We start from the raw sequence: 72089 nt of genomic DNA, 5'->3' as shown, positions 1-72089 counted from the left end.
TTCAGTAATAATGGTGGTGGTGATGGTTATGATGATAATAATGAAGATGACTGTGCATACTCTAAAGTTTCTGGAACTCAAAAATAATGTGGGTAATTCATAATGAATATATCACTATAAAGTTAGCAGATGTTACACATTTGTTCAGTAAAGTTACTGGGATGATGTTAGATTCATATAACTGGCCACTAAATTCTATAACTTTTGTAAACACAGGACTAACTGAAAACAGAGGGACAAAAACTGAAACAGTAAAATCAGATTGGCTAAATTTCATGTACATCTGCAATTCACGTTTAAATACCTGACCACTTTCACACGATTTCTCTACTGTTCCATTCTCTAAGACTGCATGGAAAAAACGAATACATAAATCCTTCTGTTCAAGCTGCTATATCTTTTATTTTATTATTATGATCATTTCTTCCTATGTACGTGGGTGTCAACAAAATATTTTTTCATTCGAAGGAGAAATTTGGAGACAAATTTAGTGGAAAGATCTCACCACAATGAAAAATGCCTGTGTTTTAATGAGTATATATAATCTGCAATTAGTATAATCTGGCAAGGATCCCATAACACATAGCAATATTCTAGCAGAAGACAGATAAGCGTACTATTAGCAGTCTCTTGTCTCTTTTGTAGATTTGTCTCATGTTCTTGTTCTGTGAATAAAACACAGTCTTCGGTTCATCTTCCCCACAACATCATATATGTGATCATTCCAAATGAATCGTTCATAATAGTTATACGTAGGTATTTATTTAAACTGACAGCCTGCAGATTTGTGTGATTTATCATGTAACTGAAATTTAACAGATTCTTTTTGCTACTCATGTGGGTGACCTCAAACTTTTCTTTATTTAGGGTCATTGGGCGCTTTTGGCACCATATAGATATATATCTAAATAATCTGCAATTGGTTTTTATTCTGATGACTTTACTAGATGGCAAATGACAGCATCATCTGCAAACAATCTAATCGTTTATGTCTAATCGTTTATATCTAATCCTTTATATTGGCTTGGAACAGTAGAGGGCCCATGAAACATCCTTGGAGAACATCAGATATCATTTATGTTTTACTTGATGACTTTCCATCATTCACTTAGACAGGCATCGTATATTTCGCTAGTAGATACCAAAGGTGCCAGCTCAACTGTTAAGGGGCCCATAAGAACCATTAGGTTACTGAAAGCAATTAACTCGTCTGGCTACAAAGATATTTCAACAAAAGCAATAAAATCTTGTGCTGCCTGGATAACACCTGCCCTTGAGTTACTTCTGTAGTCATTTGATGGAGTGGCGTGTATTGCCTAAAATATTTCCATCTGCAGCAGTAATATCCATGTATAAGCAGCTGACTTCTGATTACAGATCCACCTCCCTCTACATCTACATTCATACTCTAAAAACATTCTGTGAACTGCATGGCAGAGGATACTTCCCATTATATCTGTTGTTATGGCTTATTCCCACTGCATTTACGTATGGAGCATGGCAAGAACTATTGTTTAAATGCCTATGTACTGCAATTAGTATAATCTTGAAACTTCCTGGCAGATTAAAACTGTGCGCTGGACCGAGACTCGAACTCGGGACCTTTGCCTTTTGCACTTGCCCGCGAAAGGCAAAGGTCCCGAGTTCGAGTCTCGGTCCGGCGCACAGTTTTAATCTGCCAGGAAGTTTCATATCAGTGCACACTCCGCTGCAGAGTGAAAATCTCATTCTAGTATAATCTTGTCTTCATTATTATTACAGGAATGATATGTAGGGACTATTGCACCTGTGGTCTAGGGGTAGCGTCTTTGATTCATAATCAAAATGTCTTCGGTCCCAGGTTCGATCCCCGCAACTGCCTAAATTTTGATAAATAATCAGCATTGGCGGCCGAAGACTTCCGGCATAAGTAGTCAGCCTCATTCTGCCAACGGCCTTGTCAAAAAGGGTGGAGGAGCGGATAGACGTTCAGGGCACTCTCTTGTCCTAGGGGAGGGAAAATGCCCCTAAAGGCGGAAGAATCAGCAATGATCAACGACATGAGGATGCAGAAGGCAATGGAAACCACCGCATTAAAGACACGTAACGTGTATCCACAGAACATGTGGCCTGTAATTGAAGAAGTGTCATGATGATCTCTCCATTGGCAAAATATTCCTGTATAGTCCCCCATTCGGATCTCCGGGAGGGGACTGCCAAGGGGGAGGTTACCATGAGAAAAAGATTGAATAATATACGAAAGGATAACGTTCTACGAGTCGGGGCGTGGAATGTCAGAAGCTTGAACGTGGTAGGGAAACTAGAAAATCTGAAAAGGGAAATGCAAAGGCTCAATCTAGATATAATAGGGGTCAGTGAAGTGAAGTGGAAGGAAGACAAGGATTTCTGGTCAGATGAGTATCGGGCAATATCAACAGCAGCAGAAAATGGTATAACAGGTGTAGGATTTGTTATGAATAGGAAGGTAGAGCAGAGGGTGTGTTACTGTGAACAGTTCAGTGACCGGGTTGTTCTAATCAGAATCGACAGCAGACCAACACCGACAACGATAGTTCAGGTATACATGCCGACGTCGCAAGCTGAAGATGAACAGATAGAGAAAGTGTATGAGGATATTGAAAGCGTAATGCAGTATGTAAAGGGGGATGGAAATGTAATAGTCATGGGCGATTGGAATGCAATTGTAAGGGAAGGAGTAGAAGGAAAGGTTACAGGAGAATATGGGCTTGGGACAAGGAATGAAAAAGGAGAAAGACTAATTGAGTTCTGAAACAAGTTTCAGCAAGTAATAGTGAATACCCTGTTAAAGAATTACAAGAGGAGGAGGTATACTTGGAAAAGGCTGGGAGATACGGGAAGATTTCAATTAGATTACATCACAGTCAGACAGAGATTCCGAAATCAGATACTGGATTGTAAGGCATACCCAGGAGCAGATATAGACTCAGATCACAATATAGTAGTGATGAAGAGTAGGCTGAAGTTCAAGACATTAGTCAGGAAGAATCAATATGCAAAGAAGTGGGATACGGAAGTACTAAGGAATGACGAGATACGTTTGAAGTTCTCTAACGCTATAGATACAGCAATAAGGAATAGCGCAGTAGGCAGTACAGTTGAAGAGGAATGGACATCTCTAAAAAGGGCCATCACAGAAGTTGGGAAGGAAAACATAGGTACAAAGAAGGTAGCTGCGAAGAAACCATGGGTAACAGAAGAAATACTTCAGTTGATTGATGAAAGGAGGAAGTACAAACATGTTCCGGGAAAATCAGGAATACAGAAATACAAGTTGCTGAGGAATGAAATAAATAGGAAGTGCAGGGAAGCTAAGACGAAATGGCTGCAGGAAAAATATGAAGACATCAAAAAAGATATGATTGTCGGAAGGACAGACTCAGCATACAGGAAAGTCAAAACAACCTTTGGTGACATTAAAAGCAACAGTGGTAAAATTAAGAGTGCAACAGGAATTCCACTGTTAAATGCAGAGGAGAGAGTGGATAGGTAGAAAGAATACATTGAAAGCCTCTATGAGGGTGAAGATTTGTCTGATGTGATAGAAGAAGAAACAGCAGTCGATTTAGAAGAGATAGGGGATCTAGTATTAGAATCAGAATTTAAAAGAGCTTTGGAGGACTTTCAGTCAAATAAGGCAGAAGGGATAGATAACATTCCATCAGAATTTCTAAAATCATTGGGGGAAGTGGCAACAAAACGACTATTCACGTTTGTGTGTAGAATATATGAGTCTGGTGATATACCATCTGACTTTCGGAAAAGCATCATCCACACAATTCCGAAGACGGCAAGAGCTGACAAGTGCGGGAATTATCGCACAATCAGCTTAACAGCTCATGCATCGAAGCTGCTTACAAGAATAATATACAGAAGAATGGAAAAGAAAATTGAGAATGCACTAGGTGACGATCAGTTTGGCTTTAGGAAAAGTAAAGGGAGGAGAGAGGCAATTCTGACGTTACAGCTAATAACGGAAGCAAGGCTAAAGAAAAATCGAGACACTTTCATAGGATTTGTCGACATGGAAAAAGCGTTAGACAACATAAAATGGTGCAAGCTGTTCGAGATTCTGAAAAAAGTAGGGGTAAGCTATAGGGAGAGACGGGTCATATACAATATGTACAACAGCCAAAAGGGAATAATAAGAGTGGACGATCAAGAACGAAGTGCTCATATTAAGAAGGGTGTAAGACAAGGCTGTAGCCTTTCGCCCCTACTCTTCACTCTGTACATCGAGGAAGCAATGATGGAAACAAAAGAAAGGTTCAAGAGTGAAATTAAAATACAAGGTGAAAGGATATCAATGATATGATTCGCTGATGACATTGCTATCCTGAATGAAAGTGAAGAAGAGTTAAATGATCTGCTGAACGGAATGAACAGTCTAATTAGTACATAGTATGGTTTGAGAGTAAATCGGAGAAAGACGAAGGTAATGAGAAGTAGTAGAAATGAGAACAGCGAGAAACTTAACGTCAGAATTGATGGTCACGAAGTCAATGAAGTTAAGGAATTCTGCTACCTAGGCAGCAAAATAACCAATGACGGACGGAGCAAGGACGACATCAAAAGCAGACTCGCTATGGCAAAAAAGGCATTTCTGGCCGAGAGAAGTCTACTAATATCAAATACCGGCCTTAATTTGAGGAAGAAATTTCTGAGGATGTACGTCTGGAGTACAGCATTGTATGGTAGTGAAACATGGACTGTGGGAAAACCGGAACAGAAGAGAATCGAAGCATTTGAGATGTGGTGCTATAGACGAATGTTGAAAATTAGGTGGACTGATAAGGTAAGGAATGAGGAGGTTCTACGCAGAATCGGAGAGGAAAGGAATATGTGGAAAACACTGATAAGGAGAAGAGACAGGATGATAGGACATCTGCTAAGACATGAGGGAATGACTTCCATGGTACTAGAGGGAGCTTTAGTGGGCAAAAACTGTAGAGGAAGACGGAGATTGGAATACGTCAAGCAAATAATTGAGGATGTAGGTTGCAAGTGCTACTCTGAGATGATGAGGTTAGCATAGGAAAGGAATTCGTGGCGGGCCACATCAAACCACTCAGTAGACTGATGACAAAAAAAATAAAAAAAAAATATATATATATATATATATATATATACCATCTGACTTTCGGAAAAGCATCATCCACACAATTCCGAAGACGGCAAGAGCTGACAAGTGCGGGAATTATCGCACAATCAGCTTAACAGCTCATGCATCGAAGGAGAAGAGACAGGATGATAGGACATCTGCTAAGACATGAGGGAATGACTTCCATGGTACTAGAGGGATATATATATATATATATATATATATATATATATATATATATATACATACATACTTTTAGTATATTCCCAGATTTGTCACACAAGCTGGTTCAAATGGTTCAGATGGCTCTGAGCACTATGGGACTTAACATCTGAGGTCACCAGTCCCCTAGAACTTAGAACTACTTAAACCTAACTAACCTAAGGACATCACACACATTCAGGCCCGAGGCAGGATTCGAACCTGAGACCGCAGCAGTCGTGCGGCTCCGGACTGAAGCGCCTAGAACCGCTTGGCCACCGCGGCCGGCTCACACAAGCTGGTTCTTGAAACTTGGTAAGTATTCTTTCATAGGATAATTGCATCTTCCTTCAAGCATCAGCCAGTTTAGGTTTTTCCGCATTCCTGGGACACTCTTCCACTACTAAACAAACCTGTGTCCGTTCATAATGCTCATTTTCATAAACATTGAATATTCCCTGAGGGCCCCACTTGTTGCATGTCCCAATTTCTGTTAGCAATTATTAGATGGTTAATTGCAGGGATTAAAACCAAACCAACGGATGGTCTGTTTGGGCAATTTAATTGTATTTGCAAATGAATAGCGTGTAAAAGTGCCATTTCATTTTAGAAATAGTCCAATATTTGGTCATGTGATTAGCCAAAATGGAGTCCGCACCAATCTGCGACATGCTGGTGTCATTAAAAATGTTTCGATACCCACGACAGAAAAGGGACTGCAGTCATATTTAGGCCTCACAAATTTTTGTCGAAAATACGTTCCAAAATTCGCCGAAATTGCAAACACCTCTCACAAAGTTGGAAGGGATGGGACAAGACATTGCACATAATAAGAATGCAATGTTACCGGCGTCCACTTAGGTCAATGGATTGTGATGACCAGCCCTTATGTAACACAAGGAAAAACTAAGTAGTTTGTAACACGGAATTAGGGCAACTTTCAGGTGACAGAAATGATGTCACCTACGTTAATTGCAACTCCCAACTCTCCTCATGATAATTCACATCAGTCAAATTCGCCCTTTTAAGGGAACTATAGAGATGCTGCCTTCACTGTCGGCAGCATCTTCCAGAGAGGGGAGGAAAGAATATGGGGGAAAAGGAAAAATGAGAAAGGTTAGACATGAAAATGAGCTCGGGATACATAGGAAAACGAAAACATTCACCATAAAAAGTTTAAACTGCGGTTACAGGATGACAGAAGCCCTCAAAATACGTCTTCTAACAGCCGACACAGAGGAACTAGAAATCATTACAAGAAGAACAGGCGGATGTAAAAGGCAACCAGGAAACAGCATGCTTGCACAATATCCAGCTTGCCCGTCTGGAAAAATATGTTAATGAATACCAGGCAGCAGCCCATATAACTAATCACGTCCTTGGCATGCTTAGGGACAGTCTGGATAGCGTTGATATTCAGTTAACTATTGCAAAATTACTCCACAGTCTTGGTGATAACATCTCCAATGCACACATTGACACCACGAAATTAAAGGAAGCCCTTTGACGTACTATTCATGGGCGTTTAACACAAATACTACTACCACCAGAACAATTCCTGGAAGCATAACAAACAGAATTACCCGTACCATTAGAAGGAACAAATATTAGGGTTTAATGTCGCTTCAACATTGAGATCATTAGAGGTAGAGCAGAAGCTTGGGTTGGTTCAAAGGTGGGAAAGGAAATCAGCCATGTCCTTTGGAAGGAACCATCTCAGCATTTGCCTCGAGTGATTTATAAAAATCACAGAACATCTAAATGTGGACGGCCAAATGCAGATCTGAACCATTGTCTTTCTGAATTAACAGTAGACAAGTAAGAATTTTGTCACTATACTACCATATGACCATCGTTTTGAGTACAGAAGTGGACACCCAAATGCCAACAACATGTAAGAATTGTAGATTTGAGGATTACGCTTTTCATCATGCCCTGTGACATGAACAGCACTACAAAAATTTGTACAGTTGAATGTGCACGAAGTACTACAGACAATAGCATGCCTGCTCTCCTCACAGGAACTGCTACACTGCTGAGCTGTATCTGCAAAACAGGTATATACCATTCCAAGGTCATGTTAGTTTTCCTTGTTACACTCCCAAAATTCTGCTGCAGAATGTAATGAAGAAAGTAATGTCAGACACAACAGACTTTTTCCAAAAAGTGAGTTACCTTGCTTAAACTCCATAGCAAAGCAAGTGGTCACTATCCTTACTTGCTACAAGCAAGATCAACAAAGTGGTACACAGAACTACAGGGTCATGGGCTGTTAATCAATAGTACCCAGAGCGATATATCTGAACTGATCTTCCGATTACCCACCAATATAACCCTCAGACTGATTTGCGTACTCACCTGCCAGGGTAGCCAAGAGTGCTAATGTGCTGCTTCCTGGGCTCAGGTATGCGCACCGGCCCCGGATTGAATCTGCCCAGCCGATTAACGACGAGGCCAGCCCGGATGTGGTTTTTAGGCAGTTTTCCACATCCTGCTAGGTGAATACCAGGCGGTCCCCACGTTCCACCTCAGTTACACGAGTTGCAGACATTTGTATATGTTCGCACTCTTTCATGCCTTTCACTAGGCGCAGACAGCTAGGGTACACTACTTATGTTCGGGGGGGGGGGGGCTCCTTGGTGGTGTCAGGAAGGGCATAAAGAAAAAGAAAAGAAGCGAAAAGGAAAAAGGACTGATTTGCGTTCTCAATCTATCCCTTAAAATTATATCCAAAGAAAACCCAACTTCCCTCAACAACATTTTAGACCTAACCCTGCTCACCTCCCTGCATTGAATGGTGCCCACAAACATGACCACATGTTAATGGAACACCTATAGAGCATACAGAAAACGTACCATGATGAATATCAGCAGTGACTAGTCATTGTAGGATCCTTAATCTCAGCTGCCTACATAATATTCACAGTAATATCAATAGTGTAGAACCAACGAGAAAGTATCCCAAACCCATCCTTGCCAACCTTCAACTTATGGGTGAAAACTAGTGACAATGGAACCAACCAGAATCAATTTCATGAAGGACAAAGTAACCATTAACGAAGATCTCTGTATAGACCTAAGTGGTAGTGAAGCTGTACCGATAATGTAAATAGTGCAAAGGATAAAGTGATTGCCGTGAATGGGGGTAGAGAGCAGTGTAAATAAACTAGTGTCTGTATTTCACCAAAATTCGACGGCAAGTTTTATGTGGAAGGGAGGAAATGTAAAAGTGTCAAGTTATAAATGAGACTTAGAACCAGCAGCGCAGCACTGAGGTGATATCAGATTGGGAATTAGCCATTGGACTGTGTGGTCAGCAGCTTTGCTGTCGACAGACTACATGTGCTGTTGCCAGGTGAGCCTTCAGTGAGGAATTGCAGCCTGATTGTGACAGTTGGGTCGTTGTCCCTGGCCCAGGACAATTGATGTGACCCACTAATGCCGACATATGGCCTGAAGTCAGCGTGGAGAAGCAGTGTTTCAGGATGCACGAACGAGCTCACCGTTGTCGAACAGCTGGACAGTTACGTGACATCGAGCCTGTGCTGCTGTGCACTGTGCCGATGACGTAAATGCTTCTCCCTGCATTGCAATAAGAATTGTTCCCTTCCACCTAAGCATCTAGGTCTGAGGGGCAGCTCACAATTGACTGTCATCCCGAGAGGATGACATGAGGATCCAGCCATCGCTGCCCACACCAGGTATCAACAGGTCACCGAGCCACGGACCCTGGAGCTGACACAGCATGACGATCTCACAGCCACTGCCAGCGGCCCCACATACTGCGGTCCAGAAAGACAAGAATGTGGCGATGAGGCAGTAACAATGGGAGCAGCAGCAGAAGGCACCATGTCACAGACACAGATTGTATGTGATGAACAGGGCAAGAGTTGCAGGAATTAGCATATTTTGAATGCAGAATTGTAGTTGGAGATACACACATGTGACGTTGCAATTAGGAAATCGTTATGGGATTCAGTATTCCGAGATCCACAGTGTCAAGATTTTGCCAAGAATAACAAATCTGAGGCATTAGCCCTCACCAAAGAAACGCACTGGCTTTCAGCTTTCACTCATCGACGAAGAGCAGCAACACTTGCATCGAGTTGTCAGTGCGAACAAGAAAAGCAACACTCCATGAAATAACCACAGAAATCAATGTCAGATGCACGACACATGTACCCGTTTGGACAATGTGGCGAAATATGGTGCTAATGGGCTGTGGCTGCAAGTACATATTCGATGCCTGTGCATTTGCTAACAACAGGACATTGCCTGTAGCGCCTCTCTCGGGCTTGTGACTATGTCTGTTGGACCACAGATGACTGGGAAACAGCAGTCTGGTCAGACGACTCCCTACTTCAGTTGGTAAGTGCCAATGGTACAGTTCGTGTGTGGCTCAGAAACCACAAAGCCGTGGACGCAGGTTGTCAACAGGTCTCTGTGCAAGCTGGTGGTGGCTCCATAATGGTGTGGGCTGTATTTACATGGAATGGTTTGGGTCCTCTGATCATTGACTGGATATGTTTCTGTTTGGCTACTTGCAGACCATCTGCAGGCATTCATGGACTTCATGTTCCCAAACAATGATGGAATTTTTATGGATGACAGTGCACCATGTCACTGAGCCGCAATTGTTCGCAATTGGTTTGAAGAACATTCTGGACAGTTCAAGTGAATGATTTGGCCATCCATCAAACATTTATGGGACATAATATTCAGAGGTAAATTCATGCACAAAATCCTGCACTGGCAACACTTTTGCAATTATGGGCAGCTATAAAAGCAGCATGGCTCAATATTTCTGCAGGGGGCTTCCAACCACTTCTCGCATCCATGCCACGTCTAGTTTCTGCACTACGTCGGGCAAAAGAAGGTTTGATACGATATTGGGAGGTACCCGCTGACTTTTATCACCTCTGTGGTTTAACTAACGATATGAACTTCAAGTTATTCAAAAAAATTAATGATTTGAGACATTTTTTATGTGGTTTAAGTGATTGAAATGCACGTGTGTGCACTTGGACTTCACGCTATGCCGCACTACATTGTCCCATCACAGCTGTGACGTCTTATTCCACACCATGCTGGAAGCTCTGTACAGGCTGCTGTTATAAATAGTTTTTCGTGTGGCAAAAATGAGTAACTTTTAAGTTTAAAAAAAAAACTTGCATTGCATCTTAGCAGCTAAAAGTCGAACATTTCATTACTTTCGGTGTATTCTTCCTGCACGAAAATTTCAGGTCAGGTTTCGATATGTCGGATTGGGCCATAACCTTCTTAGTGGACTGCAAATGACAGATTTTCAGGGATGTATACCATCTTGGTTGCAGGCAGCAGTGCTGCCTGCCAAGTTTCAGCTACCATTTACATTTCAGCTGCAGTTGTGAAGGTTTCTGCATAGGCTTACTACAAGAGATGTGTGTTGTGAGCAAATAGTATTTAATGTGCTCAACTTTGTATTGTTGTTCTAATGTTATATTGAAAGTGCTAGTAACATTTGATCAAATTAACGAAATGTACGTAATTGTTTGTTTTTATGGGAGCGTTTGCACTCCTGGTAACCTAGTCATAATAAATGAATGTTAATGTAGCTGTTGAGAACCTAGGGATTATTGCACTTACATGTCAGTAAATGTACTGTCTAATGGCTATGCACGCTACGCATCTCTTTCTAGGCTCATACTGGCATTTTATATTCTGGAGCCAGTCGGCATCAGGTAGGAAGCTGAAACTCCCCAAATATTGTTGTAGGAAACATCTGGCAGAATGCACACACACACACACACACACACACACACACACACACTTGTAGGAAACATCTGGCAGAATGCACACACACACACACACACACACACACACACACACACACACACACACGGCTTTGTACATCACTAGGCAGCCGTCTCCCCTTGTTGTATACGGAGATTACAACATGTTTTCACATCTCTTCTCTTCCCATTTAGCTTAAAGTTTTGCGCTGACAGGGTTCACAATATTTAATTTTGTATACAAAGTTCCCAAACGAAATGGGTTAAATAATTAGAAGCAATGATGATATATCACTACGCAAAACTTGTACACGTTTGCACTCATGCTCAGTTTTAGGCATCTAACTACTGTAAATGTTTGACAGCTGCATGTTTGACACATACTTTTGTGAATAAAATGGTAATTTCCAAACTCACATCACAAAAATGATGCAGAAGCTACATCGAAGATGCAGAAGGTGACACTGTCCAGAGTGTATCCTTTCTTGCCAAATTCTGTTTCATCGCATCAGTTTTCGACTTTTCTTTAAATGCCTAATGTGAATAAAAGTTTTTGTTCTGACATATAATTGATCTATTTTGCTATTAAGCTCAGGAAGTTTTACATGTATGTAATCTGATAATATACCCATCACGTTACTACAACGAGAAATAAACTGAAGAGCCAAAGAAACTTCGGTGGCAAGCAGAAGTGCTTAAACTCTGTAGCAATTCTGAACGTGTGGGGTGTAGCATTGTCCTGCTGGAATTGCCAAAGTCCATCGGAATGAACAATGAACATGAATGGATGCAGGTGATCATAGGGGATGCTTACATATGTCACCTGTCAGAGTCATATCTAGACGTCTCAGGGGACCCATATCACTCCAACTGCACATGCCCCATACCATTACAGATCCTCCAGAAGCTTGATCAGTCCCCTGCTGACATGCAGGGTCCATGGATTCACGAGGTTGTATCCATACCCATACACGTTCATCTGCTTGATACAATTTGAAATGACAATCGTCTGACCAGGAAACACTTTTCCAGTCATCAACAGTCCAATGTCCATGTTGACAGGCCCAGTAGCATAAAGCTGTGGGTCTTGCAGTCATCAAGGGCACGAGTGGGCCTTCGACTCGAAGCCCATACCAACATTTCATTGAATGGTTCACACACTGATGCTTGTTGCTGGCCCAGCACTGAAATCTGCAGCAATTTGCTTAAGCATTGTACTTCTCTCACGTTGAACAATTCTCTTCAGTCGTGATTGCTTCCGTTCTTGCAGGATCTTCATCAGGCCCCAGCGATGTTGGAGATTTGATGTTTTACTGGATTACCAATATTCACGGTAGACTTGTGAAAGGGACATACTGGAATATCCCCACTTCATCACTACTTCGGAGATGCTGTGTCCCATTGCTCGTATGTCAACTATACCCCCACCTTCAGACTCATTTAAATCTTGATAGCCTGCCATTGTAGCAGCAGTAACAGATCTAATAACTGCACCAGACACTTTGTCTTATATAGGTGTTGCCAACCGCAGCGTCGTATTCTGCCTGTTTACATCTATCTGTATTTGAATATACATGCCTATACCACTTTCTTTGGCGCTTCAGTGTATTTGATCCATGAAAAGTGGTAAATACAATTTCTAGTTCATGTATTTTAGCCAGTCAGTCAGGAGAGGCCACAATGAAGCCGGTTTGAAATAATAGTAATCCTAAGCTCTCAAAGTAAGAGCATTTGCGATGTCCTCCGAGCTCTCTTTTACTTGCTTTCTTTTCAACAAACACCGAATTTGTCCTGGTGTGAACCACTGAGAAAGTACAGTTCTCACAACTGTGCACACACATTTATGCCTCTTAGTGTCAGAAACAATGTTTTATAAATGCAGCCTGCTTTTTAACTTTTCTTACATAAACTCAATTTTTTTTGTTACAGTAGAGCATTTATAATCTTCATACTCCCCAACTCTTTCTTCTTAAATTCCTGGTCTTTAAGTGGAATAATCAGATCAATACAAATGACTTTTTACATTTGTCCCACTTCGTTCTCTTCAGGGACAGCATTTTCAACCTTGAAAGAGATTATTATTATTATCATTTACTGTTCTAGCTTCACAACAACGTTCCCTCTCTGTTACAATGCTATCAGTAATAATAACCTGCATCTTCAAATTTATTTCTGTGCCAATTTGATATTTTTCGAGTCGTTACAGCATTATCCTGCAACAACATCCATGTAGGTATCATTCCGCAAGTCTTGTTTATAATCACTTTCACAAAAATATTCAGAACAATTTCTTGCATTTTTAACACTAATTTTGCCCTCTCGTTGAGAACCAGCAATCCATTTACTCTGTTGTTCAACATTTATTGTAAAGCGATGATTAATTATGCCTTCAGTAGTACATCTGCCACTGCTACATTCAGTAACTTTGTGATGTATTGGTAAGACATTCTAAAAAAAAAAAAATCAGAAAACAAGCTACTTAACAACTGAACACTCAGCAGGCCAAGAAATACACTCACATGCACGCCTCTATAGAAACACTGAGCGACACTGTTGTAACCAGCCAGTAGTAGCTGCCAGGTGACGTCACAGCTCACAATTCTATATAGCGGACGAATGCGCGGGAGGTCGATTTTATACCCTCCCTGGCCTGAACTACCAGTGCCAGTGCTGCATTTTGGCTGGTCGACTTGGTTGTGGTGGGGGATAACCGTTTTGGTGGATAGGAGTGTGAGGAAGGACAGTGCCAACTGTATGGGCTACACATGTGATGGACTGTTACTGGATCTGGTGGGAAGCAGCACACACTGAAAGCGATGTGGAGACACAAGTTTGGAAGGAGTGAAAGAACAGAGGAAGGGGAAACTGTTGGGTGGGCAGTGTGGAGACAGCACGTTACCGGAGATTCGAACCAGGATGTGTCTTGCTCAATTCACCTACCCAATATTTACTTCTCCTGTCCTCTCACAGCCTTATCCCACCCCATCAGAAGCCGAACCACCTGCAAAAGCAGCCATATCATATTCCAGCTCTCCTGCAAACACCACATAGCATTTTATGTCAGTATAACTATCAACATGCTGCCCATGAGGATGAAGGGCCAGCACCATCTGCTGCCAAGAAAGTCAACACCTTGGTGGGGCACCACATGCTCAGTTTAAATGGCTGATCAACAACCTGGGCCATGTGGATCCTTCTGTTCCCACCACCTTCTCTAAACTACTCAGTTGCCATTGTAACACATTTTCTGCTCCTATAGTCGTCACAGCCTCAATAGCCTGTCACCCTCTCCCAATTCATGTCCCCATGTCACCATCAGCATGCACCATGAACATGAGTACTGCAAGAGGAAGAGAGCAAGAGCTGAAAAGCTAGTAGAATTCTTTTTCTATTTCATGTTTCCATACACCTGTCATCTATAGGCAAGTAGTTGCCTTTTCTTCAAGTACAGCTAATTTTTGTTATATTTATAAAAGAATTAAAGTTCATTTTCATTAAAAATCTTTGTTTCACTTTACGTATCTGTGTTCTTGCAATTTAACTTCCCAAAAAAGTAAAACATTTTCTATCTTCATTTTTTTAGCATTAGACATTTTTTATACACCAGACATGGCTTGACCATGGCTTTGTTTTTGTTTACTTTGAGAATAATTAACTCTCATTTCAGTAACAGCAACAGCACCATCAGATCAATGTGTCTCTCACCTTATAATTTAAATATCTTTTTTTATAATTTATTACGTTTTATCATCGATGGCTACATTATACAACATTTCATAAGCATAATCAATTTCTTTTGTCAAAATTTTATAAAATCATATTCAGAGATCATTGTTGGTTGGCTTATTTTCAATATTATATTCCATTGCAACTGCTAGATAACCTTTCCCATGGTAAATTGCACAACTAATATTGAAACAAATAGCTGTTTTTCACTATATGCTGTCACGAGCAACCACCTTAACTTTCTTCCTTAATATGTATTTATTATTCCTATGTCTTTGTATTTTCTTCCTATTTATTTATAATTTCCTTAGACATCACAAAGCTGAGACATACTAATATATTTAAAATCTTATATTACTATAACGTGTTTTATATACACACCTTCAAGTGCAATAATTTGTTTTAGTATTTGATAACAGGCTAAAACAGCAAATAAAAAATAATCATCTTACCCATTTGGCTATCATGCATCAAGGCCAGAGTCACTGTCAGCATATGTAATTACACATTCTGTGATTAAGTCACTTGGTGAGGTGCAATGGAGCATCAAGAAACAAATACAAATGGAGATAGTAACTGTTCTCGAAAGAACAGATACCATTGATGACTGTGCAGCTTCTCTAGAATAAATGATAATTAATTGAAACCCTCAGCTGCCAACTGGTGTTGTCGATATACCTCAATGGGACCAGCTGAAAATGTGTGCCCCGACCAGGACTCTAACCTGAATTCTCCTGCATACACGGCAGATGCTCTGTCCATCTGAGCCACCGAGGAAACAGATGAATAGCGCGACTGCAGGGACTTATCCCTTGTACACCTCCTGTGAGACGCACATTCCCAACTGCCCACAATCTACATATGTAATGTACCTAACAGATATTGCCCATCCACTCATTACTCGAGCACACTAAGGTGTCCCCATCGATGTATGTCAACACCTGTCGGCAGCCGAGGGTTTCAATTAATTATCATTTATTCTAGAGCACTGTCATCAATGGTATCTGTTCTTTCGAGAACAGTAGTTACTATCTTCATATATATACACGAAAGCGCTGGCACGTCGATAGACACACAAACAAACAAACACAAACATACACACAAAATTCTAGCTTTCGCAACCAACGGTTGCTTCGTCAGAAAAGAGGGAAGGAGAGGGAAAGATGAAAGGATCTGGGTTTTAAGGGAGAGGGTAAGGAGTCATTCCAATCCCGGGAGCGGAAAGACTTACCTTAGGGGGGAAAAAGGACAGGTATACACTCGCACACACCCACATATACAGACACAAGCAGACATATCACACATATGTCTCCTTGTGTCTGTATATGTGGGTGTGTGCGAGTGTATATTCGTCCTTTTTTCCCCCCCTAAGGTAAGTCTTTCTGCTCCCGGGATTGGAATGACTCCTTACCCTCTCCCTTAAAACCCACTTCCTTTCGTCTTTCCCTCTCCTTCCCTCTTTCCTGATGAGGCAACAGTTTGTTGCGAAAGCTTGAATTTTCTCTTACGGAAATCGTCGCCTTAGTGTGTGCGAGTAATGAGTGGATGGGCAAATATCTGTTAGATACATTACGTCTGTAGATTGTGGACAGTTGGGAATGTGTGTCTCACAGGAGGCGTGCAAGGGATAAGTCCCTGCAGTTGTGCTATTCATCTGTGTCCTCGGTGGCTCAGATGGATAGAGCCAGCCAGCAAAGTTCCATCCAGTAATTTTCAAACAGCAGATAACTCTGTCCTTAAAGCAGCTTGTCTAACACAATAAATCTGAATTGATGGTGTACCTTAGTGAGATGAAATTACTCCATCAATGTCACATCTAGGTCGGGCTGAAGTCAAATGTATTAGTGAAAAAACTCGGTTTCACTTTACGTTGTTCTCTGTGCTTCCTAGAAGAAGCATGCTGCTATATAGCACGTAAGCCCGTTGACTTCAAAAAAGTATATGATGCAATTTACAAACTTTCAGCTCTTTGGAATAAAGACAGGGCTCAGGTAAGGTGCCATTATCGCAAATTCTCTTCAATATTGTCCTAGAGAAAATAATGAAAACCTGGGAAGAAGCTCTGAAATTCGATGGAATATACCTTGGGAAGTAAGTAAACAACTTGGAGATCAGGTGTTTAGCTACTGTTGATGACTTTGCCCTTTTAGCCATGAACCAGAAGAGTGTGCACGGACTGAGGGAGATCTTGCATGAAATTGCAGAAAAAAATGGGTCTCGAAATCTCACTAAAAGACGAAATACCTAGATCACAGAGACTAACAGGAGAAATACTTGGAAGTAAGATATGAGAGGATTAAAATGACAAATTGCAATAGCTACAGAACAGATCAAACCCAATGGACTGGAAAAATATGGAGTCAAAGGAAGAGCTAGAAATTAGGACTTGCTTATAAATAAATACAGAAGAGGTACAACAACCAAGCGAAATCCTACAAGGTCAAAATGAGGCTCTAGAATTCAGTTATAAAATCGTAAAACCTATGCTTCATAGTGTCTTATTGTAAATAAAAAGGGGCAGTTGGAAGAACCTGAAGGGAAGATTCTTGGGAAAATTCTGGAACCTCAGAAGACTAGAAAGAAAAATGAGAAGCTCTACAAGTACTCACAATAGATCACATACAATGTGTGGAAACCATGGTTGATATTTAATGGGCAACTGGTAAGAATGGATGAAAACCAACTGAGCAGAAAGATTTTCAATTACATCACATCACTAAAGTCTACCTCTCAGTGGGCTCAAGAGGTCAAAAGAAACATACAACAGACTGGTATTACACTAGAGATTATCTGAAACAAAAGTTCAGAGGCAGAGACAACAGCATAAAATCATTTGAAGAGAAACCAGTAGAAAGAAAGCTCATACATTACTTTTTCAGAGGAGTAGAGAAAGAACAAAGAGGTTCTGGGAAGGAAGGAAGAGAAAGGCCATGAGCACCAGTTCCACGTGGTCCATTGTCGGCCAAATTTGGTAGGAGGAAGAGGAAAGCTGACTTTACGACCAAAATTGAGAAGTACAGACTAAAACTGACCAACGTGAAAAACTGATTTTACTGACCATTCTCCATCCCTGAAATTTGTAAGGTACCTCATTAGCCATTCCTACAATGAATCTGAATACTTAGATTCAGGAATGTAAATTCTGCCCAAGTAATATTTGTATGACAAGATAGATCCTTATTTTAACAGTATGCAGACACACAATACTGGTCTGTGTAAAGTTAAAAATGCTCCGTTTGACATATCAACGATTAACAGCAGCTGAAATGAATTTTGTTTGGAGAATTACATGATCTATGGCAAATGTCATGTAATATAGGACATGTCAAAAACAGGAAACACCCATTATCACATACTTCCTATCCATTTTTCTTACAATATAATATCACCAATTGTAAATAACAATATACACAAATTTAATGTGATAAGTACTCTTCAAAGTTGTAAAACTGATTTTCCACCAGATACTTTTCTAGACTCACTGTAAAGTTGCTGCCACATACACTGTCATGCAGGTTTTTCGGCACACTTCTTATTAACTTGACACCTGTGTACTGATGTCCTTTTTCAAGCATTGTCAGTCAGTGAGGTATTGTCTGTGTCATTCTTCCTCTGTATTTTGTGGGTTTGTATAAGAGTATTGTGTAAAAGCTAAGGTACCAAAATTTTGTGAACACACTTTTTGTTTCTTGACTTTCACCACACTGTCATTCCATACTGCAGGTATGGTTCGAAGAGTCCATGGTGTACCGTTCACAGAAGCTGTGAGACTTACTGCAATAGCTGTCACATTCCAAATATGATTGAGCTGAGGTGGTCTCAAGAATGTAGGATCTGATTAGTATTTAACGAATTACTGGGGTGAGGGGGGGGGGGGGGGGGGGGGGGGTTTACAAAGAAGCGTGTTACTTTGTTATTAACTAAAATTACCTTGGCATAAACTGTATGAAATAAGCTTATTTAAAGAATGCGTGAAATATTTTTTTAAAATATACTGCAGTTCAGTTTATATATAACCATGAAAAAATGGCTTTGGGGTTGAAGAGTCTTAGTAACAGTGGAGGGGGTGGTTGTTGTTGTTGTTGTTGAGTGAGGGGCCTTATTACGTACAGTATGTAAATGACATGTGGTATTTTGTGCCACTAATAGCACTCGGCACCTAACTGTAAATTTTTTTCAGGAACATCAGTTTTTATTTAATTGTTTTTTTTTTTTTTTTTTTTTTTTTTTGGTTTAAGGTCGCTCAACTACTGAGGTCATTAGCGCCCAGTCACTGTTGTTAGAGCACATGGAATCTAGTAAAACTCAAGGGGAGGGGGGGACACCAGAAAGACCTGACAAAGATGCAGATAAAATAAGTAAAAAGGTTAGATGTCTTTGAACAAGCCAGTCAAAGTTATAAAACGCAGAACACGAGCAGCTGCTCGAGCGTCATCAGGTAAAATATCCGGTAAAGTAGATGGCAGGGACAGGACAACACGAGATTGACTAAAGTGAGGACACGACAATAAAACATGGCGCACTGTTAATGCCTGACCACAAGGGCACTGCGGGGCTGGGTCACCGGAGAGCAGGTAGCGGTGGCTAAACCGGCAATGCCCAATCCGCAACCTGGTCAGAAGGACCCCCTCTCGCCGAGATGGTCAGGAGGAGGTTGTCCAAGCAGTTGGGAGCGGTTTTACTGCCCGGAGCTTGTTTCCTTGGAGGGATGACCAAGCATCCCACCACAACGACACAAGCCTCTTACAAACATCCCCACGAACGTCGGATGATGGGACACAATGGGAGGCTGGCCGAGGCAGGAGGACTGCAGCCTTGGCTGCAGCATCCGCAGCCTCATTCCCAGGCACTCCTACATGTCCAGGAACACACAGAAAGCTGATAGGAGAACCATTATCAGTGAAAGAATGGAGGGACTGCTGTATCCGTTGAAACAAGGGATGGACCGGATAGGGAGCTCCAAGGCTCAGTAGAGCACTGAGTGAGTCAGAGCAGAGTACATACGATGAATGGCGGTGGCGGCGGGCATACTGAACGGCCTGATGGAGAGCAAAAAGCTCAGCCGTAAAGCTCAAACATTGGTCAAGGAGCCGGTATTTAAAGGTGGCAGCCCCGACGACAAAGGCACAGCCGACACCATCGTCAGTTTTGGAGCCATCGGTGTAAATAAAGGTGTGACTGGCAAGTCGAGCACGAAGTTCGACAAACCGTGAGCAATACACTGCAGCCGGAGTACCCTCCTTCGGGAGTGAGCTGAGGTCGAGATAAATATGAACCGGAGCCTGGAGCCAAGGTGGTGTCGGGCTCTCACCCTCTCTGAAGGTGGTAGGGAGGGCAAAATCCAATTGTCGAAGCAGGCGACAGAAGCGCAGCAGGGCAGACACATACCATCCGTACTGACGGTCGAGAGAATCGGCGAAGAAGGACTGATAAGAGGGGTGGTCGGGCATAGACAACAGCCGGCAGGCATACCGACACAGCAGTACGTCGCGCCGGTAGGTCAATGGTAATTCGGCAGCTTCAGCATAAAGACTCTCGACAGGACTAGTGTAGAAGGCTCCGGTCGCAAGACGTAACCCCCGATGGTGGGTGGAGTTGAGACGGCATAAGAGGGATGGCTGAGCAGACGATTAGACGAAGCTCCCATAATCCAGCTTCGATCGGACTATGGACCAATACAAGCGAAGCAGGACAGTGCGATCCGCTCCCCAAGATGAACCACTAAGAACTCTGAGGACATTAAGGGAACGTGTACAACGGGCCGCCAAATAAGAGACATGCGGAGACCAACACAGTTTCCTGTCCAACGTGAGCCCTAGAAACTTAGTTGTTTCCACGAATGGGAGAACAATGGGACCGAGATGTAAGGATGGCGGAAGGAACGCTTTATATTGCCAAAAGTTGATACAAACCGTCTTCTCTTCAGGGAACCGGAAGCCATTTGCCACGCTCCATGAGTATAGGCTGTCTAGACAATGCTGAAGGCAGCGCTCCAGGAGGCATGTTCTCTGGGCACTGCAGTAGATCGCGAAGTCATCGACAAAGAGAGAGCCTGAGACATTAGGTGGAATGCAATCCATAATTGGATTGATCGCGATGGCAAAAACGGCTACGCTCAAGATGGAGCCCTGAGGCACTCCGTTCTCCTGGAGGAAGACGTCGGACAATACGGAACCCACACGTACCCTAAACTTTCGATCCGTTAAAAAGGAATCAATAAAAAGGGGCAGGCGACCGCGTAGGCCCCACCTGTGCATAGTGCGGAGGATACCTCCTCTCCAACAGGTATCATAAGCCTTCTCCAAATCGAAGAACACGGCTACCGTTTGGCGCCTTCGCAAAAAGTTGTTCATGATGAATGTCGACAAGGTCACAAGGTGGTCAACAGCGGAGCAGCGGCGACAAAAGCCGCATTGGACATTGGTAAGTAGCCGTTGAGATTCAAGAATCCAAACTAACCGAGCATGAACCATGCGCTCCATCACCTTACAGACACAGCTTGTAAGAGAAATGGGGCGGTAACTAGAAGGAAGGTGTCTATCCTTCCCGGGTTTGGGTATAGGAACGACGACGGCGTCACGCCAACGCATGGGGACCTGACCTTCGGTCCAGACACGATTGTAGGTACGAAGAAGGAAGCTTTTGCCCGCCGAAGAAAGGTGTGCCAGCATCTGAACGTGAATGGCATCTGGCCCCGGAGCAAGGGCCGGGACGGTGCAAGCGCACGTTCGAGTTCCCACATAGTAAAGGGGGCATTATAAGTTCCCAGATTCAGTGAGTGGAAGGAAGGTCGCCGAGCCGCTTCTGCCTCTTTCCTGGGAAGGAAGGCAGGGTGGTAATGGGCGGAGCTTGAAACCTCCACGAAAAACCGGCCGAAGGCGTTGGAGGGAGCCACAGGATCAACGAGGACCTCATTACCTGAGGTCAGGCCAGGTACCGAGGAGTGGGCCTTAATGCCCGACAGCCGGCGCAGGCCACCCCATACAACAGCAGAAGAGGGAGTAAAACTGTTGAAGGAGCTGGTGAAAGAGGCCCAACAAGCTTTTTTGCTGTCTTTGATGACTCTACGGCATTGCGCTCGGAGTCGTCTGTATCCAATACAATTCGCCAACATAGGATGGCGGCGAAAGGTGCGTAAAGCATGTCGTCGAGCACGGATAGCGTCTCTACAAGCCTCGTTCCACCAGGGGACGGAAACGCGACGTGAAGAAGAGGTAGTACGAGGAATGGAACGTTCGGCAGCATTGATGATAACAGCCGTGAGGTATTCGACCTGACTGTCACAACTGAGAAAATCGTCGTCCGGAAAGGTCGCCAGGGAGGAGTAAAGTCACCAGTCAGCTTTCGGTATGTTCCAGCTCGAAGGACGTGGGGATGAGGTGTGGTGCAGGAGACGAACGACACAGGGGAAGTGGTCGCTCGAATAGGTGTCAGAAAGGACATACCACTCGAACCGACGGGCAAGAGTGGTAGAACAGATCGAGAGGTCCAAGTGGGAGTAGGTATGAGTAGAGTCCGAGAGGAAAGTCGGGGCGCCAGTATTGAGGCAGACAAGATTGAGATGGTTGAAGACATCCGCCAAGAGTGAGCCTCTTTGACAGGATGCAGGAGAGCCCCAAAGGGGATGATGGGCATTGAAGTCACCAAACAATAAAAACGGTGGGGGAAGCTGAACGATCAGGTGCATCATGTCAGCCCGACTAACAGTAGATGACGATGGAGTGTAGATGGTACAAACTGAAAAAGTAAAAGCCGAAAGAGTAATACGGACAGCTATTGCTTGGAGTGGGGTGGTCAATGGGATGGGATGGTAATAGACATCGTCCCGAACGAGCAACATGACCCCACCATGAGCTGGGATACTATCCACAGGGGTGAGGTCATACCGCTCCGAGGTATAGTGGGTAAAGGCAATATGGTCCAGTTGGGTGCAACTTGGTTTCCTGGAGACCAAGGACGAGTGGACAGTGCAGGCGGAGGAGCAGTTGTAATTCCTCCCGATTAGATCGAATACCTCTTATGTTCCAATATAACAAGGCCATCGCTAGTCAAAAAGGAGGGGTAATGAGATGGGGGAAGAGCTGGTCACCTCGACGGCCGCGGAGGGCCAGGTTTCGAGGGAACAACGCTACAACCGGCGGGAGGCGGATCCTGTTCCATCGAGTCATCGCCAGCTGCGGCCGCTGTCCCTGGTTGTGTAGGAGGGGCAGCATCATTTGCCGATGAGAGGCCAGCTGAGCGCCTGGCAGCAGAGCGTCCCGGCGAAACTGAGGACGGCCGGGAGCAGCGACTCACGGATGGCGTGTCAGACGAAACGCGCCGGGGTGGAGAGGGGATAGACTTCTTCTTGAAGGCCTTCTTGGAAGTCCGAGGAGGCACAAGGATGGTGGGTTGGACACGAAGAAGGTCCTCACGTGCGGGGTCCGTTTTGGAACGCCGGACCTCGGAAGCTGGGGTCCGGAACGTTTCCCCGATGGACGCCTGAGAAGAGGATCGCTTCTCAGGCAGCGGGTGGGGGGGGGGGGGGGGGGGAGGAGGAGGGGTGGCCCCTGGGGCAGAGGGGGCAGGGGCCATGGGAGAGGAGGATTTGGAAGGGAGGGATGTGGGAGGCGGAGGCAGAGACCCCGGATGGGGGGAGGAGGTGGAGGGGGGACAGGATAGGGGAGAGGATACCGCGGAAGGAGTGGTCACAACTGAGGCAAACGAAGTGGTCAACGGCACAGGGTGGAGGCGGTCATACTTCTTCCTGGCCTCAGAATAAGAGAGCCGATCCAAAGTTTTGAGTTCTTGTATCTTCTTCTCCTTCTGATATGTGGGGCAGTCTGAGGATCTAGGCGAGTGGATGCCAGGGCAATTAACGCACCAAGGTGGTGGGGTGCATGTATGTTCCTCACGAAGAGGACGTCCACAATCGCCACAAAGGGGCTCAGCCTCACACCGTGACAACATGTGCCCAAAGCGCAAACACCGAAAACAGCGCAAAGGAGGCGGGACGTAAGGTCGCACGTCGCACCAGTAGCACATCATCTTTACCTTCTCCGGGAGAACGTCCCCCTCGAAGGCGAGGATAAAGGCCCCGGTGTCGATGCGACGGTCTTTGGGGCCGCGCTGGACTTGCCGGACGAAATGCACGCCTCGGCGCTCCAGGTTGGCCCTGAGCTCATCAGATTGCAGCAGGAGGTCCCGATGAAAAATAACCCCCTGCGTCCTATTTAGTGCCAGATGCGGGACAATGGACACTGGGATGTCCCCTAGGCGGTCGCACGCCTGGAGCGCCGCCGACTGTGTGGCGGAGGTGGTCTTTATAAGAACGGACCCTGAACGCATCTTACTGAGAGCCTCGATTTCCCCGAAGATGTCCTCAATGTGTTGAACAAAGAACATGGGCTTGGAGGTGGAAAACGTCCCCCCCATCGGTTCGAGAACAGACCAAATAGCGGGGGAAGTACTTCGCCCCAAGCCGGCGGGCCTGTCCCTCCTCCCAGGGAGTGGCCAAGGGGGAAAGGGCAGGAGAACCAGAACTAGAAACGGTACCTTTCCTTTTGAAAGACTCGGCCGCACAGCGACCTGATACGTGTTGACGTTTCAGCTGCGAAACGTCCACCCCAATACCACCCACTCCGACCAGGGGCTCTCCCCACGGGCGCCCCCCAGCCTCAGCAAGGGCCACCTGGCAGGATGACCGTTGCCGGGAGTCCTGATGCCCCAAGGAGACGGGCATCTACTCCTTGGCCGACGTGGGGAGGGTGCAGCTCAGGTATCGGCAGTACGATCCCTGTGTTGTCAGGGGGCTACAACCTAGAGGGTACATGACGACCCCACCACAACGGGCTGGCTACCGTGCTGGATTTCTGGTGCCATGGAAAGTCCATCATGATCGTAGGTGCAAATGGGGACGCACTATGGGCATAACTTGTACAACCCATCAAGCGTTTAGGCCCAATATGAGGAATAATGGGTATGGTTACAACGCCGGTACAACGCTGAGTGCCAAGGTCTTAGTGCACAGAGGGCCAGTGGTACACCACGTAAGGCGTCCTTCCCCAAAAGGCTCGTACTTCTGTAGAATTTTGGAAAATGGAGGTCAAACCCCAAGGGGGACCATCACATGGAAGGCCGAAACGGTTGAAACTCCTTTTAGTCGCCTCTTACGACAGGCAGGAATACCTCGGGCCTATTCTTACCCTGGACCCGCAGGGGGGTTTATTTAATTGTCTTGGTGATAAAGTTTACGAATATAATTGCCTGTTTCAGCTATATAACAGCCATTTTCCAAATCATTTTGCTGCACTGCAACAAGTCATAACCATATCAAATATGAGATGATGATGAGTTTTGACTCATGATTTGTTGCAGTGGAACAGAATGAGAGAGTCTGAAAACGGCTATTGTGTAGCCGAAACCAATAAGTCTGTTCAAAAAAACTTCCCAATCAAGACAAACTACGTACATCATATGATCATTCACCAAATTGTCATTTTATATCAAATTCTATTCATTATGCTAAGGCTTGGAGAACAATTTGAGATGTTTTCAGCAAAATTATTGCATGATTACCATATGGCAGCAATTTTTTTTTTCCTTCCATCCTCTGAAAGATTAAACTGTTGTCTGCTCCAAACTCACAAACAAAATCATTCCCATCTTTTTTAAGGTCTCCCAACACCTCTTTTTCCCATTCGGCTTCTAGTTTTATTTTAGGCTGGAAGCTCTACAAAATTTCACTGGAAACCAAAATAGGATTTTCCAAAGTTTTCAAGAAACACCACTGACCTCACATTGTAAAGAGTACAGGGTGAACTGTATGATGCTCCAGTGTTCTACATACATCAACACGTCCTTTAGCTAGTACCAGAGTAAAAGCAGACTCAGCTGACAACACGATATGAGGTGTGATCAAAAAGTAATGGGAATTTTTGTTTTTCTTAAAGAATCTCTATTTATCAACACCCCTTGAAAGTAATCCCCCAATGATAGAATACACTTGTGCTAGTGATTTTCCAGCCTTGGAAGTACTTCTGACACTGACATTTTGATTGTGTTCCGCTCCTTCAGCAATTGTGTTTGTGTCTCATCAATGGTGGCAAAACAACATTCTTTCATGGTTCTCTTGAACCACGGGAATAGAAGTCGCAGGGAGCCATGCCCAGCAAATAATGTGGCTAAAGCAGCAACGGTTCTGTTTTTGTCAAAAAATCACAAGCAAGCAACGACATGTAAGCAGGAGTATTATGATGCAATTTCCACAAGTAGTTTTGCCACAATTCTGGTTGTCTTCTTTGGATTTCTTAGACACCAACAGCGCATAACTTCCAGGTACTATTCCTTACTGATTGCACAACCATAGGGCAGGGACTCATGTACTATCCCACTGCCTTTGAAGAAAATGGTAATAAGATCCTTCACGTGTGATCGAACTTGTCAAATTTTTTTCAGTCTTAGGTCTTCAGGCAGTTTCCATTGGGATTATTGAGCTCAATTTTGACATCATACCAGTACACCCATGTTTCATCACCTGTCACCGCTTCCTTTAAAAGTTCTGGATCACTGTCTACTTATTTCAGCAATTCCTGAGTGATGTCCACATGATGTTTTTGGTCAAAATTCAATAATTTCGAAACAAACTTTGCTGCTACGCATTTCATGCCCAAAACACCTGAAAAGATTGCTTGGCATGAGCAACCTTTCCAATCCAGAATCATTTTCTTTACTTCTTCCACTTAATTGCCAGTAATTTGTGTGTAGGGTATCCAACATTTTGGCAATCACCAGGTTTAAAAGTTGTGGTTTATTACTTTCTTATGCACTCTCCATCACACTATTCATTTAGACCATTCTCCAGATGTCTTAAGCACAGCAGCCATTTTTATAACAGTAGCCATCTTATTGGAGGCAATAAATAATTTTTAATGCTCCTCTGTCTGGATCAGTAACTTAAATTTTCATTAAACAGTTACATTTAACACACAAAAGCTTTTCCTTTTCCTTACATAGTGTCATGGAAACAATTAGGTGGTGTGTTCTATAGTAAGTACCATTTTTAAGTATTAGAACTGGTGTGTGTGTGTGTGTGTGTGTGTGTGTGTGTGTGTGTGTGTGTGTGTGTGTGCGCGCGAGCATCTGCATCTATTGGCTACAAGTGATTCATTTCCTGCGTACAAAAGACATGAAAGCAGTCAAAATCATCAGGATAGATTAGTGAAATTTAATTTATGGTGAACGTACTGGGCATGATTCAAGTGTAATAAAATGGGTTGTAGTATTAGCAGTTGTGGAGAGTAAAGCCACATAATATGTCATAAATGAAGTTTTGGAGTGGAAGGTTGATGCAATACTTTGAAAGACCACAGCTCTTTACAATTTTATCTTTATTTGACGAGCTTCCTCAAACTCCAGTAAAACTATTTCGGTGATCAACAGTATAACGACAAATGATTGTTCAGCAATGAATAGTAAATGAGGTCGTAGATTTTTATGAGAATACTACACGGAAGTCTGTTGTTGTTGTTTATGATATGTGCTTTAATATTGTTCATAATTTTGTTGGAAAGTAGTTTACCTAAAGGATTTCACTTAATAATAAAGTTGTTTTAAAAATGCACTTTGATTTGTTTGATATAAAAATGATAGTAAAGAAACATCCTTTGTGCATTAGCTTTTGATGTTGCCATAAAATTTGTAGCTGTTACTGCAACACTGATTTATCATTGTTGGAAACGTGTAATATCAACACAACCACTGCAGTAATCACAGTTGCACAAGAGGAAATAAAAAGAAGAGCTCTGTGATGGAAATGTTTATATTTTGCTGCCACATACCAATTTTGTACAGTTCTGTTGCTCAGTTTCATTGCAGGCTCAAGTAGGAGCCCTCTAATGCACCCTCTGCCAATCACTGCACTTTCAGTGTCTAGTTGTTGCATATTTTTAGTTGTATGTAAAAATTTTCCTTAGTAATGTATCAACATTATCACGCTGGATGACATGCATGTGGGAAAACCATTAAATAATAAATATTGTTCCAGACCACCAGTGTTTCTGTAACAATGTACCACAAAAATGAGGTGGCCCAGTACTATTTGTAAATTCAGTAATGTATACAACATGGCTACAAAACTACGAACATGCACTGTACATGAGAAACAAAAGTTTCGTTTTATGGTCAGACAAATTACATTGTCCAAAATCTGCAGCAGAATGAACTTCTGATATGGAAACAATTTTTTTAGGCAAAGAAAGATAATTCTAATGTGTGAAAAGGCCAGAAACATTAGATACGAGGTCTGTTCCTAAAATAACCAAACATTTTGAATTATGTACCAAGAGAGATATATAGTGAGATGCAATTGGCAGCAATTCTTTGTAATCGCATGTTTTTTGAGTGTTGATATTTTATTTAGCTTTTGTGGTAATTGAGTGCAATTTGTTTTAAGTTGAGTGGTAATTTTTTGAAATATGTGATTTTCTGAAGCAACGATACAGCTTAAAACTGTTGTGAATGGTGGCAAATTTTTTTCAATCTCGGAAACCAGCTTACAGGGATGATGCTCTGGGTTGCACAAAACGTTATAAATAGTTTTCACAACTTATAAGTGGTCAGTTGAAGATGGTCCTCAACCAAGAAGGCCATCCACTCCAACTGATGACACACACACAGTCAGAAAATGTAAAACAGTGAACGGTATTTATTATCAATGCATTCTGCAATGGTTATGCGAAAAAATCTGTGACAAGAAACAAAGAGTTGTGGTGAGCCAGCTGACGGTTCTAGCAACTCAACAATCTGCAACAAACTTACCTTTGTGCCAAAAGTCAGATGACACTACTCCTGCAGCCTCTTTACTTGTACCTGGCTGCCTGTGATTTCTTCTTACTTCCAAAATTAAAATCAGTGCTGAAAGGATGCCATTTTCAGCATGTTGATGACATCAAAGCAAAATCTTCACAGACGAAAGTTACTTAAATGAAGCTATCCAAGACTGCTTTGCAAAATGGAAACATCACTGGGAAAAGTGTGTGAATAGGGGAGGGAGTATTTTGAAGAGGTGAAGGACCAATAATATTCATTTTAGATAACATTATTGGGAACAGTGATTCATTAGTAAAGTAAAATTGGTAAGAAACAGTTTTGATTGCACTGTCCGCCTCTAGTAGTATGTCATCCTCAAATGATGCAAAATCCAGCTGCAGATGATGTCAATTGGAACAGCTGTGCCGACCTCACTTGCAAAATTGTTTTTAGACTGGGGTCAGCACAGATGTTCCAAGTGTCATCATTGTCAGCCAGAATGGTGCATTATTTAAAGATGGCCTACTAGTAGAAGTCAAAAATGGTCATATTCTTAATAAATGACAGTGTGACCAAGTCTGACCAATAATCTATTAAATTAATAATAAAGTTTGGTTATTTTCTGAATGGACCCCATATTCTACAGAATTTAACACTAATCGCATACCTGTGTACATTGACATCCATGACGACTTTGGCCACTGGAAAGTGTGTAATCAATGAGCACCAAGGCAGCTGATAGTAATTGGGTAAGTTCAGGAGTACTTTAATCATGTATGCAAAGCTAAGGTTTCTCTCGTTCCAGTATTTAGTTGCAGTAGGATTCCTGTTGGACATCATAATTTTCCTTACAAATACATCAACACTACTTCACTCACACAGACTGCATGGTCTGCAAATGTTCCCTCTCTTGCAAACACCTTCTAAACTTTTGACACTAATTAAAACCAGAGAAGCACTGCCTTTCCCAAATGTACATCTGACCAGAAAGTGATTCTCACAGCTGGAGCCTAAGACTGCATTCTTGTGATGACACTTCCACAGAAATGTTCATCTCCTAACAAATATTTCTTTACCAAGAAGTGGAATACCAATTTTCATAGATATTGCTTTAATTTTTTAAAATATTTTCTTTAAAAATTTCATATCCTATTTCACCCCTTTAGGAGCTGAATTTCTAGAACTGAAAAAGACATTATTATTATTATTATTACTATTATTTCTAAATGAGAAACCAAACAAATTTGCATAAATTTACCTTTGAAAATGTTTTCATAATGAAATATGATTTATTTTTCTTATTTCTGACTGAGAAACCAAATACCAGTTTTTTTCTAATTCTAGCTTCAAAACTGCCTTAACAGTAAAATATTTCTAAAAAACCTTTCCTACAGAATAACATCAGAGTCAGTCAGTCAGAAAATTGCCTTTTAAACGGTGAAAGAGCAAGAGATGATTGATTTAGTGGAAGTATCCCATCATCTGTGGTCAAGAAAAATAATTCAAGATACAAGTGTCCACTCAGAAAATTAGACTGGCAACCTTTGGGGATGTCATGGGTTCTGCACTAGTGCACTTCTTGAATGGGCAAACTGTCACTAGTTTGGGCTAGAATGACAGTTTAAGCCTTCTCTTCAGAGACTGCTCTCATGGGAACTGCTGTCCCATTGAAATGCAGAGTATCATATGACATTACATACTGAGAATGCCCTTTGAGATTTGAAATTAAAGGTACTGATATTTACCAAACAGTCGCAATTTAGTGTAATCAGCATTTCATGTGCGGCAACAGAAATTTGCAGACAGCGAGGTCTTGGGGCTTGTACAAAAGTTATGAGCAATGACGAACACTATTTTTGAGGATATCTGTCTTTTGTAGTAGTTGGACAAGTGTTGAAAAGTACCTTTTCAAAAAAATTTGAAATTAAATGCTTTTATTTAATCACTTACCGTATTTTTACATGATTTTCTTTGAATTCCACTGCCTTCTATCTTTCAGATGTCCTATTAGCACATATTTCAGGTGTCTTCTGATAACCTGTATTGAAAAGTGTCTGCAAAGGAGGTAGTTTAGGTTGCAAAGTGCAGCATTCCCCTTCGCACACAATAAATTATCCTTATTTACAGAATGAGATTTTCACTCTCCAGCGGAGTGTGTGCTGATATGAAACTTCCTGGCAGATTAAAACTGTGTGCTGAACCGAGAGCTGCTGTAAAGTTTGGAAGGTAGGAGATGAGGTACTGGCAGAAGTAAAGCTATGAGGATGGGGCATGAGTCGTGCTTGGGTAGCTCAGTTGGTAGAGCACTTGCCCGCAAAAGGCAAAGGTCCTGAGATCGGGTCTCGGTCTGGCACACAGTTTTAATCTGCCAGAAAGTTTCATATCCTTATTTAATTTACATACGGTAACTCTCATGCTTATTGATTTTCAGAAAAAAAACAGCCATAGGTTTCACACAGTGACTTTGCAACTTGTTTTGGCTGTCAGATCTGCAAAAATAACAGTATCCAGCAACAAAAACATCTGTTGAATTTACCATTAAAAGTTTTTACAGCAAAATAACTGACTTTCACTGTGCCGGTGGCAGCACAATTGGGGGGGGAGGGGGGGGAGGGGGGGGAGGGGGGGGGGAGGGGGGGGGAGGGGGAGATAAAAGCTACTTGGTAACTCAGTTACACACGAAGTGGTTTGGATTAGAGGATTAGATCTATTATATTCACTGTTGGCTCAGTTGGTTGGTGCATGATCAAAGCACAAGTGTTGAAGTTATCACATGTGATTGGGAACACGAGAGTGATATGTACAAACCAAGTACTAGCATAAAATTTTTGGTCATTTAACAAATTTTGCATTTTTTCTTTTCTGCAAATCCCTGTAGAATATTACCAAAGGGGCAGACTGCTGCTAACTGCAAAGATGGCCTGTTGAGTTGCAGACAGGCACAACAAAACAACTTTTACACATTACAGCTTTTGGCCAAAGCCTTTTTCTACAAGTAAAACACACACACACACACACACACACACACACACACACACACACAAAAGCAAGCAGGCTTCACATACACGACCACGACCACTACAACCAGCAACACCGACTGGAATGCAACTGTCAGGTGAACAGCAATCTCTCTCTCTCTCTCTCTCTCTCTCTCTCTCTCTCTCTCTTTTTTTTGGCTGAAGCCGGCTTTGTCCAAAAGCTTTAAAGTGTAACAGTCTTTCATTGTGCCAGTTTGCAACTCAATGGCTCATCTTTACAGTGAATAGCTATCATATGTTTCATATGTTTGTTTATTAGCCATTCAGCATGTTTACCACCTAATTGGCTCTTTCAAAATACATTTTACGTATTTCATATAAGTATAGTAGTTATTAATTTTTATATTATACATTATGCATACATATACATACATCTTTTCAGTAGTTAGTAATTTGTACATTTTACTCACATCATCATTTTACATATACATATAAATACATAAACTTCTTACTAATCACACAATTTCAGCAATATCATTATACAGTTCACGTTCAAGTATTAGTTATACGGTTTTACACATTCAGTTAATGATAGTTACATTATTTCATTGTTCATACATTCCTTTCAAATTACTTCCAAAATATTCCTCAATTGAGAAATATGCTTTATTTTTGAGCCATGTGTCTAATACCTCCTTAAAGTGGGTGAGGGTTTTGACTGATTGTGGCAGTTTATAATATAACTTTAGACTTAGATGTTTGTGACTGTTGTGCGTCAGTGACAGCTTAGAATGCAGTAGATCAAGCTTGCAGTTATTTCGAGTACTGTGCAAATGTAAATTCTTTCTCTGTGTAAATTGTTTTACATTTTCTTTTACGTATATAAAGCAGTTATACATATAGAGACTTGGGAGTGTCATTATGTTTAATATACTGAAGTGCTCCTTACAGCTTTCTCTTGGACCCAATCGTTGTAAACATCTAATTGCTTTTACTGCCATTTGAATACACAGTTCGTGCCTGGTGAATTACCCCATAACAGAATCCCATATTGTAGCTGTGACTGAAAGAATGCATAGTAGCAAAGCATCAATAAACTTTTAATAACGGAATTTCTTAGTTTATTCAGCAGGACTATTACGCGTGCAAGTTTGCCTGTCAGATAGCTTATATGGTCATGCCATGAGAGCCTTCGGTCTATTTTTAGTCCAAGTAGTTTGACACTGTAATTCTCTGCTTTCCTACCTTCAGACTAAAATAAATTTCCTCTGTTATTGCGTTGTTTATACATAACTCGTTAGCAATACACCACACCCTACATTTTTCAAGAAGTTCATTATTTTTGTTTACCACCTCTTGCATACTCTCACCTGTGGAGATAATGGTCATATCATCAGCATATAAAACATTTTTGCAGGCTATATAGTTTGAGAAGTCATTAACAGATAAGAAATAGGAAGTGTCAAAAACCGCAGCCCTGTGGAACTCTTCTCTTAATTTTCATTAAATCTGACCTTTCATTGTTCACATACACTGACTGTTGCCTGTTATTTAGGTATGACTTAATCAAATTAAGTGATTTGTCTGCAATACCATAATATTCCAATTTTTTAACAATTATCTCATGTGATACTGAATCAAATGCTTTGCTTAAGTCTATGAGTGTTGCACAGGTTGTCAGTTTCCTTTGAAAAGCGTTGTGGATTTCGGAGGCTTTCAAATAGCTTTTATGGTTGACTGATTAGTTCTAACCCAAACTGGCTGTCATTAAGTAATTTATTGCTCTCAAAATACTTGTAAATCTGCATGTGTGACCAGCTCTCTATGATTTTGGTGAGTATAGGGACAACTGATATTGGTCTACAGTTATTTCCCCTTTATTTATATGGGGAGTGTTACTGTAATGTTAAGGCAATCAGGGAAAATGACAACATCAATAATTTTATTTGCAAGGTAGAGTAGAGGAGTCCTAATTTCCTTAATTATAGCCTTTATTGCAAAGTTACTGAACCCATAGTAGTCTTCTGTTCTAGAGTTGATCAACTTGTTTACAGAATTATTTATATCTGTAGCAGTTATTCTATTCCAGCTAAATCTTTTATCTGTTTTATTCTGTGATTGTGAAAGAAAAGCTTCCGTATCAGTTAAATCATCACTTTTTGGTACCTGGGCATTTACTGAATTTATGAAGTGTTTGTTGAGAGTGTTGCAATTAATTGGGTAACCGATTTCTTCCTTCCCTATGTTTATCTCACTTTTAACTATGTTCCAGGCATCTGTCCTTTTCCTAATATTGATTATATTCCAACCTGGAGTTTCCACTGTCTAATTCATCTGGCATGTTTAATAATGAGCTAGTATCCACCGTGTGGATTATGCTCGTGCTATCCTGAATTTCCGTTTGGTTGCATTCAGATGTTCACCTAATGCCATTCGATTAGAACTTAAGCTACCCTGTTCATTACGGCATAAATGAAATGGTCTTGTTCAATGAGCTGTTACAGAAAACTATGCTACTAGATTGTTTGTACATATCGATAGTACCCTTGCGTTTCCAGTCAGGTGTGATAACTTCCATAGTTTTACTTCAGTGGTACACCCAGCCAACACTCACCACTTTGTGTCTGACAGACGTACCGAACTATACTTTTACTCTCCAACATGTCGCCATCGAAATACGCATATGGCTCTTATTTTATACTAAGTGTGAAAGTTCTTTGTGTTATACTCTACACTGACACTTTATCGGAGAAAAAACAGGCCACCCATAACAGCTTCCTCCAATCTATTTCACATTTTGAAAAATGATTCAAATGGCTCTGAGCACTATGGGACTTAACTGCTGAGGTCATCAGTCCCCTAGAACTTAGAACTACTTAAACCTAACTAACCTAAGGACATCACACACATCCATGCCCGAGGCAGGATTCGAACCTGCGACCGTAGTTGATCGCGCGGTTCCAGACTGTAGTTCCTAGAACCGCTCGGCCACTCCAGCCGGCTCACATTTTGAAACATCAAACTGTGTTGACTTGCTAATAAAAATGCTCTTTCAATCCCTGATGTCTTTTATGATAATGACAAAAAGATTAACATGGGGTGCATCCACAAAGTGAGCTCCATTTGTATTTCTTTTCACTGCGGCACTACAACTGCAGTTTGGCACATGTGTAGTAGTTGCTTTGAGTAGAGGAGAAAGAGATGACACCATTCTGAGTTCTCTGTTTTGCTTGTGCTGTATAATACTTGTTTATAATGGTAGAACTGACTGGAAATCCTGTCACTTGCGAGACATGTCAAGTGATTTGTGCGATTTATGGCTCAAATGCAACAAGTGATTCAACAGTAAGGAGATGAAGCCAACAGTTCAATGAAGGACATTATGAAACATACTATGAACGAAGTGGGTGTCCATGTTTGGTTAACTAAGAATTGGATCATTCAGTCAAAAACATCAAAGGAAACCCTTAAGTTTACAGTGTATGATCTGTTTACAAGCTTTCTGCAAAAATTAAGATCACTTTATGAAACCCGGTCTCAAAAACCAAATTTTCCCAAACCATGCTTGTTGGGTGCCAGATATGGTGCTCTCTCCCTCTTTTCCTAGCAAGGCAGACAATCTATGTAAACATTTACAAAACTGTACTGCTGAGTGTGGAATAAGAGCCTTAGAAGGCTCACAAATTTTATACTTTTGATTCTGGAAAATGTCCGACCTCACTGAAGAAGACACAAAATCTTACAGGACTGTCAAGTCTGTTTGATCCAACGATTATTACGAGCTCAAAATACAGGTTACCACACGGCTGGCAACACATGTGGCAAATTTGTTTGAGGAATACTTGCAGAAAGTTGTGCAACACTATGACTAGTGTCTACAAAATAGCACAAACTATGTAGACTGGTAGTTTAAGATTTGTGGTTTTCTGTATCCATATTCTTTTTGTTTCACTATCAATCTGAACTTAATTTCTGGATGCACCATTTAATTTCCCCACTGAAGGCGTGACAGGCAGTCCTTTAACTGGACGCCCAGTTCCACTTCCACTGCCCAACATTCTCACTTCAGAAGGGACGCAATTAGCAAGCCTCATGCTAGTGTAGAAAGCAAGAGTTTCCTCAACAATGCACTAAAGAGGACTTCCTCTGAAATCTGATCACTGTGACAAATGAACAAGGAAAAACTCAGTGGCAACATAGTAATAGTGCGACACTGTTACTTGGATGGTAACCTGAGAATATTCCATCAGTAAAATAAATCAAAGCCTATATTGCCATAGTCAATATTTATTTTGTAATTAAAATAGGACAAAACTAAATTCAATAATATTTTCAACTGTTTTCAAGAAACCTTTGAATTCTTAAGCATGCACTTTGTCATTTCTAACTATTTATAAATAGTTAATTGTAGATTGTGATGCGACCACACCAAAAGAAACCAAAATAACTTTCACTTTACATTGTCTAATATCAAAGCTGTAGTTAAGTACTCTGGTCCCATAGTTTTTATCACCTTCTCAGAGGTCAAGAAACGAAGTTAAAAGTCACAACATGCATGGAGTACATTTAATGACATTTATTATTAATGACATTGAGATGAACATCAGCGGCAGATGCCAGTCACTTATTACGACACAGTTCAGAAAAAAAATTCAGCTCTTTAACATCTTCTCATCTCTGTCCACAATACCTGAATGCCATTGTTCACACGTATCCGTGAGCTGTGTGCATGTACCTCACTGTTCTTCTCCTACATCCAATTTAAGATGTAGGAGAAGGTTGCTCACATCCTCCATAACGCACGTATGAGCCCTTTCCTGGAAGCCCCTGTCTCTCATTTTCGCACCAGCCTTCAGAAGCACACTCACCACACGCTCATGGTTCCATGCCGCAGCCAACTGCAGGGGTGTGTCCCCCATCTCGTCAGCTACTTCCAGGTCCGCTTTGGCAGCAATCAGCAGCTCTACTTCCTTTACTCTGCCATACAATGCGGCAAAGTGTAGGGGTGTCTCCTGCTTGTCACTCCTCGCATTGACATTTGCACCACACTCCAGCAGACATTTCACCGCTGCAGGGCGCCCGACGATCGCCGCGACATGCAGTGCAGTCCACCCAGTCTTGGCTCGTGCGTTTACAGGCATTCCACCAGCAACTAGCAAACGGATGTTATCCTTACTATCACATATTGCAGCACAGCTCAAAGCAAGGGCAGCTATTGTTTGACCGTCTGGGCTGCAAAAAAGAAAAAGTGTTTCATTTATCTCCATCCTTTTAATAAGACACATTTATGTACCCCACTGCGCGCGCACACACACACACACACACACACACACACACACACACACACACACACACACACACACACACACACACACTTTCCTCTGTGCTACCATGATGAGGACTTGAAACCGAACTGCAAAAGTTTTGGCAAAACTTTCACAAAGTGTTGCTCATGAATAACTGCATGCAAAAATTTTGGGTTTCACGACACAGTATCAAACTGCAATTGCACTAAACTATCAAGCTCAAAAGCCCTCTTATAGTTCCTCAAGCAACACGATGACGAATGTGTCTTCCTGAATTTGAGAGCTGTCAGCAGTCACAGTCTCCATCACTACCAAATAGAAATCCTTTAGTAACCCTGAGGTAATATGTCTCTATCAAACAGCATAAATGGCCCAAATCTCTCTCAATGAACTTTCTCTCCTTACGTTTAATACTAAAACCTGAGAGACAGGAAACAATCTGGATGGAGTGAGAGTAATTTGCAACAGTGAAAGTATGAAAATAATTTTTTGATTTGGTCAATAATTTGTAAGTACAAAAAATTTTTCTTAATTTTGTTCTTTTGAAAAAGAAAATTCAACCTTTCACTGCACCAAAATTGCAGTCAGTATTAAGGTACTTTACTTTTTTATTGAAAAGTAAAGATTGCTAACCATCATATAGAGGAGATGATCGAGTTGCACACAGGTACAACAAAATGACTGCTGTACATTACATGTATGCTTTCTGCCAAAAAGTCTTCTTATTGAGAACTATGTCTGACCACCGAGGCGGAGGTGATGTGTTGTTTTTTTAAGCCCTTTCGGCCAAAAGCTCACGTCTAGCATTCTTTCGATGTCTGTATTCTTTTCATAATACTGTCATTATTTCATTCTTGATTTTTCCATTTTATCACAATAATTAATTACTTATTTGTAACAGCCAAATCATAACAATAATTCCTAATTATCTTATCACTGGTTTATTTCAATTCCGAAGAACTAACCACTTTAGATGGAGTCACTGGATTGGAGTTTAGAATTGGAAGTTTGATTACTCCTTGTTTGAAACGCGTAGCCTCACCAGATCGCTGTTACGGAGTTGTGTTTGTCACTGTGCGCATTCGACTTAACGTCAAAATGGAGGGAACAGCAGCAGCAAAAGAGATATTACACAATATGCTTGAAAGAAGGAAAGCTACCTTCAATGAAATGGACATAAAAATGATTAAACATTGTGGCACTGGGATGCTAATAAGTCAATCAGTTCATGGAGTGGAATGGAAGGCTTCTCAATGATTACCTATTTGTTTGTGATGATATGCAGTTTGGGCAGAGGGGGCAACACAGTTTTCTGCCAACCACTTGATGGGCCAATAAGGTTAAGTGGCCCTCCCTTAATGAGAGTGGTAACAGCCCACTTCACGAATAAAACTCTAAACTCAATCAGCTGCTGGGGCAGCGAGTTTGGGAGATTAGAAGTCCACCTAGGGAGGCTATGTTGGGACAGTCCAGCATAATGTGCACCACTGTCAAATGGGAGCCACAATGACAGTGGGGCAGATCCTCACTATGGAGATGACCACGAGTCAGCTGAGTATGGTCAATGCAGAGCTGGCAAAGGATAATAAAGAGTGTTTGAGAGAGGCCAGCATGAATGACTTCCACAGATTTGTAGTCTCCTTTGTCACCCTTAGTTTGTTTGGTGAAATCCAAGTGAGCCATCCCGTATTCCAGGCACCTCAAACTTGACAGCATAATACTGATCAGTGGTCTGTTTCTGGAATACCAATCTGGTTTACTGGTAGCCAATTCAGCCACGCTATCAACGAGTTCACGCTCAGGGAACCCAAGCAGATGAGAAAGACCCATCACTGCAGGAATGGATATTCAAGTGATCAAGAGATCGTTACCAACTCCACAGTGAAAACACTACAGCCATCTGGCAAGCACAGCAGTTCAGGACGTCCTGCGCAAGTATAACCAAAGCCTATATCACCAGCAAGCCATCAGTGTAGACAACTTCTGAACCCCGGGGTGCGCCAAGATTGGAGAAAAATTGGCAATAAAAGGCCTTGGGATGAACCGAGTCTTTCTGACCATATGATAGGTGAAAAGAAACCTGTCACTGAGGGATGCACTAAGGAGGTGTATCAGACTGGGTCCAGAGGCAAGGTGGAAGAGGAAACAATGAAGTTCAGAGAGGACAGACCAGATGCAGACTGAATGTAATCATTGATTGGGGGCAGCCATTGCAAGAGATGGATTACCATGTTTAGAAAGAGGAGACGTAGTTCAGATGTTTAGGGGAACAGTGAATGTGGGTAGCACAATTAACAAGCTGTTGTTGGCACCTGATCTGCAATGGAGGGATCCCAGTCTCCGCAAGTAAGCCGTTCACAAGGCTAGTTTAAAGGCTCATTTCAAGTCAAACCCTGCAATGGGACATCAGCTCCAGTGTCCACAACGCTGAGGGCAATGCAGAACTGTATGCCAGACTCCCATAATTGAGGCAAGATTTTATCAGGACTTTGTAAAGCTGTAGAATGATAGTGCAATCTGCAACCCTGCTGGTTTTACTCAGGCAGTGAAGTGGATTAGGTGCAACTAGCACCTTCGCTTAAGCTGGCGAAGATGGGGAATCCATGTCAACTGGGAATCTTAAGACCAGCACTAAAAGGTGACATCTCCACCACACTGAGTAGCTGGTCATCGAGGTGTAAACTTCTGGTTGTGGGTGAACAGCACAATGTCAACAGAAGGGCACAGGGTGAGTCTTGTCGGCAGAAAATCAAAAGCCTGCTCCTTTCAAATAGCACATTGCAGTCTACTTTCAGCAACACTCTTCCTACAGAAGCAATAGTAGAGGCAAAACTGTGATACTGGGGATCCCACAGCTTTTGCTAGACCATTAATGGCTATTAGAAAGATAGGGACTCTCAGTACAGTGCACTGCCAGACCCCATTTTCTTGGATGTGGGGGGTACTGTGGGAAACACCATCTCAAACCTGGAACGTATAGTGCAACAGGAAGTTCTGGGTGAAAATCGGGAGTGCAACCCCACAGACCCACTCGGGTAAGGTAGCAAGGATGTGGTGTCACCATGTGGTGTTATCAGTCTTTTGCAGATCAAAGAAGACAGCTATAACGATTTGACATCAGGCACAAGCTGTTCGGATGGCAGACTCCACATTAACCAGATTACTACTAGTGGAACCGCCTTGGCAAAAACCACTTTGGGACGGAGCCAGAAGGCCCTGAAACTTAAGGCGCCAACACAGCCATGCCACACTATGCGTTCAAATAACTTGCACAGACCATTGATGAGATTAATTGGCTGATAACTGTCCATCTGTAGAGTGTGCTTACCTGGTGTCAATACTGGGACAACGATGCTTTCTTGTCTGTGCAATTGAAACTCACCATCGCTCGAGATGTGGTTAAAAATGGCAAGGATTTGATGCTTACAAGTCACAGGTAGGTACTTTATCATTTGGTTGTGGATGTGGTCTGGCCCTGGAGCTGTATCAGGGCAGTGGACTAAGATACTGAACCTATTCCCACTCACTGAATGGAGCGTTATATGGCTCCAAGTGGCTTGTTGTAGAAGATAATTGCTTTCACTCCAACCGCTCTTTTAGGGCATGAAAGGCAGGTTGATAATTCTGACACTGAGGCTTGGGTGTAATGCAGAGCCCAATGTTCGACAATGGTGTCTAGGTCAGTGTAGACAGTGCCATTCAATTAATACCAGGTACACCTGCAAGTGTCTGGTATCCAAAGAGATGTCTGATCTTAGCCCAAACCTGCTAAGGAGAGGTACACGGTCCGATGGTTGAAACACACTGTTCCCAGCATTCTTGCTTCTGTCTTTATTAAGTGGCAACCCAGGCATGGTGCCTCTTATAGGCAATGAGGTGCCCCATCAATGGATACCTCTTATGGCATTGGAGAGTCCACCTATGATCTCTAATGGCCTCAGTGACTTCTGAGGGCCACTACGGTACTGTCTTCTGTCAAGGTGGGCCTGAGGAACAGGAGATTGCTGAAACAGCTGCAGAAAGAATGGCTCCCTCATTGATCACTCCATGCTGTTGGGAGCCAAGGTCGGCAGCAGAGGCAAAAGCATCCCCGTCAGCATTGTTGAGAGTCCATCTGGACAGGCATCCAGAGGGTTGACACTGACGGAGGGACATGAATATCAGGAAGGGATCACTACCAGACAGGTCATCAAGGACCCTCCAGTGGATGGATGGGAGAAGAAAAGGGCTGCAGATGGAATGGTCAATGGCCGAGAAGGTTCCGCGCACCACACTGAAGTGAGTGGGGGTACCAGTATTCAGGAGGCAAAGATGACATTGTGCCAGTAAGTTTTCGAGGTCTTTACCGTGACCAATGACCATGGTTCCACCCAACAAAGTGGTAAAGGCATTGAAATCACTCGAGATTAGGAAAGTTGAGAGGCGTTGAGAAACCAATGCAAACGGTATCTTCCGAGACACTTCATATGTAGGGAAGTAAACACTGCAGGTGGTAATATCCTAAAATGGCATTACCCAAACAGTCACAGCCTCCAAAGGTGCATTAAGAAGTGTCTAGAACACGTGTGCCAACTTCGCCCAACACCCTGTCATAGGCAGCACGACTCTTTTAACATCCTCGGTATCCATGAAGGGCTGGGGTCTGCATTGCTGGGAACCAAGTCTCCCGAAGGGCAATGCAGAAGGCAGGCAAAGGGCTTCAAAACTATTGTAGCTCAGCCAGGTGGTGGAAAACACTGCTACAACTCCACTGGAGAATAATGTTGTCAATGAACAGTGAGGCCATGAAGGAACCAAGGGGCAAGTTATGCCTCAGGATCACATTCTGCCACTGGTTGAGCAGTTATGTCATCTACATACGTAAGTTTTAGATTCTGTTGTGTGGTGTGTATCAGGACCTCAGGAGCCGGAGTCACCGCCTTGGCCACAGGAGTGAAACAGGTGGGATTTGGGGGGTTCGTGACCACCAGAATGTCCTCATTCTTGGAGGACTTTTCTTGTCTTTCCTCTCTTTAGAATATCTCAATGAATATGAGGGCTTCTCTGAATCATTTTGAGGTAACGACGACGATCATGAAAATCTGCGGCCAGCCTTCAGCCACTGAATAGTGCGGAAGTCTTTGAAGACTATGTCCTGACGGAACCTTTCCTGGGTAGAGAAGCTGGAAGAAGGCGATTTGTCTCTGGCTGGGACGTGGGGACCAATGTCGCTGGTGGGTGGGAAGCCATTGATCCCACAGTAGGTTTGGGGAAAGCAGCAAGAGGGAAGCCCCCAACCATCACGGGGGCAGGCATGATTGAGCAGACTGAACTGTGGAGGGGGACTGGAGTAAAAACTGTAAAGGCAACAGTAAGCAGGTACAAGTGGATGCAGGATACAATGGTTGTGCTGAGATGAAGGGACTTGTATGTGATGGATTACCACATGCAGAAATGTGTCAAACCAGTGTTAGGGCTGCTGCTGCTGCTGCTAACAACAACAACAACAACAACAACAAAGTCTCTCTTTAGAATTGAGGAGCTTAACAGCAATATATACATGCTCGGGGTGGCAGTGCACATTTCGTAACAATGCAAAGATCTGTGGTATACAGTTAGTATGGTAAAGTAAATGTATAGTAAGTTTGTTGGTCTGTGGGTAGCATTGTGTCTCCCACATTTCTGACTACAATTACTCTTACTACAGCCAGTTGAGATCTGTGATATTACAGAGTTATGAAACTATGCTGGTATCGTTCATTTGTTCCTGTGTTTTGAATGTGTGCAAGTGATATGGCTTGGAAGTGGAAGAAAGTGGTTGTTCCGATACACAAAAAGTTGGAGGCACTCACTAAGCATAACAAAGGAAAATGGTTGAAAAACTGATGTAGAACGTGCTGTCAGAATGAAGGAAGAACCAAAAAGAAATTTAAGACTACTACTTGAAAATGGTGATAAATGACAAAGACAATTTGCAGAACTGTGGTACAATACTTCATTTGATTCAATGAGGAAAGAGAGCAGTGTTCCACCATCTGTTCCAATCCTGCAGCAAGAGGCACCAAACATACAGCAAACCACCTCATGGTTAGCCTAACTTCACAGCCAGCCAAGGTTGATTAGAAAGATGGAAAGCTCGTCACAGCCAATGCATAATACATTAGCCGGCAACAACATAGCCGCACTGACATTCGTTAAACGTCTTCGCTGTCGTTCTGCTCTTAAGTATCACACAAGTTTGAAACAAAAGAAACTTACACTCTATTTCAGCAAATAAATGTGAGTAGATTACAGCAACTACAGACTAACTGCCAAGAAAGGGTTTACTGTTCAAAAATGAGAAGTATGTATATTGCAGCACATATTAAGTACATTTAGTAGAATACTGGGTGATCAAAAAGTCAGTACAAATTTGAAAACTTAATAAACCATGGAATAATGTAGATAGAGGGGTAAAAATTGACACACATGCTTGGAATGACATGTGGTTTTATTAGAACTAAAAAAATAAACCAAGTATTGCTAGACGCGTGAAAGACCTCTTGTGCGCGATGTTTGGTGATGATCGTGTGCAGAGCCGCCACTTTCGTCATGCTTGGCCTCCCAGGTCCCCAGACCTCAGTCCGTGCGATTATTGGCTTTGGGGTTACCTGGAGTCGCAAGTGTATCATGATCGACCGACATCTCTACGGATGCTGAAAGACAACATCCGACGCCAACGCCTCACCATAACTGCGGACATGCTTTACAGTGCTGTTCACAACATTATTCCTCGACTACAGCTACTGATGAGGAATGATGGTGGACATATTGAGCATTTCCTGTAAAGAACATTATCTTCGCTTTGTCTTACTTTGTTATGCTAATTGTTGCTATTCTGACCAGATGAAGCACCATCTGTCAGACATTTTTTGAACTTTAGTATTTGTTTGGTTCTAATAAAACCCCATGTCATTCCAAGCATGGGTGTCAATTTGTACCTCTCTATCTACATTATTCCATGATTTATTCAGTTTTCAAATTTATACTGACTTTTTGATCACCCGGTATTATGGATTATCCAGATTTTAGGCAATCTGGATTACATCTGGTCCCACCTAGCCCAAATAAACAAGGTTCTTATGTACTGTCAAACAGTGTTACTAGATTTGTTGGCCAAATTTAGTTTTAGCAGAGCTTCTACGTGTTTTCAAAACTATGCACACCACAGAACTTTGAATTTTCTACACTGTTGTCCCATCAACGTTCAAGAGGAGGGAAGCTCTATCTGTATGGAACTACAAGGAAAGTACATCACTAGGAGTCTGCAGGGTGAAATTGACTGCAGCAATGTTTATATTCATGAAATACCTACAGCGGAATTATATGCAGCATTATTATTTAGGTAAAGGATGACACTGTCTGAGGTAATTGAGATCAGCCTGTACCACTGTCGTGTGGTGGTGACAGTAGCTAGATGTTGGGCACACACACACACACACACACACACACACACACACACACACACACACACACACACACACACACACACGAGGAGGGGGGGGAGGGGAGGAGGGAGGGAGGGGGGAGGGGGGGAGGAGGGAGGGAGGGGGGAGGGGGGGAGGGAGGGAGGGGGGAGAGAGAGAGAGAGAGAGAGAGAGAGAGAGAGAGAGAGAGAGAGAGATAGTGTGAGTGTGTGAGTGTGTGAGTGTGTGTGAGTGTGTGTGAGTGTGTGAGGGGGGGGGGGAGGGGGGACAACGAGGTCATTAGAGACGGAGCACAAGCTCGGGGTAGGGGAAGGATGGGTAAGGAAATCGGCCGTGCCCTTTCAAAGGAACCATCCTGGCATTTGCCTGAAACGATTTAGGGAAATCACGGAAAACCTAAATCAGGATGGCTGGAGACGGGATTGAACCGTCGTCCTCCCGAATGCGAGTCCAGTGTGCTAACCACTGCGCCACCTCGCTCAGTCGGAGGGGTGGGGGTGGGGGGTGTCATCTCTTCTTGCGTCTTATTGTGTGGCAAAAACAACCATTTTAAAGTCTATGGGTCAATGGATATTAATTACTGAATACTTCGTGGTATTCTGTTTTAGGGTCTGAAACCATTTTAATACTACAGCAGCCATGATATACCTGGGTTATCAACTTCCTTGGGTTATCAACTCCCTCAGGTCATTTTGTTTTTTTACCCCATTCTTCTGCTTTACTTTTCACTAAGTAAACTATTTATGTATAAATAAATTTAAAATGTCACAGTTTGCTATCTAATACTACAATTTTTTATGAATATAATGTAACTAGATGGATAAAAATTCTACTCTCCAAGAGACAGCAGGAGAACGTAATATGAGGATACTGAAGTTTGCAAGCTTTTGGAGGCAATGGCTCCTTCTGGCATAAGGGTTGAGGGGGGAAGGCAGACGTGCGAAGGAAAATGACTGGTGAGAAGTAGAAAATGGGGAGAGTTCAGAGAAATCGTCCAGAACACCAGTTTAGGAGATACTAGATGAGATGATGAGGGAAGACTGAGTGTTGGGGATTGCACCAGACAAGTTGTGAAAACCTGAGAGTTTAACCCCTTAACATAAAATTTAAGTTCCAATGGCCCGGACCCAAAATGTAAACACGACTGCCAGCCCAGGTCTGAAATGTAAACACTATCAACAGTTCGGCAAATCTGTCTGGTGCAGCAAACATGCACAACTTAACAGAATTGGATTAGGGCTCCTGTCAGTTTTTTATTCCAAAATATTATTATCTGTGCATAGTCACAATATTGCTTTCCTTCACTGTTGCTGCAGTCTTCATTTGATGGTGTTTGTGCTGTAAGCTAGTGATGCTAAGAAGCGAGAAAATGTGTTACGTGAAACTGAAAGTGAACATGGTAGTAGCCAGAAGTATGTATACAATGTACTATAAAAATAATGAGTGTGATCTTAGCTATCAATAAGTGTAGAAAACTGTGTGCAAATATAGGAACTGTTACTCGTATTTTTGTGTGCAGTATTTTTTCATAAAGCATAGTTCATGAAGGTGATCACCACTATCAATGATTTATTCAGTTTAGTTTTTGTTACGTCAGCTAGAGAATGTACATAAAAACTGTGTGTAATATGTATTTTACACTGTAAGTATAGCCTGATTGTGATATTCTTGCACTTGGCCTTCCATGGCCATTGTTGGGAACACACGTTTACATTAAAGTGGTGACCAAGGAAAATGCACTGCAATGTAAATAATTTCACGACAGTAGTGCATATGCTATTAAATGTTTCAGTGGTTCCTCATAAATATCATGATAAAAACTCCCAATAAGCTGAGCAAAGTGCTCTCACTCTCAAATGCAATAATTGTGTGTTCAGATGATAAAATGTGAAAGTAAATAACAAATGAGTAATGAAAGGAAGAAAACTAACAAGACCAGGAACGCGAGTGGTATGCAAGTCACAATTTCAGGTGTCTTTAACTTCTGCAAAACCATAGAACATGATTTGTTACTGTACGGCAGTCAGTCACAGGATGTTGCTGTGAGTCACCAATGGAACCACAGAGCTTTCAAGGAAAATATGTCTTACTTGCATTTTCTTCACATGAACCACAGAATAAATTTTCTGTGAATCATTTTTAATTTGCTTGGCAGTCAACATCTTAATAATGCATAAATCACTGTTCAATAATATAAATGTATTTGCTTTGAATAAGAAAGATCACTATAGTGAAGATAGGCATGTTGTTGTTGTTGTTGTGGTCTTCAGTCCTGAGACTGGTTTGATGCAGCTCTCCATGCTACTCTATCCTGTGCAAGCTTTTTCATCTCCCAGTACCTACTGCAACCTACATCCTTCTGAATCTGCTCAGTGTATTCATCTCGTGGTCTCCCTCTACGATTTTTACCCTCCACGCTGCCCTCCAATACTAAATTGGTGATCCCTTGATGCCTCAGAACATGCCCTACCAACCGATCCCTTCTTCTGGTCAAGTTGCGCCACAAACTTCTCTTCTCCCCAATCCTATTCAATACTTCCTCATTAGTTACATGATCTACCCATCTAATCTTCAGCATTCTTCTGTAGCACCACATTTCGAAAGCTTCTATTCTCTTCTTGTCTAAACTATTTATCGTCCATGTTTCACTTCCATACATGGCTACACTCCATACGAATACTTTCAGAAATGACTTCCTGACACTTAAATCAATACTGGATGTTAACAAATGTCTCTTGTTCAGAAACGCTTTCCTTGCCATTGCCAGTCTACATTTTATATCCTCTCTACTTCGACCATCATCAGTTATTTTGCTCCCCAAATAGCAAAACTCCTTTACTACTTTAACTGTCTCATTTCCTAATCTAATTCCCTCAGCATCACCCGACTTAATTAGACTACATTCCATTATCCTTGTTTTGCTTTTGTTGATGTTCATCTTATATCCTCCTTTCAAGACACTGTCCATTCCATTCAACTGCTCTTCCAAGTCCTTTGCTGTCTCTGACAGAATTACAATGTCATTGGCAAACCTCAAAGTTTTTATTTCTTCTCCATGAATTTTAATACCTACTCCGAATTTTTCTTTTGTTTCCTTTACTGCTTGCTCAATATACAGATTGAACAACATCGGGGAGAGGCTACAACCCTGTCTTACTCCCTTCCCAACCACTGCTTCCCTTTCATGTCCCTCGACTCTTATAACTGCCATCTGGTTTCTGTAAAAATTGTAAATAGCCTTTCGCTCCCTGTATTTTACCCCTGCCACCTTTAGAATTTTAAAGAGAGTATTCCAGTCAACATTGTCAAAAGCTTTCTCTAAGTCTACAAATGCTAGAAACGTAGGTTTGCCTTTCCTTAATCTTTCTTCTAAGATAAGTCGTAAGGTCAGTATTGCCTCACGTGTTCCAGTGTTTCTACGGAATCCAAACTGATCTTCCCCGAGGTTGGCTTCTACTAGTTTTTCCATTCGTCTGTAAAGAATTCGTGTTAGTATTTTGCAGCTGTGACTTATTAAGCTGATAGTTCGGTAATTTTCACATCTGTCAACACCTGCTTTCTTTGGGATTGGAATTATTATATTCTTCTTGAAGTCTGAGGGTATTTCGCCTGTTTCATACATCTTGCTCACCAGATGGTAGAGTTTTGTCAGGACTGGCTCTCCCACGGCCGTCAGTAGTTCCAATGGAATATTGTCTACTCCGGGGGCCTTGTTTCGACTCAGGTCTTTCAGTGCTCTGTCAAACTCTTCACGCAGTATCGTATCTCCCATTTCATCTTCATTTACATCCTCTTCCATTTCCATAATATTGTCCTCAAGTACATCGCCCTTGTATAGACCCTCTATATACTCCTTCCACCTTTCTGCTTTCCCTTCTTTGCTTAGCACTGGGTTTCCATCTGAGCTCTTGATATTCATACAAGTCGTTCTCTTATCTCCAAAAGTCTCTTTAATTTTCCTGTAGGCGGTATCTATCTTACCCCTAGTGAGATAGGCCTCTACATCCTTACATTTGTCCTCTAGCCATCCCTGCTTAGCCATTTTGCACTTCCTGTCGATCTCATTTTTGAGACGTTTGTATTCCTTTTTGCCTGTTTCACTTACTGCATTTTTATATTTTCTCCTTTCATCAATTAAATTCAATATTTCTTCTGTTACCCAAGGATTTCTACTAGCCCTCGTCTTTTTACCTACTTGATCCTCTGCTGCCTTCACTACTTCATCCCTCAAAGCTACCCATTCTTCTTCTACTGTATTTATTTCCCCCATTCCTGTCAATTGCTCCCTTATGCTCTCCCTGAATCTCTGTACAACCTCTGGTTCTTTTAGTTTATCCAGGTCCCATCTCCTTAAATTCCCACCTTTTTGCAGTTTCTTCAGTTTTAATCTACAGGTCATAACCAATAGATTGTGGTCAGAGTCCACATCTGCCCCTGGAAATGTCTTACAATTTAAAACCTGGTTCCTAAATCTCTGTCTTACCATTATATAATCTATCTGATACCTTTTAGTATCTCCAGGGTTCTTCCATGTATACAACCTTCTTTCATGATTCTTAAACCAAGTGTTAGTTATGATTATGTTGTGCTCTGTGCAAAATTCTACCAGGCGGCTTCCTCTTTCATTTCTGTCCCCCAATCCATATTCACCTACTATGTTTCCTTCTCTCCCTTTTCCTACACTCGAATTCCAGTCACCCATGACTATTAAATTTTCGTCTCCCTTCACAATCTCAATAATTTCTTTTATTTCATCATACATTTCTTCAATTTCTTCGTCATCTGCAGAGCTAGTTGGCATATAAACTTGTACTACTGTAGTAGGTGTGGGCTTCGTATCTATCTTGGCCACAATAATGCGTTCACTATGCTGTTTGTAGTAGCTTACCCGCATTCCTATTTTACTATTCATTATTAAACCTACTCCTGCATTCCCCCTATTTGATTTTGTGTTTATAACCCTATAGTCACCTGACCAGAAGTCTTGTTCCTCCTGCCACCGAACTTCACTAATTCCCACTATATCCAACTTCAACCTATCCATTTCCCTTTTTAAATGTTCTAACCTACCTGCCCGATTAAGGGATCTGACATTCCACGCTCCGATCCGTAGAACACCAGTTTTCTTTCTCCTGATAACGACATCCTCTTGAGTAGTCCCCGCCCGGAGATCCGAATGGGGGACTATTTTACCTCCGGAATATTTTACCCAATAGGACGCCATCATCATGTAATCATACAGTAAAGCTGCATGCCCTTGGGAAAAATTACGGCTGTAGTTTCCCCTTGCTTTCAGCCGTTCGCAGTACCAGCACAGCAAGGCCGTTTTGGTTATTGTTACAAGGCCAGATCAGTCAATCATCCAGACTGTTGCCCTTGCAACTACTGAAAAGGCTGCTGCCCCTCTTAAGGAACCACACGTTTGTCTGGCCTCTCAACAGATACCCCTCCGTTGTGGTTGCACCTACGGTACGGCTATCTGTATTGCTGAGGCACGCAAGCCTCCCCACCAACTGCAAGGTCCATGGTTCATGGGGGGGAAGATAGGCATATGAACTAATAAAACTGTTCTAATGAATGCTATGTAAATGTGGGCAAGTATTACAGTTCAATGCCAAGAAAATTATTAATGCACAAAATCCAGCAGCTTAGTAATGCAAAAAATTCATGTGACAAACTAAAAGGTATAAATTTTGGAATTACTGACATGTCAATGTAGATAAAAGGGACACAATACACTGTAAAACAAAAAAAATAAATTTTGCTGAGGTGTTATTTGAAATTAAATTTATAGTAATGCAACTGTGCATGTCCTCTGAAATTTAGCCAAGAGAGGGCAAAATTATGAAGCTTTTCATATGTCAAGCGAATGATAGGTACACAATGTTCTCAGGTAGATGTAGTTACGAATACATCAACTCTTATATACGAGTGCATATTTTTGTTTTATCATTATTAATGTTACAATTGTGATTTGGTGATCTTAACCACATTCTTCTTGTGATTACAATCAATGTATTCTATTAGTTTTTCATAAATGTTTCTTCATAAAATACTTATGATGCATTTTCACTGAAAGTAAAAAAATCCAAAACTGAAAAAAAGTAAACAATTGAGGAGATATTGTGGGCAGGGGAAAAATAATAAACCTCAAAGTGGAAAGAGAGAATTATCGCTAGACAAATAAAGTCTATATCCCAGGTATCAGGATGGGCCAAGTGCACACACTACCACCTTCTCTTCTGCCCCTCCCGCCTTTTGTGGGCACTTATCAATGTAAAGTACTAGTTCTGTATAATGGTAGGCGGCAGGTCCTACTAGTTTGTTTTGAGTTGTATGTTGCAATCATTGGGACAAATAGAAATCTGCTTAACAATAAACTCAATATTTATATAAAGTATTTCTATTTTTTTAATTTCAAAACCATGGCGCATAAAAATGGATCAATATAATAAAAATTACACTATGACATAAAATGAAGGTGTTGTGCTAATTGGTCACAAACTGAAATACATACAGTTATCAACAGAAAATGTACAACTGTAAATTATGGTGACTGATGGGTGAATGTGTGAGGCTGCAGAGCAATTTCACTGCACAGGTGGCAAGGATAATAAACAGGACACACAATCTTTCTGAATTTCATTCCATGTTCTCTGTTGGACAGTAACTACGCCTCACAGATAGGCACCTGAACAGGTGTCAGCATTTGAGAGGGGACATGCAGTTGGGCTTCAGGAAGCAGGAAGCCAGTTAGAGTGATCGGCAAATTGCTTGACATTTAACAGGAGCACTGCCACTATTCGACGATGTTGGCGTTACTTGGGGAACTATGGCTGGAAACGACATCAAGTAGGAAGCATTCAACCTAGAAAGACGACAAAATTAGAAGACTAAGCAATTGACAGGGGCACTCAGTGCTCACTGGTGATTCAGTGACAAGGACCATTAACAGGCAGTTCACACAAACAAGGATGACCTCATGGCTCCCTTAGCAATGATCACCACTGATCTCTGGACAACATGTACCAACAAGCCAGTTAGTGCACATTGTGTAAGTAACATATCATAGGCACAGAGACAAAGATGCACATTGCAGTACAATACTGGTTAAGTGTTTCAAATATTGCAGTATTTACCATGAATATCCAGTATGGCACATTATATACTCCAATCTGACAAAGGCACTTTTGGTTGAAGCACCTTAAACTCCAGTACACATAGTGTGATAAGTTTGCAACAGTTTTCTTTTGAAAAAGAGCTCAAATGAAATAAAACAATGTTGAACCAATTGCTTCATATTTGGCCACACAATGCTTCCTTAACTGCTCACTTCTGGATTACTAGCACTTTTTGTCCATTACTACAAATGCACTTTGATATTCAGGCAGTTTATATGAAATTTTTAATGCAATATTGACTGAACAGTTTTAGTGTACCATACCCATGGTAATTATCTGAGATGGAGGCATAGTAATTTCTTTCAAGTACATCTTCAGTTTATTTAAATTGTCAACAGGGGCAAGCATAATGACTGCCTAACTTACAGTCATACTGCATTAGAAACATTCCATTTCTGCTTGCAGATAACAGCTTTGAACAGCTTCATTCATTATCAGCTCTAACAATTCCAAAAAACTTGAGGTCCAGTGACACTGAAATCCTTATTGCATACACAATCACTTAAGTGCTGATATCAGCAGGAGAAGAAAGAACGTAAGCTACCTTCACTTGGGTGTAATCACATTGATGACGAATAATGTAGTTGTTGAACACCTAGTAAAGAAATGCTGCAGCAGGTGGCATAACTTGAATTGAAATCCCAACAACAGATTACTTGTGCGTGATATTTAGAGGCAAGACTTGCAATATGATTCACAGCAGACATGACTCAAAGGAAATAACTACACAGTCATTAATCCGATGGCTTCAGATTCCATGAATTCCCACAAAGAAACGTTCTCTAGACCTTCAGCTTCCTTTAATAACTAGTCTCAAATTCAAGAACCGGCTTTTTCACAACCAAATTGTTGACCATAAAATATTACTAAACAGGCTAGAAGCACTCAGTGAACAATGGTAAAGTTTCACAATAATTAATTCAATATATTCAGAGATATAGTTATGGTTGACCCTATAGCACACCTGTCAACAGCGCATCCATGAGTTTGTGGGAACTTTTGAGACATAAAATCTATGGGAATATTTTCTTGAAAGAAACAAAACTAGGCCATCGTGTACGACTTTCTGCACCCTCTTAAGAGAAATAGTAATAAGAGATTTCCTGAGCGATTTGCATATGTATAAGCAGTATAAGTTGAAGCAAAGTTAGCCAAAAAAATAGACGCTCGGAGGGGGAGATTAAGTTTAGCTTTTTGTATCTCAGGAAAGAATTGAGACAGGCAAATTGAGGGAGAAGTTGACAATTTTTCTGAAAAGAACAAACAATGGCTGTTTTTGGTCCACTTAAAAAAAAAGTTTTTCGCAAATTGTCTAAAACATTTTTCACTACAAAGCCCATGTTCTGAACCACCTAAAAACTATATTAGGTTTCCAAATGCAAGCATGTGAGGCCCTAAAGAAGAACGGAAAGGTTGAGTTGCATTGAAAATGGCCTTATAGTCCACTGATAATCAAATCCGACAACTTTCATCATGTTCTACAATTGTTTAGTACCCTCTGGCGTACGCAATATCAAAAGTTTTTATGACTAGAAATAAGAAAGTCCGGATAACTCAAAGCTTCACAGGAAGGGGTTTCTTGTTTTCACAACTCATTGCGACTTTTTTCAGTCAGGTTTTCTGCTACATGTACAGTAAAACTGGTTATAAACTTGATAGTCTAATTGTGCATTACCAAGGTAGTGGAGATCGCAGAAGTATAATAACTGCACCACAATGGCAGCACACACTGTACAAATAGTCTGCAGGTTTTACACCACTGTCACAGTGTGTAAATTTTGAAGTTCACAGCAGTCTTCCTTATACTTTTTGGAATGGATACATGTTACAGAGACTTATTAATATGTCTTTTTATTGTTTATTTGCCGAAGTCTTTATTTGCATTTTCAGTCACATGATATGTTCGATAGGCTATGACATCACGATCGACAAAGCTTTCCAGTCCAGATACATTTGGCACACCTGTACCACCTCGTACAATAGCGACTGTTAACCATCCGTTGCCATGGGTAAAGGAATCATTGATGTCAATACTGAAGTTCAGTCTGCAACCACAGAAGACTGCGGGTCCATCCAATAGAGAGTGTGCAGCGACAGATTTGATAGTATTCTTCTTCTTGTCGGCAGCAGATGTTGTCATTTCAACGTCTTCTATTGTTTTATATATTGTCTGTCTTGCAAGACAGACAATATATAAAACAATAGAAGACGTTGAAATGACAACATCTGCTGCCGACAAGAAGAAGAATACTATCAAATCTGTCGCTGCACACTCTCTATTGGATGGACCCGCAGTCTTCTGTGGTTGCAGACTGAACTTCAGTATTGACATCAATGATTCCTTTACCCATGGCAACGGATGGTTAACAGTCGCTATTGTACGAGGTGGTACAGGTGTGCCAAATGTATCTGGACTGGAAAGCTTTGTCGATCGTGACGTCATAGCCTATCGAATGTGCTAGTTTAATTCTGATTTAAGATACACTGTTTGCATAGTTTACAGTTAATGTGGAACATGAGTTTAACAAAATGGTTCAAATGGCTCTGAGCACTATGGGACTTAACATCTGTGGTCATCAGTCCCCTAGAACTTAGAACTACTTAAACCTAACTAACCTAAGGACATCACAAACATCCATGCCCAAGGCAGGATTCAAACCTGGGACCGTAGCGATCACGCGGTTCCAGACTGAAGCGCCTAGAACCTGGAACATTAGTGAATATATGAAAAATAGTATAAATGTGTTGGTATGGTCCATGGTTCCAGGCGGGAAGGAGCGCCAGTCCCTGGCACGACTCCACCTCGCGGATTTGTGTCAAGGTCTGGTGAGCCAGCCAGTCTGTGGATGGTTTTTAGGCGGTTTTCCATCTGCCTCAGCAAATGCAGGTTGGTCTCCTTATTCCGCCTCAGCTACACTATGTTGGCAATTGCTGCGCAAACAAGTTCTCCACGTACGCGTACACCACCATTACTCTACCACGCAAACATAGGGTTACACTCATCTGGTGTGAGACATTCCCTGGGGGGACCCACTGGGGGCCGAACCGCACAACAACCCTAGGTTCGGTGTGGGGCGGCGGAGGAGCGAAGTGGACTGCGGTAGTCGTCGTGGGGTTGCAGACCACTGCGGCTGCGGTGGGGACGGAGCCTCCCCGTCATTTCTAGGTCCCTCGTTAACAAAACATAACATGGTCCATGGTGGCTTTACCATTGCTGGTTCACTTTAAAGTGAGAAAACCAGCATTCTCATCATCATAAGAGCCACACCTGATAACTGTGTATCAGCAACCATGCACAAGTTTCTTTACTGCAAGTCCCAAAACCTGGTAAGTGTTTCTTTACACAGATTTCAAAGCTGCTGATACATTTACACCAGTGTCAAATGCTAGACAAGGTCTCTTAGGGAAGAAATTTTGGTAAGACAGAACCCAAAAAATTACACTTGTGTAAAATGATTACATCAATTTATTAGAGCCATCAAAAATAGAAAACTATTCTTTTTATCGGATTTCTTATTCAATTTCATTTATTATAAAAAGAATTTTGTGAAGCTGAATGCTGTACAGGTGCATAAAAAAATATTTACGTGCAGTTTTTCACAGTCAACTTCTGATATTACCTTCCACAGAGTACTAAAGAATTGTACAACTTAAAACTTGCAGATTTAATTTGTTGACCAGCAGTGTATGGGCCCATTTTCAATGCACCTCCACCTCATTCTTCTTTAGTGCGTTATATGTCCAAATTTCAAAACCAAATGTTATTTATGTGATTTAGAACATGGTCACTGTAATGCAGCTACTTAAATGTGTTGGCAGAAAACTCTTTCATAAAAGAGGGCTAAAAATAGCTATTTTTGGCATTTGTAGAAAAATGGTGAACTTTGCCTTTGATTTGTAAACTATTGGAAAGCAGTAGGAGACTGAAATTTTATACTCTAAGACCTTGGGTAGATAAGTTATTACTGCTAGGTTTCATCCTGCAATTACTTCCAGAGATACAAAAAGCTAAACTTAAGTTTTCTTGGGCATCTATTTTTTGTCAACCTTGTTTCAAATTAGCCACATGCAATTCGCACGGTAAATCTTATTTATTTCTTCACTTAAGAGAGCACAAAAAGTTGTACAGGATGTCCTAGTTTTGTCTCTGTCAAGAAGATCTTGCCAGAGATATGTCCCAAAGTTGCTGGAAACTAACGAGTCCACTGTTGATAGCTGCACTACTGGATAAAACTAATGATTATCTCTCCATATATTACATAGGCAAAAGTAAAACTTGACCAATGTTCACTGGGAACAGTGCACATGTTGACAAAGAATTTCAGCAAAATCCGTGATGGTCATGTGGGAACTTTTCCTGAAATTAGACCATTTGGCATGAAATGGCCCAAATGATAAATCTATAGACTGGGGCAATGAGCACAGAGTTTTTAGGGATGAATATCAATTGCCTAACATGGAATGAATGCATAAAGATAATAGCAAAAAAGAATATCAGCGTGTTAGGATTCTATCAAATTTGGAGCAACCAATGGCTTTTGGTGACATATTATTCCTATGTACACTCATTTTTTTACTTTGGAATTCTTTTCTGGGGGTCAATTGCACAGAACACATTTTTCAAACTGCAGAAAAAGGTTAGTAGTACTACTACTACTACTACTACTACTACTACTACTACTAATAATAATAATAATAATTAGTAGTAGTAGTAGTAGTAGTAGTAGTAGTAGTAGCAGTAGCAGTAGCAGCAGCAGCAGCAGCAGTAAGGTTCGTTGTAAAGAACTCTTTAAAGAAATAGGTCTGCTAACTGCACTAAGTGAGTATGTTTATCAGTCAACTGTAATAATTAGGAAAACATTACTAAGTATTTCACTTAAAGTTCTACGCATTATCATGGAACAAGAGCCAGTTTTGTCTTGCATATTTACCACCTAAAAACAAACAAAAACAAAATAGCCTTTTCCATAAGGGAATGCTAAAAAGTTGCCTATGAGATAAGAAAGCTTACTAAAATACATCTGTTTAAAAAGGCAGCTATTATATGCTTCACAGGTAATGCATACTCCACAAAGATTGCTTTGGCATCCAAGTTGCAGGATACATCTACAACAATCTCTCACAATACGCAACCACTGTGTATCATTTTAAGGAGGTGCCAATATATATAGTGAATGATAATGTCTTGTGATTATCCTGAGCTCAACATCCCACTATTACGGGGCGATGTTGACTCAGCTTTCTGGGCAGATTGAAGGGACGAGATGAAGATGTACATGGGACTGAAGTCTGTTTTCTCAAGGAACTGCAAGGACATTGCAGAATTTTTGTGGTACAAGAGTCACCAATGCCCATAGTATGTGTAGTTGTTAACTACATTTTACAATATAAAATACAGTTTATCATTGCACTTGTAAGTCATCTAATGCGAACTGTGCATAAGCAAAATAACATTGCATTATAGGAACCCACCAAATGGGACAGTACCCTTGTTGAAACTCTCATTCAGGATGCTGGAGATTACTACATTTGATGCTGGTGTTTAAGGTTCTCCATCATTTCAGACAAATGCTGGGACAGTTCCTTCACAACAAGACCACAATCAATCATATGCCCGATTCTCGTAAAAACATTTATATATTCTATGTGTATGTATATTTTGTGCTATCTATTTTTATAGCACTACGATGACAAATCTTATTGCAGTTTCAGAGGATTGCTGCACGAATAAATATGTAAAGTAATAAACCTGCTATAGATGCAGATTGGGCCTTCTTTTTTTTCTTGGGAAAAGCGGAGGGTGCAGATTTTCTACGGATGTACCAGGTGCCACTAATTTATGGCTGCGGTATCTGCCACTATCCAGTCAACCACACTTTCAAATACAAACACCGCCAGTTATGCCATCATGTTTCCTACAGCCGTCACCACATCATGAGGACACTGCCATGAATGATCACACCACTGCCAATGAAATGCAAGCATCCCCTCTCCCAAGCTCCAGCGGCAGGTATACTTAAGTTCAAACATTCACGCACTGATCCCTTTTTATGTGTTTGCCGTTGAACAACATTTGCAGACTTTTATAGTGGCCAGGGTTTGACATCATCTGAATAAACATTGTATTGAAGAGTGACATAGCTATGAATCATTTGTATCTGTATATATTTCAACATTCAAAGCTACTGTTTATAGCAACTGATGGTGCCACTACAGCAACAGTTATGTACTATTTTTTACTATTTGATATTGAATCGTGACGAAATGTCACAGTTGGTTCTCTGCATTTCCTCCTTGTCTGTAGTGTGTTCCTTTTGAAATTCTCGCTTCGTACTCTGCTGTTTCCTTACCCTAGCCAGATGGCGCTGCGGCCGGCTGCCTGCCGTGTTTGTGAGCAGCCAATGTTACTGTCTTGGTCGCAGATGGATCAAAGGGGATGAGGCCTGGTTGTCCATTGAAACTCCTATCCTACGGATGTTGTCGGATTTAAAGTAAGACTTTTAACCATTATTTTGCATTATTTGCAAGCAACTGGGCCTTCTGGCGTCTACAGTAATTCAGCGAAAATTATTTGTTTCGGCAATGTGTAAATGACTGAACAAGGAGCAGTTTATTTAATGTTCACCTTAGGCTCGTGTTCTGCATGTGCTGTTTGCAAGTGTAAACTTGACTAACCTTTGTCTGTTGATTTTGAGCGCATCGTCAAATACTGGATCCAAGTAGTGACTTTCAATTAATTAGCTGGATTCTTCCTTTTCATCATCACGATACATGTTAAATGACAAAGTAAAACTGTAGACCTTAACTTGCTACCTCATTTGCATGGATTCATTAATAGAGCCTAACCTGCTAACTAATTAAGGGGGATTACGGAAGTGTCCGATTCCACCCGTCTGCTTTGACCCATGACGTGATCAATATGGCAGTAATGGCTATTCTAAGCACCTCCAATATGGTGCCAATGATGTCACTACATACACGAAAAGATGTATAAATAAGACAATAACATCTCCCTCCTAAAATACAAGCAAACTAAAGGGACAACTGTGGGAAACGGGGGTTTTAGGGAAGAGACAAGCTAAATATAACAGTAAAAAAACACGATCTCAAAACAAACAAAATGATGGAAAAAAATTACAAAAGCTACAGGAATCTGACACTTCCCTTGACCCCAAGTGTCATAGTAGCTTTTCCTGCACTTACAATCTGCAACATGTTAGATGTGGATACCTTACAATATTATGTATCTGGAGACCATTTCATACACTTGCAGAGTTAATTAAAACCTTTGAAACCGCTTTACCAACTCACAGCTAGTCATCTTGCAATTTGGCTATGCTCTGCAATCAGTCCATCACCACAACCTGCATCCCAAAAAGCTAATATAAAAATAAAAAAAAAAAAGTATTCAGTGTTCCATTCTGTTACTGTGTGGCACACACATATTTGCCATCTGGTTTCTGTAGGCTCAGTTGATCTAATTTTGTGACCCCAAGTTGCAAAGAGCTGTCCCACAGATAGGCAGATGATGACTCCACTTCCCAAGAACAAGTAAGAAGATTGCCATTGCTATAACTACCTTGCACGCTTTGTGCTTCTTCAGTGGATACAGGAATGAGGAACATATGCTGTTTATGAAAAGGGAATTCAGATATCAGTTTATTCTACATATAATATCTGAGACACTTGCACCTCCCTCCAATATTTCAACAAAGACTTATATCAAACAATTAAATATTATATTTAAAAACAAAGATGATGTGACTTACCATACGAAAGCGCTGGCAGGTCGATAGAAACACAAACACACACATACATACACACAAAATTCAAGCTTTCGCAACAAACTGTTGCCTCATCAGGAAAGAGGGAAGGAGAGGAAAGACAAAAGGATGTGGGTTTTAAGGGAGAGGGTAAGGAGTCATTCCAATCCCGGGAGCGGAAAGACTTTCTTCCTGGGAGGGGGGGGGGGGGGGGGGGGGTATACACTCGCGTGCACGCAAGCACACATACGCACATACGCACACACGCACATATATGTAAATGCAAAGAGTTTGGGCAGAGATGTCAGTTGTGGCGTAAGTACAGAGGCAAAGATGTTGTTGAATGACAGGTGAGGTACGAGGGGCGGCAACTTTAAATTAGCGGAGGTTGAGACCTGGTGGGTTCTGATAGGTTGGTGTCAGTGGGAAGTATCCAGATAACCCACATGGTGTAACACTGAGCCAAGATGTGCTGGCCGTGCACAAAGGCATGTGTAGCCACAGGGTGATCCTCATTACCAACAAACACTGTCTGGCTGTGTCCGTTCATGCGAATGGACAGTTTGTTGCTGGTCATTCCCACATAGAAGGCTTCACAGTGTAGGCATGTCAGTTGGTAAATCACGTGGGTGCTTTCACACATGGCTCTGCCTTTGATCGTGTACACCTTCCGGGTTACAGGACTGGAGTAGGTGGAGGTGGGAGGGTGCATGGGACAGGTTTTACACCAGGGGCAGTTACAAGGGTAGGAGCCAGAGGGTGGTTTGGGGATTTCATAGAGATGAATCAAGAGGTTACGAAGGTTAGGTGGATGGTGGAAAGACACTCTTGGTGGAGTGGGGAGGGTTTCATGAAGGATGAAGGATCTCATTTCAGGGCAGGATTTGAGGAAGTCTTATCCCTGCTGGAGAGCCACATTCAGAGTCTGATCCAGTCCCGGAAAGTATCCTGTCACAAGTGGGGCACAAAATTTTATGGTGGAAAAACAATAAATTGGAAATTGACAAATCTATACTCAAAGGAGCTGCACTCCATCTAACACCCCCCCCCCCCCCCCAAAAAAAAGGCAACTTAAGGGCTACCTAGAGTAAAAAATTGAGAATAGCATGCTTATAGATTGACTAGAATAAAGGAATAGATAACACATACATGGCTTCTGATGGGCGACAAACTGTGTTGAGCCATTGAGCAGTGATTAATTTAAAATAGCCGCAACATACGCTAACCAGGTTACCGGCGTATTTAGAGATAAGCGTCGAGCAAGGACCCTGGCCAGAAGGTAATCAAAACTAGCAGGATTCCCTTGCATGGCAGACGTGCCAACACATCCATTCATACCACAGAATCAACTAGCGCAACATAAATCATTGACACATTTCAGATAATGTTTTAAATCAACATACTTAAATACCTTTGTTTACTACTAGCCTTAATTGGGTCAAAGGAAGCTTCCGATTCCACCGGTCTGCTTTGACCCATGGCGTAACGGTGGTATGGTCTGTGACGTCATTAAGGTGCGGAGTTTATGAGTTGATTGTGTTTGTAGATGTCGTCAAGTAGTGTTTGATCGTTCTCTCTCTCTCTCTCTCTCTCTCTCTCTCTCTCTGTCTGTCTGTCTGTCTGTCTGTCTGTGTGTCTGTGTGTGTGTGTGTGTGTGTGTGTGTGTGTGTGTGTGTGTGTGTGTTTTTTGGTTTTGTTTTTCGTAGTTGTGGGTGTTAGGTTTTTCGTATCAACAGCTATGGTTGACCTGTATAGGTCAAGGAAAATGACTGATTCTAATTTTTATAGTTTTATGTTTAGGTATTGGTGTTTTGGTATCGTCAGCTGTGGTCAAGGGAAATGTCTGATTCCAGTTTCCGTAGTGTTTGCTGTAGGCATTGGTGTTTTGGTATCATCAGCTGTACGAACAAAGTGACTGCATGGTAAAGCTAAACACCAACACAAAGGATAAATACACGTCTCTCAAACAAAATTGCAGTCATTGACCAAGGGGTACTCTGAGTCTTTTGCCCTAAGGAACACACAGCCTCTGGTGATTTGCCACAGGGTAATTGCATTTCATTTGAGTTCGTACTGTCATTTATCTTTGTATCTGTATTGCACTAAAAAACCTACAAAATAGTGAAAATATTGATGTGTGCTGTGTGTGTCATTTGGAAACAAAATTTCCATTCATCAACATTACATGTCGATAACAGGTATGCCCACTTTACTCTTATTGACCTCCAGCTTGCATTCAAAAGTGTTAGGTTCCCTCTCGGATTTGTTTTATCATTAGTGTCAGCTGTAAGCAGACAGTGATACACAAAGTATGGATAGTTCTACATATGAATTGGCACATATGCATCTCGTGTTGAGCCACCGAATACAATGGCAGAGCAGCACAGCAACACTATGCTGACCTGTTCCTACAATGACTGCAATCTCGTAACAATGCTTTTGCATCTGTCAGAATTACTGCATTACTGTTTTACATTCAATATTATGGTGAACTTCATTACATGCTCTCACTCTGGTGAAGGTATTTTCACAAAAACAAAGCTCTGTAGTAAACCAAATAAATCGCAATAACATTATTAGTCTGTAAAGAGCCACCAGAGACCACAGATCCAACATGACATAATACTATGAACATTTCCCTGAACAGCCTCCAAAATTTTGTCAAAGTTGGGATTCACCCAGCATAAAATTGAAAACTTGTTCCAGTTCACACTTAAAACCCAACCCTACCTCATGTAAACCCTCTTTCATTGCAGTCCTTTCCCTCCAAAATCCACAATATTTACAGCTTCGCATCGCCCAATACAAACATTACCAGTTCTTTCCTCTGTCACAAAGCAGCATTGTGAAACAAACAGTTGCTGTGTGGAGGTGTTTGAAGTGGTGCGCCCACCTTTTGAATACTCCAGCAATGAGGAGGTAGTTAGGCATGACATAAATTAGAAAAGCTGTAGCTACACTTTTGAGTCTTTACTACATACCTGTCTACTGGTTACCCCCATGATCAGCCGTCAGAAACCTACAAATCACATTTCAGTAGGGGTTTTCCACCTATGCAAACCACCTAACTAATCATTGTTTTTAGTCAGGTGTTTTGCGTAGGAAAATCCCTACTGAAGTGTGAGCTCAATGATTAATAAATCATATTTTGCCTTTCATCATGCTGCAATTGATCAAAGAATTTACAAATGCAATAAATTAATCATAGCACTCATGTTGTACAGTATTAAGCCCAATGGTCAATGATAGTGAGTAAATCGTATTAGTTAATAACCTATCATCACACTGATAGGCTGATATCATGAACACAATGGAGATAAGAGCTTTGTGGAAACTTAACATCACACCAACATGAATACATTCATGAAATAAAATCTGATAAACTAAGGGGACCTCCACAGAATTCAGGGGCTTTGGTGAAGAAATGTTTATGTTATTAACAGCTTCAAATAAAACTTAAAATATCAGACCACATTGGGAAAATAGGGGTTTCTCATCAAGAATGTAGATGTAAATATGGAATGTTCAATGTACAGACCAAAAATTTTTGGCTTTGCCAATTCAAACAAACTATGACCTTCACCCTAACCTATACCTCAGGTTATGCTACGTTTCTGTTCATCATTGTAATCTCAAAATATATATATATCAATTAGATAATACAATCCAAAACTTCAATGGATTGCCATCCCCACAAGACTCACAGGTCTAGTAAACAGGATGGTCTCAGCCACAACACCCATGAAAAAAATGACATCCTAAACAAAACTTATGAACTGGATTCTACAACTGAAACATATAAAACAAAACATCCCAGACACAATTTAGATAACAATGTTTTACATGGATTGCTCACATTATTCACTAGACCTGAGACACTGAAACCAACCAATGTTTTAAAATTTTCAGTTCAGCTACAGGGGCAAACTATGAATGAAACAAGCTAATCCAGTCGCTCACAAATAACTCAGAGCTAACAGGCCCAATTTGTGACAAATATCTTTGAAGATCATCCACTTATTAAGGAACAATAATCGTATGACATGAACTTACCATTGGCAATCAGTTGTTGTTTATCCCACATCATTTAATATAAGAAGGGAAAGAACCATTAAGTTTGTCCAGAGGTTTCCTATTGCCTACAGTCGAGACGACATGAAAAGACAGGCCGTAGTGCTGTCGCCAGCTTTCAGCTGTGAAGTGTTAATGGCTGCACGCAAAACAGTAGTCATCTACAGATCTATGACAACACTGTGTTGTTGCCAGAGACATAGATAAGACTGAGTGCCCATATTGCCTACCGTATTTCTCTTTTTCTATAGCGGAAAATGGAAATTGTCGCTAGCTAGTCTTGAGTCTGCAGAGAGCGTGTGTTTGACATGGGTGTGGATCAATTATTAGTAAAAGCAACAATGAATGCAGGAAGCTACTGTGATAATCCATTTAAGAAGCTGTGCTAAAGGTGAACATTAACTTTATACAAAAAATCTACACAAGAAATGAGAAGTTTTACACACTGCTTACTTGGACATATAGCCTACGCATTGTGCAAGACTAAAAGAAGAAAACAAATCTGAAGGTATATTTAATAGTTTGTTGTTATTTAATATCCAATACCAATTCCATTTGAAGCTGTGTTCGCGGAGCCAGAGCTGATTGCAGTCAAATTATTTTTTATAAGACCACCATATTTATATTTAAAAGCCCGTCAATTCAATGACACGTGGCCCCATAATTAAATGCTATCATAGGAGATGCAGGACCTTATAGGGAGTGTGCCATTTCCCAAAGTAAATGGTTAAGTAAAGGGTATTAGGCATAGCTTCTTTAGTTAGGAGTACTAGTCACTTTGGGGTCATTCCATGCCAAACTGAGCCTGAGGCTTATTTTTTGGAAAAATGCCAAATTTAACAATGTTATAGTTTTTCGAATCTACAAAAGTTGAATTTTACTGTCTTGAAAAAATTATAAAAATTACATAATTAGCTGAGGAAATATGGTTAAACAAAGATGGCGATTCTACAGATGAGGATGGAAAACAAAAGGTTTGCTTTTTGTGTTGGCAGCTGTTTAAATTTGGGTAGCAGCGATTGTTGATGTTTTAATTGTTAAATTTCAAGAGCAGAATCTTATCTTTCTGACAAACTTCAGTTTTTAAAGAAAGGTAAGTTATTAAGTATGCAGCTAATTCACAAAAGTTACTATGTATTTAGTGTCCCACCCGTGGCAAAAAAACATGAAAAGTTTAGCTTCTAACTCATAAATGATAGTAATTCTATATATTTTAGGTCAGAAGTAAGAAAAACAAATAAAAACATCCAATGAACCATAAGGCACCTTCTAAGTTGTAAATGATCATTTATAAATGTTAAAAGAAATTGTGTCCCACCCATGACAGGATTTTGGATGTTACTCAAATCTAAACCATTTAACACTTCTTGTTATTGTTAAGTTAAATTGGTTGATATATCAAGTGCTTTGATGGTTTACACTAAATAAAAACTTACTGTTTATTCAGGAAATGGGGAAAACAACATCAGCAGAGCGTATGAGAAAACTTCGAGAAAAACTGAAGAAAGATACCAGCAAGTATAATGTCCATAAAGAAAAAGAAAGAGAGCGGGATAAGAGAAGAAGGGAAAATATGAAGATGAAGGTATCCTCCAGTGGAAAATATTTATTCGAATATCGAAAGAAGGAAGCTGAAAGAAAAAGGAAGTACAGACTTAAACTAAAATCCGTATTAATTGAAGATCAGTCTGAGACCTGTATTTCCCAGTTAGGACCATATAAATGTCCTCAGTCCCTTGGCAAAGCTGTTTCTCGGATAAAGATGGTACTTCCTTCAAGCCCCTCAAAAAAATCAGCAGTAATAAAAAAGCTTGTAAGTGAAAGCTTACCTAAAAAGGTAGTAAAGCAGGTTTTCCCAGTAGTGAAGAGAACGTCTCGTAAACTTACAGGTCATAATCTGCTCAAAATACAAAATTTTTTTCACAAATGATGAAATCAGCAGGTAGACACCTGGTATAAAGGATGTAAAGTCTATTGTAGACCATGAAACTGGGAAGAGAGTTAGCTTGCAGAAACGTCACATGACTAAGACAGTTAAGGAAGCATTTTTTCCTTTTTAAGCAAGACAATCCAGATATTAACATCAAGATTTCAAAATTCTACGAGTTGCGGCCCAAAAATGTTGTTCTAACGTCTCAAATGCCTCACAATGTATGTGTGTGCAGATATCATGCTAACTTCAACTTCATCATTGAAGCCATTCACAAAGGAATAGCTAATTTCCCTGCTACTCACACTCACCTTATGAATCTTGTTTGCTGTGATGTAGAATGTGAAATATGCATGACAAGTCAATGCAAGAAATGCATCATGAATTTACACACATTTAGAGATGGAAAGTTTGATTTGTGTGACATAATATCTTGGAGAAAATGGACCGAACATGAGTGTCACCCTAAACAGACTACCACCAGTGGAACACTTTGTGAAGCTCTCTCTGAACTTCAGTCTCAACTAAAAACATTCAAGGAGCACTTCTTTGTCAAAAGGATGCAATCTGGAGCTTTCAAGACTGTGAAAGCATCAGTTAGTGATGATGAAGTGATATTGCAAATAGAGTTTCCAGAAAACTACGTAGCACTGGCACAAGATGAGATACAAAGTGCCCACTGGAGTCATACACAGATTACAGTGGTCACTATTTGTGTTTGGATGAAAACAGGGCTACAGTCATTTGCAATTGTGAGCGATGAACTGTGCCACGACAAGTACTCGGTTTATGCATGTTTGAAGAGTATAAGTAAGCTGAAACAAGAGCTTCCCAATTTGACCTCGATACGAATTTTTTCTGATGGTTGCACAGGTCAATTTAAGAACAAATTCACCATTTCTAACCTCTGCTACATGATGCAAGACTTTGGAGTGTCTGGAGAATGGTTTTTCTTTGCAACATCACATGGGAAAGGTGCAGCGGATGGCATTGGAGCTGTAACAAAAAGGGCTGTTTGGAATAAAGTTAAGCAAAGAAAAGTCATCATCAGCAATGCAAAGGAATTTTTAGACTGTGCCAAATCATCTGCTTCTGGAATAAACTTTCTTCTTCTGACAAAAGATCACATTGATGAAAACAGAGACCTTCTGGATGGCCGCTGGAAAGCTGTTAAAAAAATAAAAGATATTCGCAGCAAGCATTACTTCAACGGTTACAATACCTGTAACCTAGTACGTGGTAGAACTTTCCTAAAATCAGATTTAGAGAAAGTGGAGGTTTTCCCACTTTCACCCAACATATATTCACTAATCTACACAGATTCTGAGATGAGTGATGAGGAATCACATCCTGATGTCCTGTTGACACCCAATTCCCAAGAAGTTACAGGTTCAGAACCAGCTGTGGAACAAATCATGCCAGGAACATTCATTTTAGTTGAGTTCCAAACTGCAAGAAAGAAATCCACTACATACAACAGATATGCTGCAATTGCACAGAGAAGTGTAGAAGACAATGGGGAAATACAGATTATGTGTATGCGATCTGTTGGAGACTCAGCAAAGGTATTTAAAGCTGACGAGCAGGATGTATCCTACATAAAGTTTAAACAAGTTCTTGCTATTCTCCCGAATCCAAATGTCAAACATGTTAGGGACACCCTATATTATGAGTTTCCCGGCAATTTAGACATTTTCGAAAGTGGGTGAGAGGTCAAGTGTATTTTTTCAAAGTGGTACATTCTTCAAGTGAAATAATTAAGTACTCAGAACTGTAAACTAATACTATACCAAAATTTATATTATTTATAAGCAACAAAAATGTTGTACAAAGTTATTAAAACTTAAAGTGCCCTCTACGTATATGTTACCTAGTGATTCATAGCTAACTGACATAATAAAATCAGTTTCAATAAAAAAAAAAAAAAAGAAAAAGATTGGACTTCACATGAGTCCCACCCGTGACAATTCCTTGTCCCACCCGTGACAGTCTTTGATTGCAATTATTGTAAGTAAGTATTACTAATCTAATATTTATTGATATTATGTCATCTAGAGAATTGTTTTATTAATGTTAATTCAATATTTTCAAAAGAAAATAAGTGCATAAATCACAGAATTCTTCTAAAATGTTGGTGGTTATTCAATGCTACGTCTATTTGCTGTCCCACCCGTGACAAAGTTTTGAAGATGAATAACAGCTCAATATGTAAACTTCTGACATTCAGATTTAAAGGGAAGGTAAAACAATTATTTGTAAGGCAACCAGTCAATTTTTACTTTATTTCTATTTATACTTTATGTTATATCAGCATCTGACTGTTGAAAAACGTAGTGCAACTGTCCCACCCGTGACAATGGAATCCCCCTTTGGCAATGTTTTGTTATCAACTATGTTCACACAGTCTGACATTTAACTAATCTGTATTGTAATCAAAAAAAAAAGAGTAATAGATTGTCATGAGCTCAATGCAGACGGTTTGAGCTGCACAAATTATTTGTTAAATTATTTATAAAACCAATTTGCAAATGCAATCAGCAGCAGTGGAAGTAGGAGGATGGGGGGAGAGGAGATACAGTAACCATTAGGAATTAATGTAATGATAAAATGCCACATTTGCTTATTACTAGCTCTGCTCTACCACTAGCTCTGCTCTACCAAAGTGTTTTGCACAACATGTTGAAGGCAGCTCAATCTTTAGACGTGTTGAGGATCAGGGTCACGAAGACATGATACTCTCATTGGCATCATCAAACTAATAAGCAAATGTTACCAGTGGTGGTTTTTATTAACAGCACATCTAATTACCAAAAGAATATTACACAGAGTAATGTTGCACACCGAGAAAAATTAATTGAAGTATCCCATATCGAAAACTAGTCAATCAGGCAATCCACGTTTTCTTATGTACATAAATAGTCGAGACCCACGAGTGACTATTCACTAATGTTAATTACTAATCATTATGTGATTTTTAAGTACAAGCAATGCTGTTATTCAGTTATGCTAATGTCTACTCACTTGTAATAACTAAGTTACACCCAATGTTAAATTATGCCCTAAATGTCAACAAATCAAAATTATTACACAACTGAAAACATTTAAAGTTATTTGTTACCAACTGTTTACCAACCGCATTTTCACAAATATGTTTATAAAACAATATATTGGTAATATTCTATTTATGTCTAACACTTTCCGCCGATTTGTAAAACTTAACATGGTACCTGAACTTCTGTGAAACTTATTTTTAATTAAAAGTTTCTTTACGTTAACATTTTAATTACGGGTAATGCTTTCAACATTACTGCTGTTACCTCTTGATACTATATGGACTCGAAGGCGGCTGCTTCCGCCTGGAGTGTGGCAATTTTTATGGTGAAATTAGTTGCTGGAGGCATGTTCGTCCGATTTTGTTAAAAATTGTTTGGAGGTCAATAAACCAAAGTAAATATTACGTTTTTTAAATGTATTTTCTTTAGTTTAAAGCCAACGTTTCGGCCATGTCCGAAAATGCTGGGCTGCTACAAGCTACAGGGAGCAGACAATCTCGCGTATTGTCAATGGGATAATGAGCAAATAACATAAGTAAAAACATGACATCGAGTTAGTGTCATTCATAAACTTCGTGAAACGCTTCCGTAACAGGAAGAAGCAATCATAAACACTTATTCCGAACTTATTCGCGGTAGTAGGGGAGTTACTGCAGTACACAATATCTACATCGCGTACGATCATCATTTAGCTAAGACAACACAAAAAAGTTTTGCTTTTTATGATGAAAACCGCCCCTATACTAATAAATTCGAACACAAACAAGGACACTAGTTCAAGTTCAGTACGTGTGAAAATTATTCGTATTTTTCTCCTAAAGGAAAAAGTGTTAAATCAAGGGGACGAAATGAAAAACTGACCGAAAAAGTCCGAAAGTGCTTCGAATCGCGCTCCCACACAATTTAGGCACGCCAGTGAAGGGCATGGGTGCGCAGTCGAAGTTTTAGGGAGAAAGGCACTCTCCTCACAAAGCTTATGCACTATAAGCAAATTCACAGTCTCGGCCTACATCAATAAGAAATAAACTGTTCCAAATACTTACGTCTTTACAAATCCCGACGCCATGATCTCCGAGTCGAAATCCACCACAAAGACAAACTCCCTCCCACACTTTCCTCCTTTCACTGAGAGCTGAGACACGTGATGTTTGTAGCCAAGTGGAGCCAACAGCTGAAAGAACCCTGATTAGTGATTACCAACACAACGCGATTTGAGAGCAGCACATATGGCTGATGTTACACTGTGTGGGTGACATACAAAAATAAATATTTTAAGACGACAAAACGTTAAATTTATGCTAAAGTACTTTTTTCTAATAAAACAAAGAACATAAAACTTGGAGTTCTACAGAACACATTCCGCCATTTTGCAGTTTCCACCATCATTATATCACGGCTTACAACCCAACAAGCAATTGAATGGTGGAACGCGGGCATAGAACTTTAAAAGCCAACGTGGTGACATAGTTGGATAATAGGCTGCTATTTTGTTTTGTACACTATTATCTGCCAATTGTAAATCAGTTTCAAGAGACTATATTCATTGCATATTTGTACTTTCCGTAGAGGTCATTGTTTTATTGTACGGTAACGCCAATATTAATCAAAAATCATTTAGAACGAAGCCCTTTTAACTTGCTACAGCCATTATGGAAGTACTGAGTTGTCATGACGTAACAAGCAGACAGACGTTCGCCATGTTTGAAGCATATATGAATTTTATTTGTGCTGTTTACTTTTACTGTAGTGGTTTATTTTCTAATTTGTCTTTCGATTTCCTATTAGTACAACTCGAGGAGCGTTCTGGTTGAACCCTGTTAGAAGGGAGGATTGCAAACCGGTACGGTACAGACGTTAAAAAAAATGGCTCTGAGCACTATGGAATTTAACATCTATGGTCATCAGTCCCCTTACAGACGTTCAAAATTTATTGACAATATACTGAAGCGACCTCACCGACCGTACCATCAATCGTATTGACAAAAACTATCAGTTGGCAACATAGTTCGACATATGCTGTAATTGTGTTAGCTATAGCTTGCAACCAACAGAAAACATCGAAAAAGAGAAAATGGGGCCCAAAAATGACTGAAAAAAAGCGAGCAACTAGTAACATGTGAATTTACTGACTGAAATCAGAACCACAGATCCGAAAGATTTCATGAAATATTTTCGGGTGAGGCCTCTATCGCGCAACAAGTTATTGATATTTTAGCCAACTACAGCTTTGTCCGCTAAATAGATACAACGTAGTAGTCAGGCAGTAACTTTTTATTTCCACAAGCTCGAATATCAATCAACTGAAAAATCTAAGTCAATACAAAGAATAACAATAAAAATCAAAGAGTAAAGCAGATTTTCTACGCACTCCTCGCCACAGAATAATGCTGCGTTTCATTGAGCATTTACAGATATTCTTCTGGCTAATCCCACACAGCCCACATCTGGTAGAGCGGGGCTCTGGGAATGTTACGGTATTTATACTTCACCCTGTGTCCAGCTCTCGTGTGTACTGAAGGCACTGCTTGAACTTCAGCCTCCAGCGCTGGCAGTGACGATGCTACTTCCGCTTGTGGCTCGTCCGGGTCCAATAGTGTTGAAGGTGCCACGTCGTGTTCAGCGTGTACATACTCTTCGGTCGGTACCATACGTGCAGGTTTGACGCATTCCAACGATACCACTTTGGTCTTCCCAGTTTGATCTATGTGCACGGTATGTTCACCCCGGGAGAGAACTCTGCAGGGCCCAAAATATGGGGGCGGCAGCAGTGACTTGACAGCATCTGTCCGTAGCATCACATGTGTACATGACCATAGATCTTTGTGCACGAACATACTTACAGCCCCATGATGGGCAAAGTCTGGCCAAATGCTCGTGCACCACTTGCAGTACATAAGGCAGTTCGGTCTTTCGTGCCCCAGCCTGATTGGTGAAGAATTCTGTGGGCAGTCTTAAGGGTTCACCATAAACCAATTGTACAGTGGATACTCCAAAATCTGCAAAACAAAAGCAAAACGAGGATAATGGAATGTAGTCGAATTAAGTCGGGTGATGCTAAGGGTATTAGATTAGGAAATGAGACACTTAAAGTACTAAAGGAGTTTTGCTATTTGGGGAGCGAAATAACTGATGATGGTCGATGTAGAGAGGATATAAAATGTAGAGTGGCAATGGCAAGGAAAGCGTTTCTGAAGAAGAAAAGTTTGTTAACATCGAGTATAGATTTAAGTGTCAGGAGGTCATTTCTGAAAGTATTTGTATGGAGTGTAGCCATGCATGGAAGTGAAACATGGACGATAAATAGTTTGGACAAGAAGAGAATAGAAGCTGGTGCTACAGTAGAATGCTGAAGATTATATGGGTAGATCACATAACTAATGAGGAGATATTGAATAGGATTGGGGAGAAGAGGAGTTTGTGGCACAACTTGACTAGAAGAAGGGATCGATTGGTAGGACATGTTCTGAGGCATCAAGGGATCACCAATTTAGCATTGGAGGGCAGCGTGAAGGGAAAAAATCGTAGAGGGAGACCAAGAGATGAATACACTAAGCAGATTCAGAAGGATGTAGGTTGCAGTAGGTACTGGGAGATGAAGAAGCTTGCACAGGATAGAGTAGCATGGAGGGCTGCATCAAACCAATCTCAGGACTGAAGACCACAACAAACTTTAAGTTCCCACATTTCTGTTTTTTTTTTTTTTTTTTTTTTTTTAATGTTGCAGTGCCTGCATAGAGTTTGTGCAGTGTAGTGCATC

At 41.1% G+C, this 72089-nt stretch overlaps 1 protein-coding gene across 1 annotated transcript; it reads right to left on the bottom strand.

Annotated features, from left to right (window-relative positions):
• Positions 1–35854: 35854 nt before the first annotated feature.
• LOC126424899 (serine/threonine-protein kinase TNNI3K-like) lies at positions 35855–69507 on the bottom strand. The gene is made up of 2 exons (XM_050087732.1): positions 69376–69507; positions 35855–36815 (listed from the first exon to the last, which is right to left on the bottom strand). Exons 1-2 carry the CDS (start codon positions 69396–69398, stop codon positions 36320–36322), a joined length of 519 nt encoding a protein of 172 aa, XP_049943689.1. The 5' UTR covers positions 69399–69507; the 3' UTR covers positions 35855–36319.
• Between the last annotated feature and the right edge of the window lie 2582 nt (positions 69508–72089).

The sequence above is a fragment of the Schistocerca serialis genome, chromosome 10, assembly GCF_023864345.2.
Source record: "Schistocerca serialis cubense isolate TAMUIC-IGC-003099 chromosome 10, iqSchSeri2.2, whole genome shotgun sequence".
Taxonomy (NCBI): Eukaryota; Metazoa; Arthropoda; class Insecta; order Orthoptera; family Acrididae; genus Schistocerca; species Schistocerca serialis.
This window is presented reverse-complemented; position numbering and strand designations above follow the sequence as displayed.

What these genes read in the sequence shown, in the direction of transcription:
- LOC126424899 (XM_050087732.1), bottom strand. Translation starts at nt 69,398, where the DNA reads ATGGCGTCGGGATTTGTAAAGAC. An exon ending in GCGTCGGGATTTGTAAAGAC is followed by an intron (nt 36,816 to 69,375) that starts GTAAGTATTTGG and finishes TCTTTTTTGCAG; the next exon opens with CCCAGACGGTCAAACAATAG.